At 43.4% G+C, this 71822-nt stretch overlaps 1 protein-coding gene across 5 annotated transcripts; it reads left to right on the top strand.

Moving 5' to 3' along the window:
• The first annotated feature begins 14729 nt into the window (after positions 1-14729).
• Ankrd50 (ankyrin repeat domain 50) lies at positions 14730-59292 on the top strand. 5 transcript variants are annotated; one of them, XM_078022136.1, is made up of 6 exons: positions 14730-14939; positions 16370-16479; positions 16610-17849; positions 45233-45462; positions 51513-55042; positions 56349-59292. In XM_078022136.1, the coding sequence occupies exons 3-5, from the start codon at positions 17338-17340 to the stop codon at positions 55037-55039; spliced, it is 4269 nt and encodes a 1422-aa protein (XP_077878262.1). In that variant the 5' UTR covers positions 14730-14939; positions 16370-16479; positions 16610-17337; the 3' UTR covers positions 55040-55042; positions 56349-59292. The 5 variants fall into 5 exon arrangements, with proteins under 5 accessions (XP_077878262.1, XP_077878261.1, XP_077878264.1 ...); XM_078022135.1 differs by lacking the exon at positions 14730-14939 and adding an exon at positions 15309-15582; XM_078022138.1 differs by lacking the exon at positions 14730-14939 and adding an exon at positions 15309-15582 and having other exon boundaries at positions 45233-45435.
• The last annotated feature ends 12530 nt before the right edge of the window (positions 59293-71822 follow it).

Below are 71822 nucleotides of genomic sequence, written 5' to 3' on the forward strand. Positions count from 1 at the left end.
ACTCCTTCCTCTCCTACTGTTCAAACTTGGCTCTTCTTTCACAGCCTTTAACAATCTGAAGTTGTACATAATAGAATTAGAGCAAGATCTAGCAGACATTGCTGCTGCTGACTCATTCTTACAGGATGAAAGGATCTAAATATATTTATCACCTCTTCTTTCTCATTCACGTAGTGCTGAATTATGTCTCTGTTAATTAACTCTCAGAGGCTAATGGTGCCTCGTGAAGAGGGCAAGATCCACTGTCTATCTTCAATATGCAAATAGGGTCGCTGAAGAGGAGAAGCCAATTTTTGAGTCATTAAAACTAGGAATGAAATGCTTCTTTCTACTTGTTTTTTTCACTTTCCTTTCCTTATCTTAGTAGAACAGTCAAAAAAGAAGAGAGAAATGAATGAATAAATGAAGTAAACATTCGTATTTTAAAATCATTACAGCAACCACTCAGAAATAGCTCTTTTTATACATTAAAAATTTACATGCACTGCATTAACCTCACATATATTTAAGAACCACTGGACAAGGTAGTGTGCAACCATCGGTAAGATTAAAATGAATAAGACCCATTTTCTGCCCTTCCCACGTCTGGGTAAGAAAGTCAGAACAGCAATAAATGAAATAAAGTATTATAAGATCCACATTAGGACAACGAAACAAAGACTGATGAGCTGTGGATGGGGAGCCAGGCAGGCACTGGGCTGGGGCTGCCATGATAGACTGCCACCGCCTGGTGTGTGAGTGACAGAAAGCTATTTGGCCAGAAGTCCAAGGTCTGGCACCAGCAGGGTGGTGCCTGGTGAGGCCGCTCCCCGAGGCTTGCAGACAGCCGCCTCCTCCCTGAGTCTGCACTTGGCCTTTCCCTGTGCAGCCACAAGCCCACACCCTCCCTTCCAGCTCTTGTTTTCAAGGTCACCAGTGCTACTGGATTAGGTCCCTGCACTATGCACTCATTTACCTTTAATTACTGAGTTAAAGGCCTCCTCCCCAATACTGCTGCCTTGGGGATCAGAGCTTCAATATATGCATTTGGGGGGTCGGGGAGAGGACACAAATCAGAAGGTTACCTAATACTCATTGGAGGGTCCGAGGCTTCGTGATGTGAGTGCATATGAAAAGCCAACAGATGACACTGCATGTTAGGACAAAGCAGAAGTTGAAGAGCCTGAGAAAGCTCCCTGTGGCATGAGCTAAATAGGCAGAGAAGGAAGAGGGCTAGTCTTGAAAGGGAAATCCAAAAGTCACATCACCCTAAACACGGGATGCTGTTGTATCAGGGACAGCCCCAGCAGTGGTACAGAAATCATCAGTGACACAATGCTTTGTACATAAGAATAAGAAGCCTGAGGTCTAGGTTTCCAGCCTTCTTCTCTGATGGGCCTTGCTCTCCTGAAGAATCTAGCAGAGCTTCATTCCAGGGTCTTACGACTCGCCATTTTATTTCATCAGTACTTTTCAGATAACATCCAGTATTAGCAACGTAAAGACGGTGTGTCTTCAGAAAGTCCAGGTGGTTTCAGCAAAGAAGCCTTGGCTTATGCTCTGGATTTCAACTGAGGGGACAGATTTCGTGTGCACCACTGAGGTATTAAAGTCCTTCTTGTTGCTCACAATTAAAATGTTCTCGCAAACTCGAATACCAGAACAAGATTTGAAACCAGGGAGAAGTCAGAGGGGATCCAAGCACGAGGATTTTTCTGTCGCCTTTGCTGGCTCTGATGAAGGAGGGACACGTGTGCGAAGGAGTGTGAGTGGTCTCCAGAAATTGACACTGGCCTCTGCCGACAGGAAAAGAGGACTTTAAAGGAGACATGCAAAGAAATGGGCCTGCAAGGCTGAGTCCCGCCTGTAACACGGGCAAGCCCAGAAGAGCCTCCAGTAAGAGCCCAGCTGACATCTTGACTCTCTGAGACCCTGGCAGAACACCTTGAGCCACGTCAAACTTCTGACATGGAGACCTGAGAGACAACAAATTTGTGCTGTTTTAAGTCACTACCTTTGTGCTAATTTGTTACATGGGGATTGAAAACTGACAGTTACTGGCATTCTTCTTTAAACATGGGGAAAACTGAATCCAGTTGGGGGAATTCCTCTACATTAGGTCCCCAGGCCCGGGAGGATCCCACCTGGATTATCTCTGCCCTCTGGGAGCTCCACTGTGTCTTCTCGCTTCCGCATGGAAGGGAGCTTGTGTTAGTCGCCGAGGGGGTTGTCCAGCCCCCTCCTGCCAGGAGCTCTTGATAGTTCTGAGCATCTCCCCCTGTCCTGCAGTCTGTCCCTGTCCGTTCCCACAGGCCGCTCTCCTGCTGCTGAGACAGCCCAGCTCCTGGCGGGCCCCTTGGATGCCTCGTGAGCAGAACATGTGCTCCCGTCTTGCTGAGGTCATTCCTTTTCCACTTTCAGCTTCTTCTGGGGTGGCTCAAGGATCACTCCAAGAAGCTCCCTGGTGGCTCCGAAAGGACTGAGGAGACCCACGGGCATCCCTTGAACCCCTGGAGTGGAGCGCTGGGACCGTTCCGTCTTCCTGAGATGGCAGCCGAGGGCTGTACTGCTGCACCCCTTCAGCTCTTTGTGCTAACCTCCAGAGCAGCTGTCTCTTATTTTTAGCACCTTTTGCCATCTGTAGAGGATGAGGACTTCCCACATCCATAGCTCTTTCCTCCGTTTCTCCCTCTCTCTCCCCACCCCAAATTTTACTATAAACATAAAGAAGAAAACAGCTTTCCCTTCAACACTTTGCTTAGACATCTCCTCCACCAACTTGTAAACTCACCATGGACAGGTCCTACCTCCTAGAGGACAGCAGGAGACCATTTTCCTAAGCTTCCGGCCATGGTGGAACAAGGGGCTCCCTTCCTGCAGTTCCAATACCACGAGGTTTCTTTCTTCTGAGCGCTCCCCTGCAGTCCTTTTAGGGTCCATAGTTATAGCAGTCTTTAAAGCAATCTCGGCTTTTAAATTTATTATTATTATTCTCAAAATTCCAGCAGCTTAGTTTACCACCAGATTCCAAAACACTTTGCACATATTTGAGGTTTTGTTACAGTAGCATGGCTGGTACCAGAATGTATATCAGTGTTCTGTTGCTTCCATACCTATGACCACAAACTTAGAAACTTAAAAGGGACCCACTCGTTACCTCCCAGTTTCTGTGCACAGACATCTAGCAGGACTCAGCTGGGTTCCCAGCTCAAGGAGTCACAGCAGGACCAACTGAGGTCCTGCTGCCTGTTTCCCTCAGGAACATCAGGTCCTCTTCCAGGCCCATTCTTGGGGCTGGCGGAACACAGTTCCTTGCAGTTGCAGACTAAGGTTCCCGCGTCCTCCTGGGTATTTGGGCAGCGGTCACTCTTGGCTCCTTGCAGCCATTCTGCAATCCCTGCTTATGGTCCTCTCCATCTTCAAAGGCCAGCAACAGCAGGGCAAACTACAGTTAAACAAAAATTCTCCCCGATAGTCACCCCCACGGTGGGGCTTAGTTCTATAACCTTGCTTCAGCTGGGACTTTTCTTCGTTTACTTTAGTGTGTGATAAGTGACCTCCTGATAGAACCCCCTACCATGAACTTTACCATGAGGGTCCCTGCTCCCATCTAAGCATACTTTGATTATGCTATTTCTCTCTACAGGTTTCCGTGTGGCATCCAATGGCAGCACCTTGGTTCTCCTGAAGTTCAGGAACTGTGCCAGGGTTTCTTTTATGTAACTTGTGTACATATCCGAAAGTCCTGCTTTTATCTTATCCATCACAAATTACAGACTGAAGTGCTAGACACTTATGTAATTGGCAAATAATGAATGCACATAAAAAATAAAAGTAATAAAATATTCTTCATTGATTTCACTTTAAAGTTAGCTCAATTAAACTATCATGGACTATAAAATCATTTCACTACAAAAATTCTATCAAATAAGAAATGTATCTTGAGAAGATTTAACTGATGCCAATTATTAAGTTACAGTAATTATTAAATTATTTTTGCAAAATGCTCATATGATTCAACATATTTTTTAAAGCACATTAATTAAGCAAAAATAATATCTGCTTTCTTCTTTGAGGGAAGCTCCTTCTACCCATGATTGCAGAAGATGAAAAACTATTTGCTTTTAACCTCCTCCGATTAAAAGAATGTAATCAGAGACAGAATGACAAATTGATTAAAATAAAAAGCTTTTTATAAAACTTGAAAAGTAATATCATCTTGTTATGTATTCATTCATATGAGTAATGTTCCATTTGAGGTCAAACAAAATATTTTCCAAAAGTTATAAGTTTCTGTTGAACTACTATATTTCAAATTTCTCAGCCTTAACTTCTGTAAAAATCATGTTATATTGAATAAAAATGCAATTTTTAATAAATACAGAATCTAACACTGAAAGAAGTACAGATGGACAAATGTTTTCATCTTGTGGTTTTCCTGTTTATTCATGTTAAACCCATAAAAATGGAAGCTGTTTGAATCAGACCATCCTGATTCTAAGGTAACATAGAAGATCAGCTTTCATTAAAATGGACGGAGAACTGGTATATGTGTGCTTTTTGTTTTTCTCTGGTGGGGAATTAATATAAAATATCAAGTTTCCAAAGGTTTCTTTCCATTTATGGTCTTTAAAAAAACATAGCTGTAATTTTGTGAACCTCATGCCTATAGCAGTGGGATGTGCCCCCACCTCTGATGCTGAGCTGTCCTGGTCAACTGCCCTGACTTTTATAAGATGTGACAGGAAGCTAGGTGGGGCAGTTTCAGAATCTAGACCTCACCAGCTTTCACAGCTTTTCACAACCTCCTCCCCAACTGCCCCCAGCCCTTAAGGAACTCTGGACCCCCAGGAAGAGAAGAAGACCCAGTACCGGATTTTAGGGTCTCTCAGCTGCCAAACTACACATGTAGTGATCTCCCCCCGCCCCAGGGCAGCTGCATGAGGGGGCCCAACAGTTGTCAGAGTAACCAGTTGGACACAGCATGGTGAGAAGTATAGGTAAGGGTTGTTTTTGGCCACTAGGCTTCAGGTTAAGGGATTCAATGCAGCCATAGAGTCCAAAAATCTAATCCTCCACCAAAAGCTGGTACAAAAAAATGAGTCCTCTTTCAAAAGCTCCACTGTACCAAAGCCTTCTTTAGCAAACTGCTGTCTACAAAGAGATTCTGTACCAACATTTTAATGATCTTTTTCTATTCAATGAGTTAAAAGGAGGTAATATCACGTCCATCATTTTCAGAAAAGTGCATTAGAGAATAATATTAATAGAAAAGATTATTTTTATACTTTGAAAATTTGTAATTAATTTCTCCTATTCAAAAATTATACTTAGTTTATTTTTATCTTTAAATAAATTAAAATTTACAGTATCGTTTTATCAGTGTAAGAGCTTGCAGGCTTCAATCCATCTTCAATTTCTCAGGGCAGGCAGCCAATTCTGCAGGTAATATTTCCTCCATTGTATTGTTGTCTGATTTCTCCTTTACCTTGAGAATTTTTTTTCTCCTTGGCTTAGAGGAGTGAGAAAATCTATTGGGGTAAAATTTACCTAGACCAATGTGAGGAATGGAGCCCACAAGTGGAAATCTAGGCTCTAGCTTGAGACACAAAAGCCTCCTGCCTCAGCGGAGCACAAACCAGAGCCGGGCTGCTGCGGGCCTCGAAGCTCTTCCACTGTCGACTCTATGGGCCTGGTTCTTCTTTGTTCCAGAGGGTTCCATCGACAGTGGAATGTCTTGGCCTTCCTTAGTCAAGTGTACAGAATCTTCAGGTTGGAGGTTTAAAAGCTCTCAGGAGGACGGATTCCCCGTCTGAGAAATGCGTCATTTTATGTTCACCAGGTCTGCACTCAAACAATTATAAATCCGTATCCTCTACTCTAAACAATGATCACCCACAGTAATGATGAAAGAAACAATTACTATTTAATTTAATAGTTAGTATTAAATAAAATGAGGTCCACACACGGAAAATCAAATTTCTGTTACTGGTTCCTAGAGCATTGTCTTATGTTCCACCACTGCAGCTGTGAGGCTTCTCTGTAAGTCTGTTACATCATTTTCATTTTCTTATTTGTAATATCTGAATAACGAGTGACTTGTTTTACCAATTCCTTAAAGTATATTTACATAAATAGCAGTAGTTCTGGATTTCACTTATTTAATCCCTTCAATTATTAGTAGGGGAAATTGAAATATGCAATAAATACTACTTCCCCTAGAGGGATTGTTATGGCTCTTGCTATCCCCAGTCTGAGAAGGGCATATAATCCTAAATGTGCCCCAACTTAAGTAGGAGGTGGTGCTTCCAACTCAGCTGTCACTTCCGACAACTGTCAGTACTCATTTAAGACAAATGGTTTCCATTTTCAATCAGTGAACTATCCTAATTGTCATGTGACACTAAAATATTGAGCTTAAATTTACACACACATTTTCATTAAAATACATTTTTTAAAAAAATCCTCAGTCATCAATTACCATCTGTTTTTCTACTAGATTTTCTTTTATCGTTAAGATATCTTTATTGATTTATTGTTATCTGATTTCTCCTTTTTCTTGAGAATTTTTTTTTTCTCCTTGGCTTAGAGGAGTGAGAAAATCTATTGGGGTAAAATTAACCTAGACCAATGTGAGAAATGGAGCCCACATGTGGAAATATAGGCTCTAGCTTGAGACACAAAATTATTATGACAGAAATAGTTTCATTTTAGCACAAAAATTTCATCCTTAAAGTTTAGATTTTTTTCACTTTATTTTATTTGTGTATACACACACACACACAAACACACACACACACACACACACACACACACACACATATATATATATATATATATATATATATATATATATATATATATTAATGAGGTGCAGAGGATCAAACCCAGTACTTCACATGTGCTGGGCAAATGCTCTACCACTGAGCTGCCACCCCAACCCCTAAAGTTTAGAATTTTTCAATGAGCAAAGCAGAATTACTTGACAAATCTCAAATTAAAGGCAAACATTCTTGCCATGGGCCAAAAAGAAGTAACATTCATTTACCTCTTTGAGATCATTGATTTTCTCAGGTATCTGAAAGTCCAAATGGAACCTTGCTACCTTTCCTACCGCCTGTCTCACTAGCAGAGCCCCACGTGGCTGTCTGGCACTCCTTCCCCAGGATGCACTTCAGGATGGACAATTTGGGTGCCGCAGCCCAGCTGGCTGGGCAAAATAGCCAGGGGGTGATGAGCAACTTGTGTAGATTGATACAGCAGGAGTGGGAGCCGTTTATTTTAGGACAGGAGGGGTATATATACATCCCACACAGCTTATCTAATTAACATAAACTAGATACAGCAGTCAACCAATAAGGAATCTCTACACTTTATGGCTCGCTGGTGCCACCTCACAAACCACTCCCCCTGGCAAAATGCCAGGCGCCATCCTGACTTGTTTACAGACCCTAACATTTGGGGAATCATATGCATGTACCACAATCCCGTTCCTCGGCCTCCCGCTGTCCTTCCTTGGCCGTCCCCAGCCTGGCTTCCTCTGGCCCTCCCTTCCCTATTTCTGCTGCACCGTGCTGAGCGGTTGGGGGAGTCACACTTCCGAATTGCCTTCCTAAGAAGCTTCTTTTGCTTCTGACCATCAGGACCCTGATTTTTTTCAAAGCGACATGTGTCCAGAATATGCAATCTACTTCCCTGCCTACGTTGCATGGTTCTGGTGAATTTGACGCAAGTGGAAATGTGCTGAGAGTCCAGGGACAGGTTTTCCTCTGCTGAATTCAGTGTCCCCGCCGCCACTCACCTTCTACTGTTCCCTGTCTCCGTCCTGCTTCTAGTGGGTAAGAAACGCTTTGAGACCAACTCTCCTGTTAAACCGAGGACATTCCCCAGATTTAGGACTTTTACTTAAAACGGGCAACAGCCACATACAACCTGGAACAAGTTTTTCATTTTATAAGAGGTGACAATGAAGACAAAAGCTACATAGAATGGCAGGAGACATCAAGGGTGGTTTCTGATGGCTTTGTACACCACATAAACTAGGCCTCCCTAACTTCTTGTTGCCCAAGAGAAACTCCCCCTCATGACCAAACCATTGTTTGGGGGCTTGTTACCCAGACTCAGCGTAGCCTCTAACTAGGTTCCCAACCTGATGCCCTCTAGTCCCTGAGAAGTGCATCACGGTCATTTGAATAATGTCACCTGAAGTGTGCAGTACCCAGCCTGTGCAGTTATCTGTGGTGACCCTACACTGTCCTCAAACCATGAAGCTCCTAACATTCAAATATGACTTCACCTTAAAGTAAATTCAAAGACATACTGCCTCCTGGAGTATGTACATCATAGCTCCTTTTTTATTACTATTATTTCATGTGTTCTCTTAGACAAAAGGACTGCTTTCTTCTTTCTTTCTTTCTTTCTTTCTTTCTTTCTTTCTTTCTTTATTGGTACTGGGGATCTCACTGAGTTTCTTAGGGCCTCACTAAGTTGTTGAGTCTGGCTTTGAACTCACAATCCTCCTGCCTCAGCCTCCTGAACCACTGGGATGACAGGCGTGTGCCCTGTACCTGGCTTCCTTCTTTATTTTAGATTGTAGGTCTCTAAGCGTAAACTTGATTCCCTCCCTTTCATTTACTCTAGGCTTTTAATGTACTTGATTTTATTGAAAAAAAAATGTTTTATTATTTTTTGAAATTGCAACAATAAATGCGGTGGGAGTCTTGTGTGACCATTCCGTGAGGCTGGGCATGGAAGTTTGCAGTTGTAGTGTCATGGGAACACTGAAAAATTTCAGATGTGGAACATTTTGGATTTCAGATTTCTGGATTCAGGATGCTCAGCCTATGTGTGGACCGTGAAGCTGTTTATTGTTTCCATCTGACAGTGTTTAACTTACTTACTCCTATTTCACAAGCCCCGCCCCCAGAGCCTCAAAACACCGCTGGCCTTGTCAGCCCCTATGTTTCTGGGGTTCCCAGGGGCTCGGCTGGACAGTTTTCTCCCTGGTCTCTCTTGGGGTTCTTCATAAAGTTGCTGCTCATGGTGGTGGAGGCTGGAGTCATCCCAGGACCCACTGCCCCCTGGGATGGGGCTGGCTGGGCCTCTCCCTGTCCCTGGGATGGCCTTTTGGGGCCACTCTGCACTGCTTCTGGAGGGGCGGGGCAGAACTTTGGTTGATGGTTCTAAGAGGGAGCAGCCCAAGGAAGGGCCTGAAGCTGCTGTCCTCCTCTCCTGGAAGCCAGAGTTGATGCCCTGGCACAGGCCCACAAGCTACAGCAGGAGGGGACCACCTGGGGACATAAACTGCAGGAGGCACAGTTCACTGGAAGCATTTTGGAGTCTAACTACCACATGTAGCTGGGGGAGGGGGGCGTGGAAATTCTGCTTCCTTTTTCAGGAGTGTAGGAATCTACACACGTGCTTCTCAGAGAATAATTGCAGGGTGGCATTTCCAGTGTTCCTGGCACAGCAATCCATTCTGACAAGGCACTGTGGCACTGTGCTGCTCAGTTAAGGCACCGGGCAGAGGGTCCAGACTTGTGATTTTGCTTACACCCTTCTGTCAGAATAACTTTCTCTCTCTCTCTCTCTCTCTCTCTCTCTCTCTCTCTCTCTCTCTCTCTCTCTCTCTCTCCAGAAAGGGCTTAGTCAAAATTAAATAAAAAGAAAAAGACATTTTAACTCCCCAAAGGAGGGATTATGAATTAGGCCAACTGACAGAGCTAAGAAATATGGGAACCTAGAAGACACTAACCAGTAAAAATGGACACGTTACCCCAGGGGGCCATGTGACGTCCAGCCTAACTCAGACAAGGTGAAAGGAAACATTCAGAGAAACTGAGGACCCTGCCTGCGACTCCTGGTGCTGCTGGGTCCTAGGCCCATCTGAGCCATTGCCACAGGGAAATGTGACAGCCCTGCCACCTCTGTGGGGTGGAAAACATGGTCTCCCAGGAGCCTCTGTGACCTTAGGAAAATGTCTCACCCCACAGACGCTGCCTTCCCACTTATTTTTGTGTTTTCCAGAACATTTTAGTAATTTCCAAGTGAATCTGCTCTACCTTCCCGAGGTCACCAGTGCTAAGGCATGCCTGTTGAGCAAGTTACGGAGACTTGGGAAAAGGAAAGGAGGAGGGACGGTTTAGAAGAGCAGAGACTGAGGACAAGAAATGATCCCTTTTATTTTCTTGGGAACTTGTCAAGTTAATAATAAATTATGCACAACAAGTAAGTAATTTATCTGATTCAAGGAAACCTCATCAGAGAATGCATAGTGGACATATTAAATTATGAGTGTCACCTTAACCAATGACATTTACCATTAGGTTCAAAGTAGTGTAATTATATGCAATTATTGCTACTATTATATATGACCACATGACACGGGAGTCAGGAAAGCAACTTGTTACTAAGTCCGTTTCTGCTAGTCTCAGATACTTCAAATATAGTTCAGAGAATACTCATCCCAGGACCCACTGCCTCCTGGGATGTGGGCTGGCTGGGCCTCTCCCACATACTCACAAGTGACATTTATCAGTATGAGGCGCCTGGTGACAGGCTGAGGGAGACGGCTGGCATTAAGAGGTCATTTAAGCTACACAGAAACCTGTAGTAGAAGAGGTGGGAAAATCAGTTCTGAGAATCCAGTGAACAGACATTCATTAGAGAATTCTAATTTCCTTTTTAAAATCCCTTGCTATATTCAAGGAATGGACAAGAATGTGAATTCATGTTATCATGTGTACTATAGGTGTAATTTTGGGGTTTGACTGAGTTTTTGCTCTAGCTTAGGGGTCTAAGGAACACAGGTAAAGCGTTGTAATCAGCTACTTGATAATCATAGCTAGCAAGTCTTCATCTTGCTTAGCTGGTAATTCTGCAAAATGAATCTTATTTGGGGGTTCTTTTAAGTTTTTGAAGGAGAGGCTTTTTTCTTTCACATTTTATAAGTAAAAACTATTTTAAGACATGCTTTCAAGAACAGCACTGAATAAAGCTGGCACCTAATTTTTTTTAAAAAATGTGAAATTTAAATAAGGATTCTTTTAAAAGAGTATTTAAGAGAACAACACAGCTGGCTATCCCTATCAATACACTTATCATGCCAATCAAATCTTTTGCATGGTCTAGGTCTCCCTCAAGACCAATCAACATAACTAACATAAGATAAGGCTAGATAAGACTCTTATTAATATTAGCATTAAAATCATCTGGGATGAGTTTGATAGACCTTCATTGTTTTAGTTCCAGCATCTGCCATGTTTAATAGTGTGTGAGAGGACAGAATTTAAATTTGTGGGGAAATATGGAAGATGGCCAGTGAGAACTCTTATCCTGAACCTTTCCAGATTCAAAGTAACTAGAAAACGGTGCAGGGTGCTATCTGAAAATAAGTAAGTACATATGGCTTGATATGGGAGGTGGTACATTTGCACCTCCAAGCAGTCCTGGGCCTGGTCATAATCAGAGAAGCTTGGGAGGCTGCTGACGCTGCTGGGACTGTGTGTGTCAGCCAAGCGCCTAGCGTGCTGTGGCCTGCTGCTGCCACTTTCCACACACGAGCCCTACTGGGCTGCTACTGCTGAGACCCACTGGTACATGTGGAAAATCTCGTGAGGTTTGTCTGGAACATGTGAAATAGAGATGGTTTGCCCACCGTGGAGCGGGAAGCAAGTATGCTGAATGCTTTTGTACGGTGAACAGAGTTCTCCACACTGTGGCCCAGTGGGAAAGCCTGCTGGGAAGGCTCCTGAAAGCACTCTGTAGTGAGTAAACCTGTGGACCTACTAGTTAAACTGGAGGACTCACACAAAGCCTCTACATTTTCATGCATTTCATTCAAAATCATTGGCACTCTAAAATCAGCAGCTTTAAAGTATTATAATGACCGAAAAATGAGCTTACAAATAAATTGAAATTTATCTCTGCCAAAAAAAAAAAAAAAAAAAGAAAATCAATGTACTCTAAGAAAAGAGCATAAACTTTATAAAAGACCTAATTTTGAAATGTATAATTGTGCTTTGGGATACTTGAACTTGTGGGGAGAATCTTTTGATGGAGCTACTGCTTCTAATTGGATAAAAGTGTATTTGGGGCTGGGGATGAGGCTTAGTGGTAGGACAAGTACTAGCACACACAGGAGGCCACAGCTTCCATCCCTAGCACCTCAACAACAACAACAACAACAAACTGTATTTTGTACACAAATGTGCTAAAATTGAGACGTCAATCTGTGCAGTCTACAAATTTGCTTAAGATCATCAAAGCAAACAAACTTAAAATATATGTTGAGCTTCCTCTTTAAAAATATATGTTGACATGTATAGCTCTAAGTGGATTTTTAAAAGACAATTTCTAGGGAAAGATTTAAGCTGAACATTTTGTTCTTCTTAGTATAAAGAAACCAGAATTGAGAATATATTAAGCAGAGTTTGCTTTGAACATAGTAGATACCTTCCTACAAACAGGGAAATTTTTGATTTAAGATTCTATAGACAAGCAGTAATTGAAGGTGTCAGTAACTTCAAATTTATGCAGTTGTGAAGATAATTTCAGGAAATCTTATAATGAAAAATAAGGAAAGCCATACGAAAAAAAAAAGGCATTTTTCAGAAAATGCCAGTACCTATTATTGGAAAAAATGATGACTAAGAAACTAATTAAACAATGTGAATAGTAGCAGGAGTAAGAACTCCGTTCATGCTATTTTTAGCATGCGGGTAATTAACAAAAAGAAGTATTATAAAATTGTTATTATTAAAGCTTTTCTATTGAGGAAAGCAAAAAGCAATAAAAAATGAAATGAACTTTATTTGTATGTGAAATAAACTTTATTATTTTTATTTAAAAAAAATATTTTTTAGGTGTAGATGGACACAACACAATGCCTTTATTTTTATGTGGTGCTGAGGATCGAACCCAGGTCGAACCCAGGTCCTGCCCGTGCTAGGCGAGCACTCTACCGCTGAGCCACAATTCCCAGCCCCTATTTTTTGATATATACATTTTTTTAGCTGTAGATGGACAGGATACCTTTATTTATTTATTTATTTTTATGTGGTGCTGAGGATTGAACCCAGGGCTTCACACATGCGAGGTGAGTGCTCCACCACTGAGCCACAACCCCAGCCCTGAAATAAAATTTATTTAAAATAAAAAATTAAAATTCTAGATGGGCTGAAGATTATTAACTGCTTAGATGTAGCTGATGTTACTATAAACTGTATTCCGTGCTGGGGGATAGTTATCATTAGAAAGGCCCAGCAAACCAAGTTTCTGGAATTTCCCCGTCAGGTAGAAACTATTTTAATTATCACACTAGCAAGTAGCTTAATGGAAATGAAATGTGATATATAAATTTCTCATTTAAAATTTTCAGTAAACCTATATAAAGTGACAACTGTGAAACTGGAGTCAATCAGTGTTGCATGGCAAACTAAGTCATGATTAAAACTGCTCCATTTACGTATGAGGTGCCAAAATGCATCCTGCTATCATGTATAACTAATTAGAACAAATAATATATTTTTAAAAACTGCTTAAGCAAGCAAAACTACACTGAAATTTCACTTTACTCCAGTTAGAACATCAGCCATTAAGAATAAAAACAATAATAAATGGTGGACAGGAAGTGGAGAAAAAGGAACACTTTTATACTGTTGATGGGATTGTAAATTAGTACAACCAGTTTGGAAAATTAGTATGGAGGTTCCTCAAAAAACTTGGCATGGAACCACCATATGACCCAGCTAAACCACTGGATAGTATTTATCCTTAAGAATTAGTCCTACTACAGCTACAGATGCATACCCATGTTTATAACTGCTAAATTCACAATTGCCAAACCATGGAACCAGCCAAGGCGTCCATCAGTGAATGAATGGATAAAGAAAATGTGGTATGTAATCACAAAGGAGTTTTATTCAGCCAGAAAGAAAAATGAAATTATGGCATGTTTAAGAAAATGAATGGAACTTGAGAACTTAGGTTAAGTGAAATAAGCCAAACTCAGAAGGTCAAAGGTGGTATGTTTTCTCAGATATGTGAAAGCTAGAGAGGAAAAAGGAAATAAAGGTGCCTGTGTGTTGGGGGGGGGAGAATCTCATGTAAATCTATTAATCGAGATAAGATATCAGTTGAGGGGAGGGAGCAAGCGATAAAAAGGACAAATGCTGGTTAATGCTACTGGCCAAATTGTTACATTGTGTTCATGTACGAATATGTTACAACAAATCCCCCATTATGTACAACTATAATGTGCCAGTAAAACTATTAAAACAAATAAGCTGTTTAAATCATAATTTATAGTTTCATAAAAATCAACTTCCATCTAATTATGCAAAAATTAAACTTTACTGTCATTTTGGTTGTGTTCTGGAAAAAGAACCACCAAATTAAGGGTACATAAGTCAAAGCTAAAAATCAAGCCTCATGCCATGAATAAGCAATATGGGAGAGTAAGCACAGGCAGGTCTACTTGGTTGTGTTTCTACTAATGTATGCTTGTTCTACTTTGAAATTCCTAAAACCAAGGAGATTGGCTTGGTATTTTGGGAAACATACCGGAAAATAGAACTTTTCACTTTAGCAAAAACAATAAAAATAATAACTGCATAGTTTCCCACTCGTCCATTGACAACACACTATTTTCCCAGCAGAAACCCGGGATCTAGTCCTCGGGAGGGCGCAGGGCGAGCCAACCGCGAGGTGGCGGGCGGCGCTGCAGCGGAGCGTCCCCCACGGGCGGGCGGCGCTGCAACGGAGCGTCCCCTCCTCTGCCCATCCCTCGTGGGGTTCTGGGCTGGGAAAGCATCCCCGCAATTCAGTGGACGGAAAGGCGACCAGGCCCGCGCGGGGCTGCGAGCCCAGTGGCCTCGGAGGCGCGCAGCGAGGGAGGGACGCGGCCCGCAGGACAAAGGCAGGCTCGTGGCCGAGGGAGGCGGCGACTACCGAGAGCTCAGGTCGCGAGAACGCACCACCGCCCTGTCCTCCGCCCCCCGTGGAAAGGCGGAGCCCCGACGCCCGCCCCGAAAGGCGCCCCCGCCGAGCGGCAGCGGGTCCCCAGCGGCCGCGCACGCCCGGGCACGGGCCGCCAGGGAAGCCGGGGCAGGCCTCAGGGGCGGGGCCTGTGCAGCCCAACGGGACCTGCCCGGGCGAGCGAAGCTAGCAGGGCCGGGGGCGGGGCGCTCGCCGGCGAGTGAAGGAGGGCGGACGCCGGGGGCGTGGCCTGGTCGGACGGGTGAGGCAGGTCGGGCGGCGGAGGCGGGGCCTCGAGAGCGGGCGGGGCCTGGGCGGGCGAAGAAAGGGCGGGGCGGGGCCTGGGGCGGAGCTTCGGCGGCGGGGCGGAGCCGGCGGGTCCCGGCTGCCCGAGACAGTCACTGCCCTGACGGCGGCGGTGGCGGCCGCTGGCCGGTGGGGGTGGGGAGCGGCACGGCCCGGGCTGCTGGGGCAGCTGGAGCTGGCCGTCGCCGGGAGCCAAGAGGCGGATCTGCAGCTGGGAGCGCACCCCAGGCCGGCCGAGGAGGCGGCTGCAGCCGGATCCGGGAGCGCTGCTGGTGGCGGCGTCTCGCGCAGCCAGTGCCTGAGGCGGCGGCGGGGCCCGAGGTACCGAGGGGCGGCGGTGGCAGGGCCGCGGTGCCCCGGGGCGGCGGCGGCGGGAGCGAGGCCCTCCCTTGGCCGGCAGCGCGCGGCTGCGGCGGGGCTGGCGGAGACCCGCCTCCCCGCCGCGCCACCCCCGCTCCGGCGCGCCCGGCGCCGCGGGCCAGGAGGGTTGGGGGCGCCGCGCTGGACGCCGGCCGCGGCCCTCGCGGGGGCTCCGAGGACCCCGCACCCTCCCGCGGACACACCCCAGGGGCGGGGCGGGCGGCGGCGGGCGTGCCGGGCCGGGGGACCGCGGTGCGGGGCGCGGCCTCTGCCAGGCGGCCAGCCGCGGCGGCCCGGGCGCCGGACCCGGACCCTTTTGTCTCCCGGCCGAGCTGGACTCGGGCTGCCCCGCCGGCGCCGCTGTCCCGCGCCCGTGCTCGGGAGGAGTTCGCCGCTGCGCGGAGCGGGAGGTGGCGTCCGACCCTGTCCTGCGCGTCGCCCTTGGTGCAGCGCGGGGAAGGAGCCACGCTGTAGTGTTTGATTTATCATTCGTGGAAGGGACCGTCGCCTTCCCTTTTCTGTTAACCAGTTCCCATCCCGCCGCAACCCTGGGGTTCTTTTCCTCGATTTTGCAAACTGCCAACAAAGAAGTGCAGAGAGTCCAGTCGGCAGCCCCTGACGGCCTTGCAGGGCGAGCTGAGAGCGCTTCCTTGGAGGCGCTGTTCCACCAAGCTAGCCTCAGAGCCTTCTGGCCAAAATGAAGGGTGTCACTCCATGTGCAGCAAGTCTCTTTTTTCTCCCTTTCTAGGGTGAAAAGGTTTCAAAAATCGATATTAAATTATTAAAATCGGCTGATTGGGAATTACAACCATAGAAGAAAATAATGCAAAAGGGAAATAGAACCAGTATCTTTGAGGGGTAAGTGTCCCAACTTCTTGAAAGTGCCAGAGATGAAGTGTATGGATTTTTGAGATTAATGGGTGAATTGTAAATAAGCTTTTAATATACGATATTTTGCACTAAGATATTTTTGTTTGTTTCGTTTTAGTTACTTATGGAAATTGTGGATTACCTGGACATCTTAAGACCCAGGAACCCGTTTATTAAGCATCTGCTGTCTTGAAAAATGCATTTTATGAATGCTTTGAATTAAGAAGGTGTAAACAGTGGTTTGTCATTTCTGCCACATAAGGGATAATCTGAATCTTCCTTCGCAGTTGCCCAGATGCCTAAAACTGGCAAGAACTAGTACTTGGAGTGATCATCCTTCAACAAGAAATACAGAGCTACCTATGTACTATATAAATGTTATCTCTTTGATAACATTTAAGATAATGGACAGCTTTTCTACATCTAATTTTCATACACACAATTAACACTTGGAGTCTGGAGAAGCATTTGTTATATATTGAAAGACTGAGTTTTCTCTTTTTGAGTTTTCCAGATTTATTATTTCATCTGTATGCTTGAAATCTCTACAGTCACATAAACTCCAGACATAACGATGGAGCTATATGACCCATCAAGATATACAAAAACTATTGGCAAGCTTTGGAACCAGTTGTTTTTGCATCTGTTCAACAATTAATATATTCTCTGCTAATCAAGAATATGGAAGCAAATATAGTCATGCACATTGTATTGATAAATTGTGACTGTTGAATTTTTCTGTAACTGGTTACTTTTGTCATTCAAATGTAAGTTATGTCCAAATGGATATAAAGACTATATTGGTGTACCTAGCTCCTAGCCAGTGTTGAAGATAGAAAACCTATTATGACTAATCCTTGGGAAGAAAAAGTCTGCAAAATGGCCCAAACGAGTTTATTGCAAGGGAAGCAGTTTTACTGTAGGGAGTGGGTTTTCCACAAACTTCAGCATTGCCTCCAGGAGAAAACCAGCTGCTGCAGTAGTGCTGTCAACACACCGTCCCTTGTGATGAATTCTGGGAATAATGCTGGTGCTGTCTCAGGAAAGGCAGCTGCCTGGGGTGTGTTGTTGGTAGGAGGGCCTGGTAGTGGCAAGACAGCCCTGTGTACTGAACTCTTATGGCCAAGTTCACCTACAAGCTTGCAGAGAGGTTTACATCGCCAGGCTTTGGCCTTTCATTTCTGCAAAGCCCAGGACTCTGATACTTTGTGTGTTGGAGGGTTTGTTAGAGGTTTGGTTGCCCAGATATGCCGCAGTGGACTACTCCAAGGATATGAGGACAAGCTACGAGATCCAGCCGTTCAAAGCCTCTTACAGCCTGGAGAATGTGAGAGGAACCCAGCAGAAGCATTCAAAAGGTAACAGCAAAAAATGTCATCGTGTTTAGGTTTCTGTGCAACAATTAGTGATTTTTAGCTAGGTTTTTTTTTTTTTTTTTTTGAGGTACTTTTACTAGTGCTGTGCAGTTGGGCTTAATCGGTGGTTATGAGTACAACTGTTTATTTTAGTATGGGAAGAAACAGAACAGAACTTTGTATTGCACAGTATATAGATTAAAAGTAAGTCTTGACTGTTCTTGTTAAGTAACAGAATGTTCCGTTTCTAACAGTAACTGTCAGTGGTAAGGGGAGTCTGTTCTTACGATAAAGAAGAACAGTTAGCTGCCTGGAAACCAGGCCACATTTTCAGGGAGGATGAACTATCTATACTATGAGCTGAAGTAGAACAACGCTCGGTGTAGAAGCCAGTACCTTTTTGTTTATAGCATATTATTTTTTACATGAAAATTTCTCCTTAAAAGGCGTCATAGGCATTGAGAGTCTGAAGAAAATTTGCTAATGTGGTTTTGGGATTATTCCCATATTAACTTATTGAAAAGTTGAATCATAAGTTTATGTGACATAGTGAAAATTTGGGATTATTTTAGTGCTTTTAGTGAGTGGTGCAGAGAACAGTTTTCCCCCTAATTTTAGTTAAGCATTTGTTCATGGTGAGTGGACTGATCTAAGCAAGTTGCTTTTTGAAGTGGCTGCAGATTCAAAATTTGCTCAAGAAAACATAATTTCTTGAAAATATGATTTTTGCCTGTGACTTCCTTGGTCATTGTGAAAGTGGCAATTGGTTATTGTGTGCTGGCTGTTACCTCCCTTCTACTTGAGTGACTCATTTTGCCACACACCTTTCTCTCCCCATATTAACTAGGCTTTAGCAGGTAAAAGTTTGTGCCCCAAGGATTATGGAACACTGTGCACTGGAGGTTTGTATGAGTGTGTCTCCAGGAGGACTTAGAACAGTTTTGAGTAGCTGTGAAAAGGGGGATGCTTGTTTTTATGGTCTCCTCAAATCTAGTGTCATGAAATCTATAAAGTTTGAAGGTATATTGATAATATTTAGTAATTATAGCAAACAGTATGTTAGTCATTGTTCCAAGAGTTTTATAAATATTAAACCATTTCATCTTCATAATATTCTGTGAGGTCATCCCCATTTACGTATGAGGAAACTGAGGGGTGGAAAGGGAAGTAAACTGTCCAAGCTAGTTAAGTGGCATTTGAAGGATCTCTCTCCATATTTGTAATATGAGTTTCATTTAAGGACTTGATGAAAAGGGGAGTGATGTAGAAGTTGGTGTGCAGTGAAGTTGGAGAGTGAGGCTGGTTCACAGTGTGGCGAAGAATGAGGAATGGTAGTGGAGAACTTAAACTTGGGAGGGGTTATTAAACTCACAAAGTCTTGCTTTTGAGAAGTATAGGACTCTTGGCCTTTTAATCTGTCAGTGCAGTCCAGTAGAAGTCAGGGTGCGTCTTTTGGTCATCAAAATCAGGCTTAAAACTGTTACATCATTCACCAGTCTATGAGGATGTCTGAGTTAATGCTTGTGGCACGGATGGGAGATGGCAGGTGTGATGGAGCGGATCTACTGTGCAGTCACTGGGATTGAGCCAGTGAGGGAGCTTGAAAATGAAACTTTCCCTTTTAGGAGACTATGGTCTCTACACAAAAACATCTTTTATTACTTTTTCTCAAGATAACCATCAATAGTGAAGACCTGAGTTTTAATCTGTTTGTCATCAGTAAGTTCATAAACTATTTGGATGACACCTAAAACAATTACTTTCAAAGAATTCAAGAATACCCTAATTAATTAAAATTATATAATTTTGTAATTTATTAGAGTGCATATATAAATTTCTAATACCTAAATGTTTAAAATCCTGATAACTATATATTTTTGATGTCCTAATACTTAAGCATACCTCTCACTATAGTATCATTGATTTTTCTAAAAGAAATTTTTCTCTTACTCAGTTGTTCCTCATATTTTCTTTTTCTTGTGTAATTTACAGTTATTATCTAATCGAAGGGAAGAAGCATTTAGAGCTGTGTGTGAAAACTGCACCAGCACTGTTTTTCTGATTGACAGTAGGTGCTATTCTTGATAGTGGGTGCTAATCACTTTGTCTTTCCAGCCTATATTTTCTGTGTCTACACTTGCTTGCCCTTTTACCACATTAACCAGTAAGAAATCCCTCACCAGATGCTGCCCCTCCATCCTGGATTTCTTACCCTCCAGAATGGAGGACTGAATAAACCTCTCTTGTTTATAAATTCCCCATTCTGTGGTATTTTGTTGCAGAAGCAGAAAATTGACTAAGTCAACTGACTTCTTAAATAGGTCCTTCAAGGAATTTTAATAGGAACATATTCTATCAGGGCATGTATAGTTGTAATTTAACAGCCAGACAGTGGGACAGAGGATCATTGTTTTCAAGGAGTCGTGGTATTTTGAGGGAGATAGAAGTAGCTATGTGATGAGATGAAATATAAATATAAGCAATGATATGCAAAATCTATTTTTCACTTTAAACAAAAACAAAATCCAAAACCAGCTTTTATATTGTTATTTTCTTAACATTTAAAATTTGATAATGCTGATAGTTCCACATAGTCATGTGAAACAATTTGTTAGTAGTGAGAAATTGATAAAGAAAAAACCCTTATTCTCAGATCCACTAAGCTGGGGAACTTTCAGAGAAGTGATTTAGTAGTAGATGCTTTTTTTTACCACTTAATTTTTCTTCAGTTTTTCTTTCTATTTTTCCCTATATTTTACTCTTAATACTAGGTGAAACACATAATATTGTATGCTGACTTCTTACATGCAATGATATTACTGAGTTCCATTTTCCTGAATAACAAAGAGAGGTAGAAGGAATTTCATATTAATCTAGTTCCATACTGTCATGTTCCCTTCTGACTTGGCACAGTATGTCATTTCTTAGATTTTGTTGTCATGAAATTTTTTTAATATCAATTATTATTTTTTAAAATATTTGTTAGTTATAGATGGACACAATACTTTTATTTTATTTATTTACCGTTTTGTGGTGCTGTGGATCAAACCCAGTCCCTCATATGTGCTAGGTGAGCGCTCTACCACTGAGCCCCAGCCCAAATATTCTTTTAGTTGTTGATAGACCTTTATTTATTTATATGCAATGCTGAGAATCGAACCCAGGACCTCATACATGCTAGGCACGTGCTCTACCACTGAGCCACAACTCTAGCCCTAATATCATTAATTCTTAACCGCAAATATTAAGAACAAACACTGTGTGTTTTTGAGAACAGTTCATAAAAAAATTTCATGACGACGAAATCTAAGAAATGACATACTGTGCCAAGTCAGAAGGGAACATGACAGTATGGAACTAGATTAATATGAAATTCCTTCTACCTCTCTTTGTTATTCAGGAAAATGGAACTCAGTAATATCATTGCATGTAAGAAGTCAGCATACAATATTATGTGTTTCACCTAGTATTAAGAGTAAAATATAGGGAAAAATAGAAAGAAAAACTGAAGAAAAAGTAAGTGGCTAAAAAAGCATCTATTACTAAATCTGGCTAGCTGTGTCAGGTTGATTTCTGTGGGAGATAAAGCAGTGAGCAGAGTAGGCAGAGTCCTGCCTTCATGGAGCTTGAATTCGAGAATAACTGAGGTAAATAAGACACATTAATTTCTGTTGTTGCTTTTTCATTGTATTTTTAACTAATTTTGGAGTTTTATGATTTTTACAGTTCTGTTATCAGTGGAACTAAGTTGAAATGATTACGTTCTTAGGCTGGTTTCTTCCATTCCTGCCCCTTCTGCTTCTGTTACCGTACTTGTGTGTCTTGTTGGACGGCCCTTGTCTGGAGTTGGCTTAGAGTGGAGCTCCCTGGCAGACCTGGGACTGCAAGATGCCTTCCAGGATCCAGGACCTGGGGAGGGGCTGGAGGGTGGCTGAAGGCTGGGTCTGGTTGGAGCTCCGGGTGAACCTACTCTCCGGCCTTGAACCCTAGGGTCTTTGTGGGAGGTGGCTGGCACAGAACTGGAACTCCCGACCCTCGTCCTGGTCATGTCAAAGCCTGTGTTTATATCAGACCAACATCTGCAGGACCAGGAGTGAGTCTTCTGTGTGTGGCATGGCTTCCTGTGTCGCCCTGTGGAGTAGGAAGAAAGAGTGTCTTCAGGGCACCCCAGATGAAGCATAGACAGAATGAAACGGTGATGAAAATTTAAGATCAGTTGTCTAGATATTGAGAGCTCAGCAGGAAACTCGAGTCCATGGTGGAAGGCAGCATGGCTTGGTAGGATAAGATGGCGAACTGGGAGACCACCCTGACACTTGTTGTGTCAAATAAGAGTCCCTCAATGATGGACTGTTCTTTCCCAGCTTTTTATCTGTTTCTGTAGCATTGATGGTTCTTCACTTCACTCTCTCTCGACTTCTACCTTGAGTTGTCCTCGCACCTCTTCTGTTGGCATATGTTGTATCTCGTACCTCTTTTGTTAGGCATATGCTTCTTTATGACATCAATTTCTGATGAACTTTTTTATATGGACCCTAGTGCTTTGGGTGGCACTTTACATACCATAATGCCAGCTATCCTCTGAGGGAGAGCAGCACACGATGCTGCTGCCCATCTAGACTGTCACAGCCCAGCTGAAAGAACTCCAAGCTCTTCATAAGAGAAAACTGTCAGATCAGGCGGGGCAGGCTGCAACCAAAGGAGGCAGATTTAAAAGGGCCACTGAACAGGCTTCATTGAGACATCACTCCCAGGCGGAACTCGATCAGACCCACAGAGGGGACAGGGGAAGGGTCTGAGGAGAAACCGCGTGGAAGCTCGACCGGACTGGACTTTTATGGGGCTTACAGCAGGAAGGGAAGAGCTTGGGACAGGAAAAGGTGTCTCTAGGGTCTCTTGCCTCCTTGGAGTTGGTCAGGGAAGTTGGCTGAACTCCAGGATTGGCCAGGGGGTCCTGCTAATTAATTGACAGGAGTTAGTCAGGAGATCTGGCTGATTGACAGGCATTTCTGCCGGCACCTGATTCATGTTCTTTTCCAGCGCGGGCTGCTTTGTTCTAAGTTGCCACCAAGTCACCACCAAGTCACCACCACCGACCTAACATTCCAGCCTTTTTGGTGATATAGGGCTGCGAATTTCTGTCTAGCTACTTCCTGCTTGTTTAGGGGCGTTGTGGGGGAGTGGATCGGGTGTAGGTTCGGTGGGGAGGCGAATGTAGGGGTGTAGGAGCATCTGGTTGTAGGTCACTCTGGCAATTTCACTCACGTGCTTTCGAGCGAACCTGAGGAGGCAGGGAGCAATCATTAGTAGAAGCCCTGTTACTAATATAGGAGTGAGAATGGGAGTCAGCCAGGCAATGAGGGTTCAGTTTAGCCAGCCTGGCCAGGGGTCATTTGATGGTTGCTGTTTAAGCCTTTCACCCAAACGACGGAGGGTGTCAACATTCTCTGGGACCAATCCAGTTTTGTTGATATGGTAGCAGCATTCTTCTTTTAGGACAGACAGGTTCCTCCTTTATCTGCATCAAAAGATCTAGAGCTCGACGGTTCTGCAATGAGACTTGGGCAAGAGATGTTGTTTGCCTTTGTAGGGAAGCGAGAGAGGCGGCTGATGCCTCTACTGCTTCCCAAAGTTGTTGTTCAAGCTTCTGAGTAGCATAACCAAGTCCTGCCCCAAGTCCAGTGCAGGAGGAGGCCAGGGAGAGGCCAACTACTACTGGTAGAAGGACGGCCCTTCTTGTCCTGGAAAGGGAGGTGGTGACAAGCCATGTTAATTCAGCCTCGCTGTACAGAGTTCATTGGGGGACCAAGGTGGAAGGAACACACAAAGCAAACGGCATGTTGAGGCTTAGATTATTTGTCAGGGTACCATTGCACCTGAAAAAGAACCCAGGCGGAGCAAAGGTTAAGGAAGAAATTCAAACAATCTGGTCACAGGGTGCAGAACCTGAGGAAGTGTAGCAGCAAGAGAAGTTCCCTGATGAGTTACGAAAAAGAGGTTCTTCCTCAAAGGCTGGAGGGGGAGGTCCTTGGGGTCTGGTTGAGGTATTGAGCAGAAAATCAATGGGACTCACAGTCAATGGACTACGATCCAAACCTGCGCAGAGGAGACCGTCTGAAATGTTATTCACTTTGGACAAATTGGGAAGCTGAAGGCCCTGATGATTAGGGCCACCCATGAGAAAGGGTCAGCTTCAGGATGGGCACCTGCATCCAGCTGGTGTTGGAGTTCCCTCTCTTGCTCCTGGATGGTCATGTGAATTTGAGGGAGCACTTGTATTTATGTTCTCCAGATTCTGATAGAGGCTGAGGGGTGTTTGGCAAAACCCCATGAATAAAATTTACCATCAACACCAGAGGCCCATTTTGGGTTCCATGGGTCCCAAAGAGTTAATCTGGTATAGCTCGATTCTCATAGCAAGGCTTATCTAGGAAGTGTTTTTTGCATGAATTATAAGGGCACCCACCATAGGTGTCAGGCCAGCGCTTACAAGATTCCTCAGTTTGGTCTGATATGAAGTGTCGCATTGCTAAACATACGAGGGATGAGGTGGCCCTGTTGAATCCAGTAACATTAAGGGTGATGGCCCGACTACAGCCAATGAAAGGGCAATCGCTTTGGCCCATAAACTGAGAGCAGGTGGTGCCATCCTGTTGCCATGTCGCTTGGATGTAGAAGCACCATCTGTGGGTTGGGATAGAAGCTTGAGAGAGGTTAATGATTGGTAACAAAAGGAGAGGGTTGGTGAGAAATCTTGAGTTTGGTCGGCCCCAGCATGGAAGTATGACTGTATGGGGTCGTTGGGGGATGGGGAGCGTCCAAGTGATGTTGAGGCCTTTGGAGACTAGTTGAGCAACCTGAGAAGTGAGGGCTGGACCGCTGTCTGACTGGATGGAGGTAGGAAGTCCAAACCTGGGAATGATCTGCTCAATGAGGATGGAGGCGACGGTGTCAGCAGTTTCCCTGGAGGTGGGGAAGGCTTCTGTCCAACTGTAAGAGAGTGCTATCCCCAAGTCACAAACAGATCCTGGTCAAGGCCTGACCAAAGTGGTAGGGACTGTCCCTGCACCTTGGGGTAGTCCTGTCCATGTCAGCTGTTGAGACCTAAAAGATGTAGGGTCTTCCCATGTGAAGGCAAAGAAGTCAGGATGGAGGGGCACAGTAAAGAAGGCAGCTTTAAGATCCAGGACAGTAAAGTGAGTGATCAAAGGGAGATATGAGAAAGAAAAGCATGAGTGTTGGAAACCACTGGATGGATGGGAATAACGGCCTTGTTAATTAGGCAAAGGTCCTGGACTAAGTGATAGGCTCCTGCGGGTCTGCGTAGCAGAGATATGGGAGTGTTGCAGGGGAAGTCAGTAAGGATTAGGAGTCCCTGGGCCAGTAACCAGTCTATAATGGGTTTAAGTCCCTCCCTGTGGGTTTTGGAGATGGGAAATTGGGGACACGAAGGAAATTTAGTTTGGGGTTTCAGCTGGATGCAGACTGGCTTGTGGTGCGAGGCTATGACCTGCATGGAGATGTCCCAGATCTGGGGATTGACTAGGTCAGGGGGCAGTGGTACAGTAGGTACTGTCAGGTCATTAGAGAGGGTAAGAATTAGAGGAAGAAGGAAGTGGGTGGTAGTATTTTTGGGGTGTAGTTGGAGGGTGGCTCCTAGTAGTTGGAGAACATCTCTGCCTAGCAGAGGAACTGGACAGGACGGAATGACCAGAAAAGAGTGAGTGAATGGGTGTCCCTCCAGGGCACAGGCCAGCTTAGCAGTTCAGTTTGGGGAGGAGGGTTTGTCATCAGTCCCCATAACTGAGATCTGGGAAGGAAACAGAGGCCTAGCATGGGCAGGCAAGACAGAATAGGCAGCCCCCATGTCCACAAATAAGGTTATGGACTTACCCGCTGCCTGGAGTGTCACCCTGGGCTCGGCGGGGGTGATGGGGGTCTTCGAGTCTGGGCTTCTTCAGTGTTCTGCGAACCCCAAAAGTTCAGGAGAAGGGACTGCCTGACTGGTCATACCCCTGCGTAGAGGTGCTGAGGAAGGGCCAGCCATGGGGCAGTCACTCTTCCAATGTCCTGTCTGCTTACAGGTGGGCGTGGCCTGGAAGGAGGCCGTGGGTCTGGGCATTGGCGAGCCCAGTGACCTTCGAATCCACGTTTGAGGCAAGCCTCTGGTGGAGAAGAATCCTGGTCCCCCTCTGAAACTTCTGTTGGAGACTTAGGCCTCAGGGCCGCTGCCAAGGCCTGGGTTTGGGGCGTTACCTTTTTCTGCAATGGAGCCTGCTTCAAAGGCCATTTTCACCAGGTCTCAGATAGGGTCTGAGGGCCCTCCTCAGCTCATTTGAGCTTTTTCTAATATCATGAGCCGATTGAGTAATGAAATGGGTTGCTAACACTGTAGTCCTGGTGGGAGACTCAAATCCAGCTTAGTGTATTTGGTTAGGGCCTCTGTAAGGCGGTTGAGAAATAAGGCTGCATTTTCATCAGGATTCTGGGTAATTTCCCTCAGTTTATCGAAGTTAACTACCTTATTAGAAACTGCTTGCATGCCTGCTATAAGATATTGGACCATGCGAGCACAGTGACGGTGACCTTGTTGGCCATCTGATAGTCCCAGTTAGGTTCGGTTAGGGGAACAGCTGCTTCACCTGTGGGGAGAGTCGTATCTGTTTGGTCAGCATAATCTCCAGCAGCCTGCTGAATGCGGGCTCGCTCATCTGGGGTCAGAGTAGAGGACAGAATAACATAGACGTCATGCCAGGTAAGATCATAGGTCTGGGAGAGATATCGGGATTCCTTAATATAAGCAGAAGAGTCAGCAGAGAAGGACCCAAGAGGTTTTTCAATCTGGGAAAGATCTTAAAGCAGCTACTTCCCTGAGAGGACAAAGGAACTGTGGGTAATCTGATAAGAGGGATTGGTGGGACTGAGTGTGGGCACTGATGGGAGAAGAGACGGGTGAGTGGGTGGAGGAGATCATGGCTGTAGGAGAGGAGGAAGAGGAGAGGGATGGAGGGGAGGGGGAAGGGTGGTATCAGTGGAAGAGGTGGGCGGAGAAATCAAGGTAGCAGGAGAGGAAGAAGAGAGTGGGGGAGGTGGAGGGGAAGGGTCTTATCAGTAGAAGAGGTGAACAGAGTAGGGGAGGAGGCTCAGAGGGATCCACAGATCCCACCTACTGCAGCCAGGTGAGACCCATTCTGCCTGTCAGAACCAGGGTGGCAAAGGGAGGCATGCGTGGGGACCCAGAGAGGGAGGGAGGGAGGAAGGGCGCATGTGTCTGGTGGCCAGGCAGGCTGTAAGCTCTCAGACTGCAGACTGGGCCGTGGGCAGCAGCTGCAGCAGAGAGTGGGAGGGGACGCGGTACTGGTACCTCTGGGAGGGAGAGCAGACAGGACAGGAGCAAAGAATAGAAAGAAGGTTGAGAGCAGAGGGCAGAGGGCAGGATGGGAGTGATTCTCAAAAAGCCTGAGCGTGGTTTTCCACTTCCTTGTCTGGGACAGAAATTGTCCAATTCAGTGAAGGTTTAAAATCAACAGTTCCCTCTGGGGGCCATTGTGACCCATTGTCTCAGTGCAGTAAAATACCAGGCGGTTCTTGAATGAGCCCTAACTTGGCAGAAGTTGAATATAGACACCCAAAGGACTTTGGGGTCTAAGGGGAGGACTCTGCGTTTCCCATGATCTTCCGGCACCCTTGGGGGTGGAAAAAGGCGTCCCAAGTTCTGTCTGCACTCACCTACGGACAGATATGGGCCAGCGCGGAGGTTGAGGCCTCCCTACAGCCTCCGTGGGCTCCAGCGGTTGGCAGGGGGCTCTCAGGAGGACTGGGACGTCTCCACAGTCCCCAGAGCCCTGAACAGAATGGGCAGGGCCTATGGTACGCGCGTGACTTATAGATAGACCCTGCAGACAGAAAGGGTCTGGAAGGTCAAGGGAAAGGAGGAACTTACCCCACTCCTGTGGGCCCAGATGAAGGGAGAGGGAAAGAGCTGCTTAGAAAGTTCCCGGTTCTTTTCAAGGGGGAAGGGATGGGCTTCAATCCCCTGAGAGAGAAGCCCAAAAATCCCTTCCCCGGTGTCGGCACCAAGATGTCAGATCAGGCGGGGCAGGCTGCGACCAACAGGCTTTATTGAGACATCACTCCCAGATCAGACCCACAGAGGGGACAGGGGAAGGGTCTGAGGAGAAACTGCGTGGAAGCTCGACCGGACTGGACTTTTATGGGGCTTACAGCAGGAAGGGAAGAGCTTGGGACAGGAAAAGGTGTCTCTAGGGTCCCTTGCCTCCTTGGAGTTGGTCAGGGGAGTTGGCCGAACTCCAGGATTGGCCAGGGGGTCCTGCTGATTGACAGGAGTTAGTCAGGAGCTCTGGCTGATTGACAGGCATTTCTGCCTGCACCTGATTGATGTTCTTTTCCAGCGCGGGCTGCTTTGTTCTAAGTTGCCACTAAGTCTCCACCAAGTCACCACCACCGACCTAACAAAAACAGAGATAGTTGATTATTTAAGTCAGTTTTAATTGCAGACCAGGCTGGTATGGTGATTAATTTATTAACCTGCTGTCTGCTGTTGAGTGTGTATGAATATGGCATCAGTCCAGGTAGTTTTAAGTGGCCAGATAGCTATCTCCTGTCTCAACTGGCTCCAAGTGTTTTTGGCACACTCAGCAAAGGGGCAGAGCAGGAGGGCCGCTGCCTTCTTGCCCTCGCTTGTGGAGTGTTTTCTCCACAGAACATTCTACTTCCGTAATCCGTCTCGTACACCTGGTACCATTTCAGATAGCCATCGCTGTCCATGCTCACATAGTGTCAGATGAAAAGATCACTGATAAGTATTGGGATTGTCCAAATTTAAAATAAAACAAATCAATGTATTTTCAAACACAGTTTTCCCAGTCTGAGGCCATTTCCCTCTGTGGTCCTCTTGCTTTGGACTTGCAGCTGTGTCGGGTGGACTTCAGGGTGGACTTCCATTCATTCCAACCCTCCCACCCCTACTCCACCCTTTCTCTCCATGCTGGGTGGGTTCCTGGGCCTCACAGAGAAGGCCTCCTGCTTTGTTGTGTGCTCTGGGCCACTTGTTGAGCCTGTTGTCCTCGGCCTCGGCCACCTGTGCTTTGGTGGCTCAACACATCAGCCTTGTTTGCATGTTGGTCTGCTCAAAGCCAGCCACACTCTCCGTTGTGCTCTGCAGTCTTGTGCTTTTATTCACTTTGGATAAGTCGGGGGTTTTGCTCGTTTGTGTAGGCCAGAGAGAATCCAGTGGTACACTACAAATTCAATATATTCTCTGCCCAATTCAGGAAATTTCAGACATATATTCCGATTTTTGTGTGTTCCTGGGACAAAAAATAAAAATGTCAATTTTGACAGTATTGGATTCCTATTCCCCTGAAGTGGGTCAGCTGCTGTTTGTGTGGGGGAGGGGCGCGTGCTGCATGCTCTGATCTGAGCCAAGCCCCATCCCTGCTTTATAAGAGACCATTTCATTTATTTCATTTAATTCTGTATGTCAGCCTGGCTCTTGGAGGCATTTTCAAACACGCCAGGCTGCGTCTTCCTTCAGATGGGCAGCAGGTAGCCTTGGGTGTGCACAGGGAGTGCCGACTCCTCCCTTCCTCCCTGTCTCCTGCTCCTCCTGAACCTCCTAGAATCTCTCATTTCCAGCCGGAGGCTTAGCCTGTGGCTGTGCTCAGTGTTCCATCTGCCTTGGCCCAGAGGCTGTGTTTTAAAACTTTTTTTTTTACTATTTGAGTGTTCTTCCTTTGAGAACCTCCTGCTGACTGTATTCCTTGCTGTCCCCTCCCCTAGGTTCTCTCAAGAGTACCCCTGAGAGCTTCATTGGATGTTCTTTCTTTGTGTGTGCCCCTACATTATTTTCTTTCATGGCTCCAATGTCCACATTAATACAGCCATCAGATCTGCTCCCAGAGCCTCTATCTGTTCTCAGGAGTGTCTCTTTGCACTTTGCACGCAGTTGCCCTTTCTAACCCTGGTGTGTTCAGACCTGTTTCTTTACCAGTATTTCTGTTCATTCATTTCTTAAATCCTCGGTGCAGGCCATGTGCCAGATGCATGCTAAGTTAAGCATCAGGGCTCAAGTGGTGCGCCAAGTAAGGCACTGAGTTAGGTGGGAGGAGGTACACTGAACAGAACATCAAAACTGGACACACAAGTTATGTTTGGTGTGCACCATGAAGGAGGCCATGGCATGGTGGGAGAGCATGTGATGAGATGCTCCTGCAGTGTCTGGAGTGCTGGGAAAGCTGCTGCCTAGGAAGTTCTCCATAATGGCTCCATTCTCTGGGTCCTTTCTACTCAGAAGTGATCTGAAGTTAGCAGTGCTGGCCCCGCCTTGGAGGTCAATGAAGAGGCAGAATCTCTGGTTCCTGACTCAGAATCTGCCTTATAACTGGACCCTAGTGTCCTTGAGATTGAGAAGCACTGCCCTAGGCTGGATTCTAGCATTTTCTTTGACTCTCTCCTATTATATTACTCCTGTCTAAGATATTTCACCTGTTTCTTGGGTTAGTTCTTGTGTTCTTTTACTAATTTAGAATTTGTATTCACCTGTTCCTGGTCGGTCTGTTGGATTCCTTTGTGCACAGTTGCCCAGTGCCTTCTGCAGGTCCTTCCTCTTGCCTGTGGTAAGCTGCATAACCAAGGCAGAGTTCTCTGCTTAGCGTTGAAAACTCTTCATGACTCAGTTCTGCCTCCTCCAGGTGCACAGCGTGTTTCTATGACCTCAGCAGAGCATATTCAGCACATTCATTCTTTTAAGAAATATTTTCTAAGCGTAGCAAACAGTGGTAAAGCTTTTAGTGATATGGACAAGTAAGCGTATTCTTATTTTTCTTAATATTTAGTAAGAGTATTATATACTTGGTGAAACTGAAACTTTTTAAAAGTTTATTTAGCCTCTTACTTTGTTGAGTGATTTTGCTATTTTTTAATTTTATGAAATAAAATTGCTTAATTTTATGAATTAAAATAAGTGAATACTTATTGTCTTTTCTTACAAATCTCTTTGAACTGTGTCCTGGTTGGTTGTGATCTTTAGTCTGTATTGATCTCATTGGTGTCTTCAGACTTTATCATTTTCTTTTAAATTTCAAACCAATTTCTCTATCCCGGTATCCTAATCTCATGAAGATCCTAAATGACATTGCCTTTCTAGTGCACTGTCTTGATTTGACCACACTGACCCTGTGTTGGGCTGTGTTCTGTGTCCCTCTGAGTACCCATGGTCTTCATCATATGGAGAAATGAGTACCTCACGCCATGTGATCTTGGCTCAGCCCTGAGGTTTACTGTGGTCAGTGGGACATTAGCAAAAGTGACCTGTGTCACCAAAAGTGGGATTTGTCCTCCTGTGTTTCTACCATCATTTCCACAAGAACCTACCCAGGACTTGGAGATGGTCCAGGGTGAGGACAGAGGTGAGGAGGGACAGACCCGTCTGCACCTTTTGTCCAGGATAGAGCAGATCAAAACACACCCACCGAACAAAGGAGAAATCATTGTTATTTTGAGTTTTGGTATTTTGCTGTACCATTGTAAGAAAATAGCTAAAACACAGACTAAGAAAATAATAGTCGAAAGGGGAAGTCATTATTTTTTTGTTAAAAATCTGGGCTTTGCTGTTGATTGCTAAGCTGTACTCACCCCTTTCCTAAACCCAGGGCTCCTTCTGTCCCTGTCCTCCTGCCTCCCCTCCATGGTTGCTCCTCGGCCACTGTTTCTTGGCAGAAGGACCACAGTCGTGGCCTCCTTGCCTGCCTTCCTGATGCTGGGTCCCTCTGTCTTCAGGCAGTCCAAGCCTCAGATCATGTTGCTGCCCTGCTGAAACCCCCGGGTTCCTCCTGGTCTGCTCCCTGCCCGCCCTTCAGCCTGCCATCTCCCTCTTGTGCCCCTGCTCCGTGCTCCTCCCTCATGGCCCTGTTACCTTCTGAAGGAGGTGAGTCCAGCCAGCAGGTGTCTGGCTGGCTGCCAGCCTGTCGCGGCTGAAGTGCCCTCTTCAGGGCTGCCTCTGCCCTCTCCCTCTCCATGAGCCCTGTGGAATCTCCCTGTCCAGGCAAACCACATCACCCTGCTTCTTTTTCTTTCTGAATTTTAATATTTGTCATGATCTGGAACATTTCTGTGTGCATTCTCTTTTCCTTGACGTCCTGCCTGCCGTTTGGAATGAACAGGGTGAATGCCTGTTTTATCCTCCTGTGTTCTTAGGCCTTAGGGACTCAATGACTATTGCTTGCATTAATGGATGACTATTTATTTTAATTTAAAACATTGTCATTTTGGTCAGTTGGTAAGTTGTATTGCTTTAACCATGTCAGCCTTTTTTGTCTGTGTTTTTTTTTTTTTTTTTGTGTGTGTGTGTGTGTGTAGAAAGATTTAAATATACACGAAAGATAGTTATAGATGAAAAGGATCTGTTTTAAACCAGTACTTTTGATTATTTTGTTTCTGTCTTTTCAAATACTATTGACATTCCCTTTTATTGACTCTTTTTTTTTTTAAGGACATTGCATCAGATTGTGTCATGTGAAATTATAGATTTATGGACAGGTAAAAGGGACCTCAGAGACTCCAGTCCCTTTTACCTGTGTAAAAGGGACTCTGAGGTCCCTTTTACCTGTCCATAAATCTATAATTTCATCTATGGGGTTCCTATTTCTGAAAGATTATCAGTAAAAAATTCATAGTCATTTGGAAAAGGGGGAAAAACTTTTTAGGTCTACTCTTAGTCAGTGTGTGTGTGAAGTTGCTGAGAGAAATAGATGTCACCCAGTGGACCTAGTGGGATTCACAGGGAAAATTAATGGCACCAAAGGAAATATACAGTTGGAGAAAAGGAATTTGTGGGGCAAGTGATAGATTCCCTACCCGCAAGTGTTCAGTTATATAGTGAAATAGGTAGAAAAGCAAATACACGTACCCACCCACTTTTTGCCATATTTGCTTCAAATCTGTATTTGATTTTGTTTTAAAGAAAACAATCTACACTTTTAGGAACCTGTGTGTCCCTCCTAACCTCCTAAATCCGGCCAGCCATAGGTGAGCACCCTATGAATCTGCTCTTCAGCCCCGTGGCTTGAGCACAGAGGAGCTGTGCAGATCAGCTGGTCAGGGTTTGTTCTCTAGCCATGCTTTTCAAGCACCTTCATCCTAGGTACCCTTTAAACTCAAAATTTATTGAGGATCCAAAGAGCTGTTTTTTAATGTAGGTTATATCTATCAGCATTAGCTTTATTTGAAACTTAAATTGATAATTTTATATAATGTTTTAATGTAATGATAATAATAGAACTATACATGCAAACATAAATAAAATTTTGATGAAAGAATACCTATATTATCCAAGCCAGAAATAAGCAGGAATGAAAAAACCAGCACTTAAAACAGTGGCTTTTTCATTCTTTGCAAATGGTTTTAAATATTGGACTTAAAGGCCAGCTGCATTTCCAGTTCTGCTTCTACATGTGGCCTCTGGAAAACCCCACCTCGACCTTGGGAGAGAGTGACTTTTCTGAAATGATCTGAGGCCTAGGTTCCCCAGGCCTATCCAGCTTACACTTAGAAAACTGCCCTTGTGGGTGGATGGTGGTGCACCTCTGGTGTCATCCTGCAGCACCTTCTGTGTAACACTGCCCTTTAGGTGTGTCCTATTGCATGGGGCTAATGATTCACATTCACTAGTGTAAGGGCAGAATTCTATTCTGTGAGCCATCATTCAGTTCTCTGTTGTCTTGTTGTTACTCATTTGGAAATGTGCGCAGCTGTCTTACTTCATGAAGCAGTGCTGTGCTGCTGAGAACATTCTCAAGCATCCTTTTGAACCTGTACTAGGAGTAAAGTAGGGAGAGGAGCTGCAGCGTGCTTGCTGGGGGCCAGGTGGCTGGGCTGTGGGGTGTGCGTTTTCATCTTCCACTCTGCAACAGGCCTCCAACTGCCCTTGGAACTTCTGTCCATTTATGGTCTTGTAGTAGTGTGTATTTGAATTTTCATTTTCCCACTAGGTCACCAGCTTTTGCTTTGTGGTCAGGTTCTTTATGTTGTGAATTTCTGTTCTGTCTGTGTTGTAATCAGGATAGTAGTGAATGCATCCAGAATCCCTAATATCTAAAAATTATGTGTTTTAGTTCTCTTATGGAATTTTCATTGGTGATTTTTATAGCTTCCATTTGTTGTTGGAATTCTCCATCTTTCACCCATTTATATACATCTATTTTCTCCAATATTTTAATCACAGTTATTTTTAACCTCTGGGTAATTTCTCAGCCTATATTAACTATCTTTTTTCTATAGATTACTAATCTCCTATTCTTTGCCTTTTCCTATCTAACAGTTTTTTAATTGTATGTCAGATGGTGATAGATGATCACGGTGGCAGAGAAGGCTTTCCCCCTCCCTGCTTGGCCAGGCTGGTGAGGAACTGGTGCAGGTGAGAGCAAGCTGGGCTGGGGTCCTTGCTGATCTTGGGAAGGCCTCTGCTTCCTGTCTGTGCTTGGCGTGGTTGGTCTGCTCAGCTCTGCTCAGCTCTGACTTGCTAATTCACTTCCCTGGGAGATGTTAATGTGCGGTGCTTTTGGTCTGGATTCCTTACACATCCTGGAGTTTTGTGTTTAAAGCAAGCATTCTGGCTTAGCAGAATTCTTCTCTCACTGTGCTGCCAGTGGAGCCCTCAAGGTGGCTTTAGACACACCTGGCCTGGTCTCTCAGGCTTCTAAGCCCAGCCCACAGTTTAGCAAAGTCCCTTAGGGAAAATGAACCTTGTGTTCAGGACCCATCACACCTGCCCTCTGCTCCTTAAAAGGGACACACTGACTCCTACAAACCTTGCTGCTTTGCTCCCTTGGTAGAGTGCCTTAAGGCAGCCCAGTCCCAATTCTTAGTCTGCACCTGTAGAATTAGCCTGTGTCCCCAAATCAACAAATGACCCCTGAGAAGAAACCAGCAGTCACTTGGTTCCTCACTTTGAAAGAGCTCCTGCTCTGGAGTTCCAACCCATCTCATTTTCTTGCTTTAGCAGCTCCCTCGTGTCTGTAAAAATACAGCTGTCATTTTTCTCTCTCAGTGGCCAGTTGCCACAGGGGAGGTTGGTGCTGGGGCCTACTGTGCTTCATCCTGCAGAAGGCCCTTGACTTTTCTTGTTTTACTGGATTTATGCCTTTGCTCATTAAGTTATTTCCATTTCAAAAAGTCAATTTTGCCCCTGCCCTTATTTCTCTGAACAATACAAATGCATGTTTTAAGCCCTTAGCCATTTGGTGAGTTACTGTAGCTTAGACGCGAGTACACACTCCACTTCTGGGTTTGCTGCCTTCTTGCTGAGCGCTGAGTTTTATTCCCCCACCTTGGAACTCTGTTATTCTTACTCCAGGAGTTATTGACCACCTTACCATTCTGTCCCCAGTGTGACCGACTATGAGGGCTGCAAATGGAAAGGTAAAGTTCCTCCTGCAAGCTGCTGAGTTTTTAGATTCAATATTGACTTGAAGTGGTCAGTTGCTGTCTCCACTGCAGCTAGCTCTGTGTGCTCCAGTGAGCATACTCCCCACGTTTTTAATTTCATCTTTTTTTATTGTCGTATTGGTCCAGCCCCTGTCCCAGCTCTGGTTTCAGACAGTGAGTCCTGGTGCTGGCGGTGGGAGACTCCTCGTCCCTTCACTCCCACCAGCAAGTACCCAGGCTGCCACCGCACGCTCTGGGGCAAGCAAGGCTCAACAGTGTGGCTTCTCTGTTTCTGACTCTTTAAAATGCTTCTTCTCTTTGGTTATATTTTTCTTTTTATTTTCATGTTCCATATCTCTGGGCTATGTTTTAGCAAGGGCTAGACAGTTCATAAAAATGTGAAAGTATTATAGTCACTAGGCAAAAATTCAGGGACACATATTATCCTACATTTTGGGCAAACTTTTTCCTGATATTAATTTTCAAGTAATTTAAACTAATAGGTAATATTCCATCCCAAACTGGTTTAAAGTACTAAAGATACTTCTTCTTCTTCTTCTTTTTCCACATGCTTTAGATAATGATTGGGATAACTTTATTTCTAAGAAAAGAAGATAGAATCTAAGTTTGTTTTCCAAGAGAATACATGATATATTGATTGAAAATTACTAGTGCTTTAATTTTTCTGCTTGACTCTCATCTTCTGTAGGAATGTAATTTTTAAAGTCTGGGTTTTTTAGAGAATGTAACAATTTGTTAATGAAGAGATGGTCAATGATTTCAGAAAGTGCTCAGTGCTCAGAACTGCTCTTTAGAGCAAGGGGACCTCATGCTCTGGGCAGGTACTCTGCCCCTGAGCCCCCTGCACAGCCCCTAGATTTATACTGTTTCGATGCTAAATTTCACCAGATGGTAATGACATTTCAGGCTCCAATATTCAAAATAGATAATCTGGTAATGCTACTTGGTGTCAGTCAACTGTCACTGTAACTAATGTCTGAGCTAATCAACTTTGAAAAGATTTACTTTAGCACACAGTTTTAGAGGCTCCAGTCCCTGATGCGGTGAACCCATTGCCTTCAGGCCTCTGGTGGGACTGGTGGCAAAGTAGAAGGACTCTCCTCATGGCCTGGAGGTGAAAGAGGACGGGGAAGGGGCAAGGGTCCCACTGTCTCCTTCAAAGGCCCCCTTCGTGACCTGAAGACCTCCAAGTAGGTCCCACCTTTTATAGGTTCTGTTACTTCCCAGTAACAACAAGTTGGGGACCTGACATTTATCACATGGGCCTTTATGGGACATTTATCCCAAACATAGCCTAAGTGTGATCTAATTTTTAAAACTTCTTAAAATCAAGGTAATTGATAATGAATGTAGAAAAAAGTATAGATACTTTAAACAGTGTCTTATCTGAGGGTACTTTGGGTGGGTACACCTTGGTGAATTTGCAGTAGCTAGCATGTATCATGCAGCAACAAGATGAAACCTGCAATAGCAGTCTTTGTGTATTGAAGGCACATTCTGATAAATCACAGAAGATCATTGCTGACACCTTCTTGCTCTGTCCTCACAAGGTAGCAAATGGATGATCCAGCTTCTGAGATCTCCTTTACAAAGGCGCTAATATCCCATTCCTGAGGGCTCTGCCCCTCTACCCACTCACTGCCTAGAGGCCACCCCTGATGCGTTGGAGGCTAGGATTTAATCTGTGAATCTTGGCAGGAATGCAGACATTTGGCCATAGCTAGATGATTGTTTATGTTCAATTTTTAGGTGTGTTTGAAGGAGAAAATGAATTAGCATATACACCACTTATATTTGATTTATGAGACAAATACCTTACATCCCTGTAACCATCACATCCAAGGAGCAAGTCACTGATTAAAAACAGCTACCAGTTATATCACTCCTTAGAAATACTTTTCAGGGTTCGCATATGATTCCCTGTGTTTATTACTTGAGAATTTTGGTTCTTTATCCACTTTTGGAAGTAGAGCAGCTTGAATTGATACACTGCTTTCAAGTAGATTAGTAATTTTGGTTTGCTATTATTGTATTCAAAATTTTCTCTTCTGCCCCCATTTTATTTCACCAGATGCACACAGTTTTTCAGAGAAAAACTATTTTTCCTTCTTACTGCACTATTTAGGAGACTTAGGAAGGGGTAAACAATTGCATGACAAATCAAAATCTTTGTATATTTAGAGCAGAATGAGAAATCATGGAATGTTTCAGTAACATTCCATGTTTATTGCAGCAATATTGCATTGCTCATAGGCCAGGGAAATAACTGGAATTTTAGCATTCAGGGAGTTAAAGATTTAAGTATTCTTCTCACTTTTAGAATCACTGGAAAGCAAGTGTGTGCGTGCGTGCGTGCAGGAAACTTGAGGACGTTCTGAGTCCCAAGGGCAGTGCAGTGGGAGAGTTGCCTTCCCTGTTCTGAGTGTGAGTCCCAGAACCTTTCTCTGCCCCTTTCCACCTGGCTTGTCCTCCTGTCTGAGTCCTGTCTGGTTGCTCCTCCTCACATTCCTACACCGGGTTCTCCCAAGTCCATAACAAAGAGATGCCTTGTGTTGAGTCAGTGCATGTTGGTGCTATTTAATAACAAACATGATTGAAGAGTTTATCTCAGAAAACATGCTGGAGACACACACTTGCTTAGGGTGTGTGGTCTTTAGTGAATTCTTTCTATCCTTGTTTCTTTATTGCTTTCACATTCTCTCTCACAGATCAGTGAATTTAATGAAATATAACTTTGCCTCCGATTGAAAATGAGTTCTCTGATACTATTATTTGAACAAAAATAGTGAACCTAACAGCATTCGAGGATTGGGGAAGTTTTGGGAGCCTCTGGCGGTTAGTTGGAGTAAACCGTGACCTTCAATTAAAAAAGTGTTTAAAGAAGTAATGCTATTTATTTCAAATAGCTGCAAGTATTTTATTTTAGTTTTTTTTCTTTTTGTATTGTCCAACTTTTTAAAAATTTTTAAATCATTTACTTTGTGTTGTTAGGGAACAAACCCAGGGCCTCACATGGTAGGCCAGGGCTGTACTGAGCCACATTTTGTTCAAGTTTTAGTTATCAATATATATTATTTTTAACTTTTTAGTTGGAAATACATGGTTTGGGGAAATGCTCTTGCTGGCATGAAATAGAACTGTTATGAATATTAAGAAACCAGACTTTTCTCAGCAGGTGCACTTCCCTGGACACTACAATGGGCCACAGCCAGTGACAGTGAGGTGGGGTGTGGAGGGAGCTTTGCCTTTGAGCTTTGTGTGGTGACACTCACCAGGAGCATGGCAGCTAAGGAACTGTGTGACCCCTGCACTCGGAATTGGAATACCGGGTCGGTACAGGGTTGTTTCTCTAGAGCACCTCTGAAAATATCGAGTCCCCACTATTCCTCTGAAGTGACCACACTAGGTTTTGCCATATTTGAAAGTACCCTTTTCCTAATGATGACACATTTTTTGTTTTGTTTGTTTTTGTGTAGGTTTAGCAGGTCCCTGGAGAGCAGTTTAGTTTGTTTCTTCCTAGAACCCAAACCAAAAAGTCACACAGTGGGCCATATTCAGTACTTGGACACAGTGAAGTGGGGGCAACACTGCAAAGATGGTAGCAAGGCAAAATGGATGTCGTGGGTACAAGATAGAGTGTGCATAAAAAAGTCCAAGTATGTCAGGAATTTAAGAAAGTAACTAATGTAAGGGAAAAATTTATAGGAAGTCCTATATTAGAGTTCTCCAGAGAAACCACTAACAAGTAGATTTATTATAAGGAATTAGCTGACAGTTATGGAGGGTTAGAAGTTCCAGCTTCTGTAATTAGCAGGCTACAGACCTGAAAACCAGTAGATAGTTCCAGTCTGGATTCAGAGGCCTGAGAATCAACAGAGCTGGTAGTTGAAGTGTTAGTCTGAAAGTCGACATTCTCTAAACCCAAGAAGGACTGAGTTTTTTGAGTCTGAAGACAGGAAAGGCTGGTATCCCATCTCAGGCACAGGTGGCACATCAGCTCTCTCTTCTCCTCAGGCCTTCAACTCCCCCCCACAGGAGGGGAGCAGTCTGCTCACTGGTCCACAGATTCAGAACCACCCTCACTGACATGCCCAGAGCAATGTTTGACCAGTGCCTGAGCACCCCCTGGCCCAGCCAGATTAACACATGAAATTAACTAAAACAGCTCCCTTGGAGCTGAGTGTGAGCCAGCAATGAACTGTTGAATTCATTGCGTGCGTCCAGGTTCCATCCTCAGCACCACATACAAACAAAGATGTTGTGTCCGCCAAGAACTAAAAAATAAAAATATTTTTAAAAATTCTCTCTCTCTCTCTCTCTCTCTCTCAAAAAAAAAAAAAGTTTCTTTTCTAAATGAATTGCTCAGTGTTATACAAATTAAGGATAGTGTCAGTCCCCTGAGTTCTGACTAGGCTGACTTCTTGCTGCTACGCAGAAAGCTGCAGGTTTTGTTTCTTCAGAGACAGATTAACAGTAGTAATTTATTAGTTTTATTTGCATTCAGTGAAACTGACTCTTTGTGGAACACAGTTCTGTAAGTTTGACAGATACATAGAGTCATGAATCCTCCCCAGTGATGATACAGAGCAGCTGTCACCCCCACATTCCCATTTGCTTCTCTTTTGTAGAACCCTGCCCTCATGCCAACCTTTGTAACCACTGGCCTGTCCTTATAATTTTGTTTGTCTAACTGTCGTATACATGCAGTCTTACATGCAGTCTTCTGAATCTGGGTCCTTTCATTTACAGAATGCATTTTAAGATTCATCCATGTTGTATGAGGCATTGACAGAGTGGCCTTTAATGACAGAGTGGCCTTCTCTTGTATGGATACTTAGTTTGTTTACCCATTCACCAGCAGAAGAAAATCTGGGTTGTTCCTAGTTTGGAGGATTATAAATAAAGCTACTATTAACATTTATGTACATTTGTGTGTGTGTGTGTGTGTGTGTGTGTGTGTGTGTGTGTGTGTGGCTGCGAGTTTCAGTTAGTAATACCAGGAAGGGGGATTGCTGAGCCCTTATAGGTGCATGTTAGGAAGCTCCAACCTCACAAGTGATTTGTGGAGGTGGCTGTGTGCATGCTCTGTAGTGGCCCAGACCCTTGCTGTTTTCAGGATTCATTCACTTCAGAGATTCTACTAAGTGTCTGTTGGTATCTCCTGGTAGTTTTGATTTGAATTTTCCTAATTATAAATTTCCCTAATTAATTAATAATGTTGAACATTTTTATGTTTAAAGATGTAACACTGGAATGAATGAGCACTGTTCAGGATATCAAGTATAAAATAAACCCAGTCTGCCTCTGAAAAACCAAACCTTCAGCTCACTGTGTAGCAAGGAGTCAGCCTCCTCAGAACTCAGGGGAGGGACACTGTCCTTAATTTGTGTAACACTGAGCGTTTTATGACACCCCTGTATCTTTTCTGAAGTGTCTGTTTCAGTCTTCGTCCTATTAAAAAAAAAAAAAAGAAAGTAGTTTTTTATTATTGTTTGAGGGTTCTTCATGTATTCTGAATATAAGTCTTCAATCTGAAATACATTCTGTCAGTCTTTTGTTTGACTTTTTATTCTTGTATCAGTGTCTGAAAGTTAATTTTGATACAGATAAAAGTTTTCAGTTTATTTTTCTTCTGTGGATCCTACTTTTGGGGTAGGATCTAAAAACTGTTTACCTAACCCAAAATCACAAAAAGTTTTTCCTAGGTGCTTTATAGTTCAACACTGAAGCCTGTGATCCATTTTGAGCTTATTTCTGTATGAGGGGTGAGATATGGACCCAGGTTCATCTTTTTTTGCATCTGGACATCCAGTTGTTATCATTTGTTCAGCATCATTTGTAGAAAAAACTTCTCCTTACTCAATTGACGTCCTTTGCAGCTTCATATAACATTAGCTTCCTGTGTTAATGCTGACCTGTTTTTACAGTCTCTGTGTGTGTCAATAGCAAATACCAGGCTGTCTTGATCACACTAGCTTTATCGTAAACCTCAAAAATGGGTAGTATACATTCGTCAACGTTGGTCCTCTTTCGCAATAATTTTCATCATTTTAGATTTTGATGATGGCTTGTTGAAAGCAGAATATCTTATGGAACGTTCTTGGACCTGCAGGTGAGCCCCTAGTGTTTTCCTGTGGGGCCTTCAGTGTGGGAAGGAAGGGCAGGATGGCGATGTGATGTGAGGGTTGGTATGGTTGCCAGCTGCCCCCTCTGGTGATACCTTGTGCTGGGCGTGGGGTGGATTTCCAGGTGGTTTTACTCCTTCTCTGTCTCCTAGCTGCCCTCAAACACTTCTTTCCTCAAACCTCCCCTCAGTGGGGTGGTGGAGAGGGTGGGGGCTTCTTTCCCAGCAAGCCAACATTGTACGTTTGCTCTTGGGGGTGGGTGGTTGGCAGTCCTGCCCACTCCCTTGCTGTGGCTGCCCCTATTTGATGGTTCCCTGGGGCAGTAGCGTTTTCTTCCCCTTCCCCCTAAGGCTTTTCCGTGGGGTGAGGCTGGGGAAGAGTCTGATGAGGAAACTCATTCCCAGAGCTTCCCAGCCAGGACTGCTGCTGTGTAACCAATGAAGACATCCATGAAGCCCTGGGGCCAGTGGAGAAGGTCGGAGGGAGGATCCGAGGCCCCCGGGCTGCACTCTGCTCTTCTTCCTCAGTCTGCATCTCCCCAGGACCCCCGTGGTCTCTGCCCCAAGGACAAGGGCTGGCTTCTCTGCAGTTGGGTTTTTCTCCCTGGGTTTTGGGCTTCATGGTGGCCCTGTGACCACAGCGTTCTGATACATTCAAAAGTCTTGAACTTGTGACTTGTCTAGCATGCTTTGCTGTGAATCCAAGAGGATTGTCTTTCTAGTTCCCCCTACCTGAGGAGGTGACCCAGAGTGTGTGTGGAAACCTGCAGTTCAGCAGTGACAGTTTGAACTCCGAGAAGATCATTGTCCTGCCAACCTAAATATGTATCATCTATTAGTATATTCCTTATAATTTATTTCCAGCAGCTTTTAAAAAGCTAATTAGCCTCTTTTTAAAAGGCAGTAAGTAAATTCATCATATCAAGAAAAAAAGAGCAATGAATGTATTTCCTTTCAGAATCTCCCTCTGTGCTTTCGGCTGCCTGGGTCTGGAGTCAGAAGGCACCTGTGGGCTGGTCAGCACTCAGACTCCAGGCAGGGACATCTAACCCAAGCACTTGAAATTGAATGAAAGAAAATATTAAGAATATAAGGCATTTGGCTGAATATTAATGAAACTGAAAAATGAAAGATACTTAATAAGATACATTCAAAGTAATGAGCTTCTTAATAAGATATTTAATAAGATATATACAAATTCTTAAACTCCATTAAAAGATATTTAATTATATATATATATATATATATATATAAAGTCAGACCCATTAACATATTGCTGCTGTTAAATATGTTGATTGGTATTTTTGTCTGAGTTTGATAACCTACACTGTTGCATTATTTCAAATGGATTATTATATGTATACATACAAACACATATCAACATGTAAAAATCTGTTCTAGACTGTCTAAATTATTCATTATTCATGAATGTGTACTTTGGAGGAGTTTTCTTTTTATAGATTATAAAATATAATTGAATAAAATTGTGGATCTTGTTTTACTTGGTCTAAGTTTTCCCAAATAGATGACTTTGAAATAATGAGAGGGACCTGAACATGGGAATTCTGAGTTTACTGAAGTTTTTATCGAATACTTTTTTTATTTTTTTGGGTACCTGGGATTGAACTCAGGGGCACTGGACCACAGCCCCTGCCCTATTTTGTATTTTTTTTTTTTAGGGAGGGGTCTCACCAAGTTGAGAAGCGCTTGGCAGTTGCTGAGGCTGGCTCTGAACTCACGATCCTCCTGCTTCAACCTTCTGAGGCGCTGGGATCATAGGTGTGCGCCACCGCGCCTGGCACTTACCTAATGCTTTAAAATATTAAAGTGGCATCTTCTCTACTCAGTGCCTTTCATTCGTGACGCAGATCTACAGTGTCAAGTGATTCGTGAAGATGGTCTTGAGCACTGGGAACCTGCCAGTGTACAACATTGGCTCTCTAGAACCCTTAGGGTCATGCCCACACTTCATTGAAAAGCTTACAGAGCCCAGCACTCACTCACTCTTTTCCACAATTCTTTCTTCACAGTTTGCTCAAGGGTCTTTCTCCAAGCCCATGCAGGTGCTGTTGCCTTAACTAGGTTTTCTTCTCCCTTCCTGTGTGCCCCCAACCCTTGACCCTTGCTCTTCCTCCTCACCCCCCTCCTGGCTTTGACCTCACCAGCCTCAACCTCCACCCCCAGCTCCCCTGACCCCTTCCCACACCTATCAGATTTTTAATTTGAAACTTACTTAATGTCATTTTTTTCTTTAAACTATAAGCATCAAAAGAGCACATCTGTATCTCCAGCTACCTGGGGAGCCATGGTAGAAAGGTCATGAGATCAAGGTTAGAGCTCAGTGGTAGAGCACTTTCCTAGCATGCGCAAAGCCCTGGGTTCCATCCCCAGCACCACGAAAAATTTAACAGAGCAGGTCAGGACTGAGGCAGTTTTGCTCTTCAGCACACCCCCAGAGCTTGGCATGGTGCTCACAGTAGGTCCTAAGTCATGATGTTTTGGCAGTTTGGGATGGGAGACACATAACTTCAATACCCTGTGCTCATTGATATGATAAACAGTGATAGAATTGCTAACATAGAAAATGAGAGTTGATCATTTCTTATTGACACATTAGTAAGAAAACTCACTAATGCCTTGACAGCATTTAATAAAGATTTGACCCTAGAAAGTGACTCAACCTTGAAGACCAAGGAGAAGCCAGGTCCATGAGAGAGCGGGTGTGCAGACCGGGCACAGGAGGCTGGGGCAGCTGTCTGGTGAGGGTTACCGGGGAAAGCCACGCCTGGCTGGAGTCCCTGGGGAAGGGTGAGTGGCACAGTGGAGACTCCCTGGAGGGGCATAGAGGCAGGTGGGCCACCTGGTAGCTTGGGGGAGAGAGAGTAGGAGTTTGGACTTGAGTGATGCTGCTACAATGGATTAGGGGTTTTAGAAACATTGACTTTTGCCTGGTGAAAAGTTGGATATTGGTGTCTAGGGTATTGAAGGATTGAGAAGAGAATTGTAGAAAATACAGTTTGTGAATGTCTGTTGTTCGGAACTGGATGGACTGTGTCTCCTTCACTGTGTTACCTGCTTAGCACCCCATTGGGCATTTAGACACATCAGGTAAATATTTGCTGAAAGCAAAAGAGCATTGTTTTATTTAGGAAAAACTTTCATTCAACAGCAATATGAATTGCAGAAGCAGGAAATACATTAATCGGTGGAATCAAACTTAATCATTTTTCTTTACTTTTCAATGTGAAACTATCAAATTGGACCTAGAATATAGTCATCTTCTTCCAGGCCTTTAAAATAACTGTGGTGACTTGTTATACACATGCAGTCATCTCGTGAGAGAAATGAAACACATGTAAATTCTGTGGAAGCCTTGATGCTGATCTTATTACGGTGGCCTGAATATTCGCTTTGCTTTGTTTTGTTTTCCTCTGCAACACGTTTTATGCCCTTGTCATAGATAATTCAAACTTTAACACCAATTCAAAATCCAGAAGGGAATATTGAACTCTAGGCTCCCCGTCCCTCCAGGCCTTCCTGGGTTATGCTGGGTCTCACTCTCACACGCAAGTACACTGTGCTGTGGAAGGTGACATCACTGGAAACGCCAGCTATTTAGGACCTGTTTTCTACTTAAAGTAAGGAATTGACGTTTATAACATTTTTGTCCTGAACATGTTTAAACATTTTGTCCTACAGTCTTTTGTAAACATTTGTAATTGGTACTACTACTGTTTGAGTACTGAGTGTGACATTGTCACCAGTAATGTTCCGGATGTGCTGTGGTGTCTTGCAGGTGTGTGCTGCTCCCGCTCCTGGGCATGGAGCCCCCTCAGCAGAGCCTGTTCCTGCTGGTGGACTCTGTGGATGAAGGGTGCAATGTCACTGAAGGAGAACAGACTGCCACTAGCTTATCTGGGACTGTCGCGGAACTGCTTGCTGGTCACCATGAGTTCTTCCCACCGTGGCTCCTGCTTCTCTGTTCTGCCCGAAAACAGAGTAAGGCTGTTACTAAAATGTTTACTGGTAAGCATACTTACTTACTGCCATCCGATGCTTCCACTGACCAGCAGCCGCTTGTTTTCTTCTGAGAGTGAAGTGTGCAGTTGGGAATCTGGGTGTTGCCCTTGCTGCTTCTGACACTGTTCTTAACTGTACCCTTCTACAGGCGTGTTAAAGATAGTCCGTAGCATGTTTTAAAGCCGTTTAAGCATTACTCTTTGCAGAACTCTCTTCCTAACTGCTTGGTTAAGGATGGTGGCACATCCTGCATGCTGCCTGCTCCGGCCCTGTGGGGCTACCTCCCTGCTGGCGTCCTTTGAACTAGACTAGCGTCTGAAGAGTAGTGAAGGCTCAGCGCCAGTCACTCTAGTGTTTTCCATGGTGTCTAAACAGAGACAGTTAAAAACGCTTTAGGATATCACTTGAAATATTTCCTTTCTCTTAACCTTTTTTGATAAGTGAGAAAACAGAGTACATAATACATGATGAAGATGGTTTTCTTCATTTCTATTCTTTTTTCTTCATCTTTGTACTTTTTAAACCAACCCTAACAAAGTCACGATCATGCCAATAAATCATATGACATGCTTCCTGTGCCCTCTGGGAGGTGAAGGAGCGTGAACAAAGGACCTCTCCCAGGACTTGGGTGTAGCTGGGCAGACACTGACTGGGGTCAAGACCGTGTCATTTTTGAGCAGTTCTGAGCATTTGGCAGCATGGCAGACTCTCCTTCATCTGTTCAGTGGCTTTATCACCAGCTTCGCTCCAGCTCAGCTCCTGCCTTAGGTCCCTGCTGCCAGTGCAGCACTGTAGGCTTCCAGGGGAGCCATTATTTTGGGGTGTTGATAAGAATTGAGGGTTAAAATGAGAATGGCTAACTCTGATGTCACACAACCTGCCGAACATGTACACGGGAGTTGAAGGCCCCTGGCTTGCATTCCCATGCCTTTCTCTCCTCTTGTTCCTTAGCCCACATGTCTATACTATGTGTTTTCATAGTTCACACCTACAAGACACTCCATGTACCATCTCAGCTCTACCAGGCACTAGCTCTGTGACCTTGCACAACTTGCTTAATGCCCCGTATGCCTGTTTCCTCATCTACAAAGTGGAAATTACATAAAGTTAAATCACAAATTACGCGTGAAGCACTTAGGATATTGCCTTCCTAATACATACTAGGTGCTTCATGAATGTTGCTATTATTTCCATTTTATTCACATATTTAGCCAGTGACTTTTGAACTCTAATTACTGTTCATAAATCTAGGTCATTGGTCTCAACTGGTACCTAGTATCTCTTCCTGGAAATAAATCTTCTATTGTTTTTCCATTATCCTATTCATGGACATTTAGATTGTTTCCAGTGTCACTGAGTGAGCATCCCTAATCAGAAATACTCCAGAATCCAAAAGCTGTTGAAATGTGGACATGACGCCACAAGTGGAAATTTCTACACCATGAAACCATTTATCAACAAAATTATTAAGCATATTATATTAAATTACTTTCAGGCAGTATGAAGCATAAGTGGATTTTGTGTTTAGATGTGGGTCCTAATCCCCACAATATCTGATTATGTACATTCAAATAGTCCAAAACCTGAAAAAATTCAAAATTCAAAAACTCTGGTCCCAGGCATTTCAGAGAAGGTATGTTCAACCTGTATTGCAAAAACTACTTTAGGAATGTGCTTGTATATGGCTTCATGTACACATGTGCTAAAGATTTAAATCTATTCAAAGTTAGAATTGGAATTGCTGGGTCATAGAACATTTACATTGTGAACGCTACTTAATTTTATCAAATAATAGCTAGTGTGCTTGAAATAATTGACGCATCTACCAATAACATGAGATTTGCCATTTCTCTACATGCTCATCAGCCAACATCTGTTATTTGCAGATCCGCTCTTATCTGCTTTAGGGCATCTGCACTGATATTCTTCTGACTAGAATGTTCTTCCCTTGACTTTTTACCGCCTTTTTACTTGGACCCCTGCTCAAATATCAGTTGCACACAAGCTTCTGATTGTATTTCTATTCTAGTTTTCTTCTCTCCCCGCTACATGGTCATAAACTCACTATCTGGTTTTATTTCTTCATATATCCGATTACTGTTTAAAATCTGTCTATATTTTATACTTGTTTACTAAGCAGTCTGTCTTCTCCACTAAGATATAGTCAACATGAGAACAGGAGTTTTTCCTTGATCCCCAACCTCCAGAACAGAGCTTGGACTAAACTGCCATGCCTTGATTTGCAAATAAGTATCTTCTTTCAACTGTGTTTAGTGGAACAAGCAATGAACTAGGAATCGGGTGAAGCTAGATTATAGTCAGATTCTACCTATCCTCCCTTCTCCTCCCCAGTATACTAATTGTTAAAAATGGTGGGCTTTGTGTGGACATTTACCACCTCTGCTGTTGGTAAATTTTTAATTTGGGAGTAAAAGTTAAGAACATTACTGAGGTTATTAATAAGTACCATAAAATTGCTTTCTGAAAAGGCCATATTATATTTCTTCCTGAAAGTATGTGTGTTGCTTTCTTTGTATTTCCACCAGTATTGAGTTACATCTTTTTTTTAGTATTTGTTAATTTGCCACGTGAAAAATGTTATTTTATTTGGACTTCTTATTTACTGTTTAACTGTTCACTTATTTATCAGTTTGTCTTTTTTTCTTTATCATTTTTGCTAATCTTTCTATCAAGAAGGTAGTGATTTTGTTATTGATTATTTTTAAGGTTTTTATTTCATATGCTTTTATTCTTTGTAACTATTTTCCTCAGCTTTTAAAAACTGTAATAATTATTTTGAAATCTGTTATATGTAAGCTAATTATTAGCCTTTATATTACATATTCTTTTATGTTTGATTATGTTATTCATATGGATATTTTGTCCTAAGTGGTGCAAAATAGGAATCTGGGATTTAAATGATTAGTTGGACCACATATTTTCTCAGCATCTTCTTGATTCCCTTTACTGTTGCTTGGCAAATTGAAAGAATTAGCCCATTCAAGACACCAAAAATTTACTTACAAAAATTTTTGCAGATTTTTGTACATATTGATTCTGATTATAAAAGTGACCCATGCTTACATAGAAACATTTTAAATGACAACATACACCAGCATTGATTCCATCACTTGGAGATAAAACACTGATTGAGCACTCTAACACCTTGTGTTCTTAGTGTTCCTACCTAGTTGAGCCCACGCTTTGTACCAGTTTGATTTCATGCTTTTTAAATTTAACGTTCATGAGCCTGTTAGCTACTTTTTGCTGTCTTTTTAATGGCTATTTTCATAGCTGCCTGATTTATCTGTTATTACATACTGGAATTCTCTTAGCTTCCTTTGGTCCCACTGTCAGGTTTGACTTTCATGTTCCCCAGCCACAGGTGCTCTTGGGGACATGTGGCAGTTGCAGTGGGCACCATTTTCTAAGCAGGGGTGCAGATCCACTCACCACCTCCAAATAAAATCAGCCCCTGAGCAGGAGCAGAAGTGACTCAGTAGCAAAGTGGCCCACGTTCTATTCCTCCGGAAATTGTGATCATTTTCAGCCTCATCTTGTAATTATTGAAAGTGCTTTAATATCAGTATACTAAATTGTATATGTTCATAATCAGGGATTACACGTGTATTTGTCAAAAGTCACAATTAAAAACGTTATTAATTTTAGTACCTTTAAAATTTTTTAAATGGTCGATTAATAATCTTATTTCTGTTTTTTTTTAAATTATTATTATTACTATTTTTAAAGAGAGAGGGAGAGGGAGAGAGAGAGAGAGAATTTTTTTAATATTTATTTTTTAGTTATCGGCGGACACAACATCTTCGTTTTGTATGTGGTGCTGAGGATCGAACCCGGGCCGCACGTGGCAGGCGAGCGCGCTATGGCTTGAGCCACATCCCCAACCCTTATTTCTGTTTTAATTAATAAATAACTTCTTATTAGTGACAAGCCTAATTTCTTCTGAATTCATATTCCCAATGTCTAGATCTGAGGGAGATTTATTTTTCATATTGCAAACATTTTGCATCTATTCTACATAATTAATTCCATCCCTGCTTCCTCCCTGTTATCTCCATGTCAAACATTCACTTCCTCTCAAAACTTTCTATTCCTATTTTCACCAAAACAGCAAACTTCAAAGTCAAACAGAGCTGTTAGAATCCTGGTTCTCTACTTATTCTGTGCTTTAGCTTCCTCATTTTAAAGTAAGCACTCTGGTGGCCCAGGGCTGTCAGGGAAGGCGTGTGTGGTGAGTGCTCCAAGTGCTTCCTTGAAGAGTAGACTCTCACAGAGCACTGTTTCCTTGCACGCCATTCTGCCAAACCTGTTCCTGTGGAGGTTGAGCCTGGGTTGTTTTAATTATGTCGCATTTTAATCCTGAGATCTTAATTAGCTTGAACTACAGATACTTACTCATAATGGGTGATATGATCGTTCTTGTGACTCAGACCATAGGTTCAGCACGTTGTATTTAAAACATTGTATAACATATAGGATACTATTTTAGTACATTTTTAATTAGTGATGTGTCAGGTGTTTTCCTTTTTTATTTTAAATTGTTTTTAATGAATTTCTGAAGTCAAAAGCACCCAGACACATAGGACAGGGTTTGGAGGCTGTCACCTCATTTCACTGTGAATGCCTGTTGCTGTAAATTTCTAGGCATGTTTTAACTCCTCCTCAGTTTAAGTAGTGTTGTCTTTTTTTCCATAAGTAAAATTTGTGTTTTGAGATTATTTTTGTTGAGGATTTAATGATCACTTGTGTGTATATAAAATCATAGATTCTATTTTTTTTACATAGATTTAGGGCTGTGCAAATTTGTTATTTCCTCATGTTTCATTTTGGTAGGTTATGTTTTCCAATAAATATGTCCATTTCATCTAAATACTTAAAGCTTAGTATCACAGGATTGTCTAACAGTTTTCTCTAAAAATCAAATTTTTAATCTTTCCGTGATCTCTCTGGTCTGTCCTGTTGGCAAAGCCAGACATAATGCCTGCTTGGGCTCCTCCTTCCCCACAGTCACCCAGACCCCATAATCGGGGCTTGGGTTAGTAGTCCCAGGGTCATCCTTCTTCTTTATGTTTGCTGCTGCTGCCACCACGATTGTCAAACCCCCTGGGCCTCTCAGCTGGAATATCCCAGCTTCTCTGAAGGCTGTGGCCTCTACTCTTGACTGGATGCAGCTCCTCCCTGTAGATGTTGGGATGGTCCTTCACAATGCAGACCTGGTCACACTGCTGCTTCACCAAGTTCATGTGCTCCGCAGCTGCTTCTTCTGGAAGGCAAATATACAATTGTCTCAGGAATTCATGTCTGTAGATCATGAAAAAATCATGATCAAAATGAAATTATGGTGCCCTTTAAAGAACTTAAAGTTTTAAATAGCTGAAACTAGTGTAATTTTAGGTTGATTTGAACTTTATTACGTGGCTTTGTTACTACAAAGCTAAAGTTTTGTAAGCATAATTTGACCAAGTTGCATCTTAATGTTCAAGCTGTTTATTGGCAGTCCAAATTTTAATTATTTTAATTTGATAATATGTAAAATAATGTAATTCAGAGGCAGTGGCAGGTGATATTCTAGTTGGGTGTAAATATTCAACCCCTTAGTTGAGGCTAATGTATTTTCAGGTATATGGTGGAGCTATATCCGTGATTTGTATGAAAAAGATCATGTAAAAACAAACTGTACTTGTGTGTCTGCTCCTCCTCATTTGGAAGTAAGTTTAGAACATCTTCAAAAGGCACTTTGCGAGCATGTCAGGCTGTGACTCTTGGTGAGGCTCCTGTGGTGGGGTCCAGAGGCCTCAAGCCACTAAAAGCCACTTGCCAATGAGAAAATGAGGTTATTTTTCTGTCATCCATGTGTTTTTGCAGAAAGAAAAGAAAACTGATTTACATACTGCCATGTATTAATAGATTTATTAGCATTAATTAGTTGATTTTTTTATTAGTTTGTTGTAAATTGAAAACATTCTCTTTAAAGATAAGGCTCCTTCCATAATACTTCCCAACTGAAGACATCTGCTTTTTTGTTCTTCTTCCAGGTTTTCGAAAAATCAGTTTGGATGACCTTCGGAAGGCGTACATTGTCAAGGACGTGCAGCAGTACATTCTTCATCGTTTAGACCAGGAGGAAGCTCTGCGGCAGCACCTCACGAAAGAAACTGCCGAGATGTTAAACCAGCTGCACATTAAAAGCAGTGGATGTTTTCTTTATCTAGAACGAGTTTTAGACGGAGTTGTGGAAAACTTTATTATGTTAAGAGAGATTCGTGACATCCCAGGAACTCTGAATGGTCTGTATCTCTGGCTTTGCCAGAGACTTTTTGTAAGAAAACAGTTTGCAAAGGTTCAGCCAATTTTGAATGTCATTCTTGCAGCCTGTCGACCTTTGACTGTCACAGAGTTATATCATGCAGTATGGACCAAAAATATGTCCTTGACCTTGGAGGACTTTCAGCGCAAGCTAGATGTCCTCTCCAAACTTCTTGTCGATGGACTGGGAAATACTAAGATCCTGTTTCACTATAGCTTTGCTGAGTGGCTTCTGGACGTGAAGCACTGCACTCAGAAGTATTTATGTAATGCAGCAGAAGGACACCGAATGCTGGCCATGAGCTACACCTGTCAAGCCAAGAATTTGACTCCATTGGAAGCACAAGAATTCGCACTGCATTTAATTAATTCAAATTTGCAGTTGGAGACAGCTGAATTAGCCCTGTGGATGATATGGAATGGCACGCCTGTCCGAGACTCTCTGTCCACTTCAATACCCAAGGAACAAGAAGTGCTGCAGCTGTTGGTTAAAGCTGGTGCTCACGTCAACAGTGAGGATGATCGCACGTCGTGCATAGTCCGACAAGCCTTGGAAAGAGAGGATTCTATCAGGACACTATTAGATAATGGAGCTTCGGTGAATCAGTGCGATTCAAATGGGAGAACGTTATTGGCTAATGCCGCCTACAGTGGCAACCTTGATGTGGTGAATTTGCTTGTCTCTAGGGGAGCAGACTTAGAGATAGAAGATGCTCATGGACATACATCTCTCACCCTAGCTGCTAGACAAGGTCATACCAAGGTGGTTAATTGTTTGATTGGGTGTGGAGCAAATATCAATCACACTGATCAAGATGGTTGGACAGCATTAAGATCTGCAGCTTGGGGCGGCCATACTGAGGTCGTGTCTGCACTGCTTTATGCTGGTGTAAAAGTGGACTGTGCCGATGCTGACAGCCGAACAGCGCTGAGAGCGGCAGCATGGGGAGGCCATGAGGATATTGTTCTCAACTTGCTACAACACGGTGCTGAGGTTAACAAAGCTGATAATGAAGGTAGGACTGCTTTGATCGCAGCAGCATACATGGGACACAGAGAGATTGTGGAACACCTGCTGGACCACGGAGCAGAAGTCAATCATGAGGACGTGGATGGCAGAACCGCGCTCTCTGTCGCTGCACTTTGCGTGCCTGCAAGTAAAGGGCACGCATCTGTCGTTAGCCTTTTGATCGACCGAGGTGCTGAAGTGGATCACTGTGACAAAGACGGCATGACTCCACTGCTGGTAGCTGCCTATGAAGGACATGTGGATGTGGTGGACTTGCTTCTGGAGGGAGGGGCTGATGTCGATCACACAGACAACAATGGCCGGACACCCCTGCTGGCAGCAGCTTCCATGGGTCATGCTTCAGTAGTAAACACACTTCTGTTTTGGGGTGCAGCTGTGGACAGCATTGATAGTGAAGGCAGGACGGTCCTCAGCATAGCTTCAGCACAAGGAAATGTTGAGGTGGTACGCACTCTGCTGGACAGGGGGCTGGACGAGAATCACAGAGACGATGCCGGCTGGACCCCTTTGCACATGGCAGCCTTTGAAGGTCACAGGTTAATATGTGAGGCGCTCATTGAACAAGGTGCTAGAACAAACGAGATCGACAACGACGGCCGGATCCCCTTCATCCTGGCTTCACAAGAGGGTCACTATGACTGTGTTCAGATATTATTGGAGAATAAATCCAACATTGATCAGAGAGGTTATGATGGAAGAAATGCACTGCGGGTCGCTGCCTTAGAGGGACACAGGGACATTGTCGAGTTGCTGTTCAGCCACGGCGCTGATGTGAACTACAAAGACGCAGATGGCAGGCCCACACTTTATATCCTGGCCTTAGAAAACCAACTGACGATGGCCGAGTATTTTTTAGAAAATGGTGCAAACGTGGAGGCAAGCGATGCTGAGGGCAGGACAGCGCTCCACGTTTCCTGCTGGCAGGGCCACATGGAAATGGTGCAGGTGCTCATTGCTTCCCACGCCGATGTCAATGCTGCAGACAACGAGAAGCGCTCGGCTCTGCAGTCGGCAGCCTGGCAGGGCCACGTCAAAGTCGTGCAGCTGCTGATCGAGCATGGGGCCGTGGTGGACCACACCTGCAACCAGGGTGCCACTGCTCTCTGCATCGCGGCGCAGGAGGGGCACGTCCATGTGGTCCAGGTCTTACTAGAGCACGGTGCTGATCCTAACCACGCCGACCAGTTTGGACGTACAGCTATGCGTGTTGCAGCCAAAAACGGACATTCTCAAATCATTAAATTATTAGAAAAATATGGTGCCTCTAGTCTGAACGGCTGTTCCCCATCTCCTGTTCACACAATGGAGCAGAAACCTCTCCAGTCGGTGTCTTCGAAGATGCAGTCGCTCACTATCAAGTCCAACAGCTCCAGCAGCACCGGCGGCGGGGATGCGCAGCCGTCCCTGCGCGGCCTGCCCAACGGGCCAGCACACGCCTTCAGCTCGCCGTCGGAGTCTCCCGACTCCACCGTGGACCGGCAGAAGTCCTCCCTGTCCAACAATTCCCTGAAGAGCTCAAAAAACTCCTCTCTGAGAACGACTTCCTCCACGGCGACAGCGCAGACGGTGCCGATGGACAGCTTCCACAGCCTGTCCTTCACGGAGCAGATCCAGCAGCACTCGCTGCCACGCAGCCGCAGCCGCCAGTCCATCGTGTCCCCGTCCTCCACCACGCAGTCCCTGGGACAGAGCCACAATTCCCCGAGCAGTGAGTTCGAGTGGAGTCAAGTGAAGCCCAGCCTGAAGTCCACCAAGGCAAATAAGGGGGGGAAATCGGAAAATTCCAGCAAATCCGGGTCAGCTGGGAAAAAGGCCAAGCAGAGCAATTCTTCACAGCCAAAGGTCTTAGAGTATGAAATGACCCAGTTTGATAAGAGAGGACCCGCGGCCAAGTCTGGGACGAGTGTGCCCCCTAAACAGACACCAGCGGACCCCCAGTGCAAAAGCCTGGTGCCCTCTGCCCAGCAGCAGCTCCTGCTCCACCAGCAGGGTGGGGAGCAGAAGAGGAGAAACGGGATCCTGACAAACCCCAACTACCACCTCCAGAGCAACCAGGTGTTTCTTGGTAGGGTGCCAGTCCCACGGACAATGCAGGACCGAGGGCACCCCGAGGTGTTGGAGGGCTATCCCTCCTCGGAGACGGAACTCAGCCTTAAGCAAGCCCTGAAGCTTCAGATCGAGGGTGCCGACCCCAGCTTCAACTACAAGAAGGAAACGCCGTTGTGAAAGGTGGGACCTGGTGGGCCTAAAGTATCTGCACCCCGAAGTTAGCTCCCTTGGCTGGGTGCTCCCCTGCCTCCCCAAGGCCACTCCACCTTCCAGTCTCCCAGCCAGACCTGCCCTGCCCCCTGGAGTGGAGTCCTCCCCCCATGTCACCCCGCCCCCCTCCCTGCAGGTGACCTGCAGCCCATAGGCCTGGCACAGCCACAGTCATTTTCCCACTGTGTTCTCGGTTGGTGTCCCCACCTGAATTGTAGGCTCTGGGAGGGTTAGTGCTCTGCCCACTGCTATCTTATGTCCCTGGAGTAGTGTCTGGACAGTCTAGTTTCCAGGAGGAAGTGGACATGCCCTGTGTGTTCAGTTACCCCCTCTTGGGAGATGCTGATAGGTGAGGCTGTTCTGTATATTCATCCTGCTGCTTGGAAGAAGAGTGTTTGTAATGCGTAGTAGATAGTTGGCCAATACTAACTCTGTTCCTACTCAGAAAGAAGTTTACTCAGTAAAAGGTAGTTTGTTATTATGACAGATCTCTTGAGAATCTCCCAAAGTCATATTTTCACATACTGAGCAAAGAATTGAGAGGTGGGAAGCGGATGGTTGGCAAGGTGGGTGTGTGGAGCCCATTGTATTCAGGTAGAACAGTACTTTTTAATTGTAAAAACCTTTCCCCTTCCCACAAAAGGTACTTTGCTGATTATATAGGGGAAGTTGGTGGGAAAATAGGTCTACAGTTTTTATGTTACAGATATTTTTTTCAGAATCCTATTTCCCATGTTGGAGATAAATCTGAAGATTTCATTAGGAATCTTTTCTGGTTCATGTTAAGCTACATTGATCCTACTTTGCTTAACTGATTTTCTTCCTTTAGCAAAATTATACTCTAGCAAATTGCAGTCTCTTTCTTGCTTCTTTTGTCTTTGGGACTATCTTCCAATAATAAACATCCCTCAGTTTGAATTTATGGATGACCAGGCAAATGTCACTCAAAAATAATCTGTATAAAATAGATAATTCATTCTCCACGGTAGCTTATTTTAAAAATAGGTACAGCCCTCCAGCTGTCATCCACGTCTTTTGTAAAGGCACAAGTATAAACATATATTAAATACAGTAAACCACATGAACTAAGGTAGATGTATTATGGAGCCTTTTAAATTAAATAATGAATCTTTAGATTATTAAACTTGTACTTTATGTGATAAATATTTATAGTTAGATTGATATGCATATTCTTATGTAGAGTCTTAAAACTATATGTAGTTTCATGGTAAGTGTAATGTGGACATTCACTCTTTCTTATTTAATGTTTGCCTAGTTCCTGCTCTGAGAGTCAGAGGCTTTGTGGTTGGAGTGGCTCTTCACCTTCCGGGATAAGAACATAAACCGCCAATGGTGTGCTGAGAGAGAACGAAGAATGTGCTATCTGCAGTACAGTTACCTTAATTACTGTAATGTGCCTAAATAGTAAGGCTGCCTTCTCAGTGTAACCCTCTGTGCTTAAGAACTTTCATTTTGTGTGCTTTGTATTCACTACACAGAAAAAGCACTTTTTTAAAAGATGCAGATGTATACTACAGTTCCCTGATAAAGCTGAAAACAATTTTGAATAAAGTATTTTAAGTTAAGATTTGATAAATGTGCATGTGCCATGGTCAAATATATATGAAAGGCAGTGTTTTTTGTATTTATTTTCTTTTTTGTGGCAAAAGAACCTTATGCGCAGTGTTCCGGTCACATCGCATTGTAGTGCGTGGCCTGTTTCCTGTATTTTTTAAAATGTCACTCAATAAAATGAATCTTGCAACTGTTTTATGTTCACTGCCCCTTCAGCATTGGCTAAAATGAGTTTCTGTATGAATGCCACGTCTAGGTGAAAAAAAAATTTTTTTGACAGATTCTCAAACAGCATATAATTTTTAGTAGTTTAGGGAGCTGCTCCATGTAGTTTAAATCTGGATTGTCACAGTAGGATGCTCCCTATGTCTGGCCCAAAGTATCCAAACGAGCAAATAAGTCGGCAGAACAGAGTTCCATTTCCTTCCGGGATGTTGTTTGCCTCCCGCTTGCTGTCCTTCCACCTCCAAGACCACAGACTCATTCCCGAGGCATGAAAATTCTCAGGGACAAAGCCATGCCTCAGTCGCATGCGTGCGCAGAGGGAGGTGCACCTGTCTCTCGTCTGAGGGTAGAATTTTTGATCCCTGAACAATTCATTGACTACCCTCATCTCTTCTTTGAAGCAAAACAAAATGTAATTTATCAGTGTGAAGGTTTATGTGGCTTCTCTCTCAGCTTCTCTACTTTTAAATCACTGCATGACCACAACAGCCCCTCTCAGAATCAAGTGGGTCCATGCCCTGGCTCAGTTGGATGGTGATGATTGTGGTGTGTTCTGTCAGTCCTTCATGGATGAGGCCTCTAACCTTGTCATAGCACATGTGTATTTCTTATTATTTAACAGAACTGTTGGATCTGCACTTTCCTATCCATGTGCTCTTTCCTATGTTTTTTGGGCAGTTGCATTCAGGATGGCCAGGTGGCAAGATGAGGGGAGAAGTCTGTGACTAAAGAAAATAAATTTGGTGCCGATGAGCATGTGACCCATAGCCCTAGCCTCCTGGAGGCCCTCGACACCAGTGGGGCCAGAGTGGAGGGACTGGTCAGCATAATGATTTGGCAACCACAGATGTGGATTGGATCTCTGGGTGAGTCCTGTTAGTCCTACAGACCCCAGAAATTCTGTTCTCTTGATAAAGAGGAATGAGGAAAGAGAATTTGGAGACAGCACAAAACCATTGCTACTACTGAAGAAAAAAAATCTTTCAAACATTTGAATCACAGAGATCAGTGGTGTCATCGTAGATGAAGGACACATGTAATGCTTTGTTCATGGGAACAGAAATGTACAACATATGATGAATGTTTCCCACTTGAATCTGTGTGTAAGGCTTTCTTGCTTTTGCTTTTTAAAGTCAGTACGACCCATTGGCCTGTGTCATTCGTAAATCATAATCAGAGCAAGGAGAAGAGAAGTTCAGTCGAGATTAAGGTGACATGGCAATATTGATAACTCGAATGTGAATGTTTCAAGTATCAGACTCTTGTCCCTATGGGACATATATTAAATACACTTAATAGGACTCTTGCAAAGTAGCCTTAAAAGTGTCAATGATGCTATTAATGCCAACATGCTGTTATTGGAACCGACTTTCCTCATGTCTCATATAGTACATTTGCATCACTTTAAAGTACAAAGCTCTCATTTCTTATTAGGTGTATTTTTCTTCAGAAAGAGAACCTTGAAAGCTGCCAGTTTTTCTATTAACCTTGAATTATTGAAATTGTATTTATTTAATATTATTGTTTTTACAAAATTGCACCTTGTGGCCAAAGGGCAAAGAGATGGCTCATTGTGTTAGGGATTTTTCAAAGAGCTAAATGTCTTCACATCCATCCTTTATACATTTGGAACAGTTGGTAGGAAGGGAGCCAGTTGGGAAAATGTGATTTTCCTAAGAATTCCTCTGGATGTTTTTTATATAAATGATGTTTTGGAATAGAATGAAAGGGACTCAGTGGTATAAGAATGATAAGGGTGTCGGAGGCGCCCTGCTTCGCTTATTTGTTTCTGTGGGGGAGCTCAGACCATAAGTGAAAAATGGCCTCTGCTCTATTAAAAAGTAGGAACAGTCCTGCAAATATGAAGGTCCTAAATAGCTATTTTTGAAATTAAAAAGTTTAAATTTTGTAAATCAGCTGTTGCTACTCCATGACTTAGGATGCCATGTGCTTAAAACATTTTTATTGCATTCCATCACACCATCCCTGAAGCCAGAGTGATGGTACGGGAAGTGAGAAAGTACAGGAACGAAAAATGAAAACCTAATGTTTCTAGGAAAGGTTTGGGGAGGAAAATTGACCAGAAATCAGTGTCTACTACAATGCACAGCCAGTGTCTCGTCCGCACCCCACCAGAATCCTCACCAAAAACCACTCCTTCCACAGCAGAAGTCAAAGCCTCTCCGTGTTTTGGCTGTGCAGGTGTTCATTCTGCTGGACGTCCTCCTTTTACACTTTCTGCAGATGTGGTTGCAGACAAATGCTTTCTTTTTATTTTTCCCTTGTTTTGGGGTATGTAAATAGCCTAAAATGTACATTGAATTTCACATTGTAAAAGTTTTATTTTATTCCTTGTATTATATTATGCAAAAATCCCTATGTATATGAAAGTGCATAATAAATATATTTGCATTACAGAAGAGATCTTGTTTTAATTTTGTTATTGAACTAGTAGAATACCCACAATGTAATTGTAATAAAAAGAACCCTTAGTTGTTTAAAGTTAACATTTTAAAATGTTGAGTGAATTAATTTGGGAATATTTTCAAAGAAAAAATGAAATGGACACTGTCCAAAGAGAGAAAAACAAAAAGATTTAACCTTTATATTATCCCAGAGCTTCTATAACAATTTACTCTCCTTTCCCCTCCCCGCACTGAGACATTATATCTCACCATGTCAAATGTGATACCTTCGAGAACTGCTATAGTCAAATAAATTGTGTACACATGCACTCCTTGGTTGTTAGAATATCACAACAACCTTACGCTGAAGAGTTTTTAAGTTTTTTTGCAAAAAATGACCATTTTACAAATAGGATCTATGTGCTCATCACTCAGAGAATTTGAGTTCCAGCCTATTGCCCCTACCAGGACACAAACGTACCTGTCTGCACTTCCTGTAAGTATACATTTCCACCTGTGTATGTGAGTGTACCTTTTCCCCACATCCTCACCAACACTTAATATTATGTGTATGCTTGATAATTGCCTTTCTGACTGGAATGAGAGGAAGTCTCAATGTAGTTTTTCAGATTGTACAGATCTTCTAGCCCTCAAAAGAAAGGCTTCAAAAAAGGCTAACATCATTTTCTATTTAGTAATTTTATAATTCTAGTGTTCTGCGATGATTCCTGTAATTGCATTCTATATAAACTTGTTTGGTTAATAAAAATCTTAATCCAAATGTGTTTAAAAACAGAACATCTAAACACAAATGGGCAGTGTACATAGAAGCGTTCATTAGTACATTAAAGCCATACATAATATTGGGGTTCATTTTGATATAATCATACATAGAATAAAATTTGTTCCAATTCAGCCCCCAGTTCTTAACCCTTTCCCTCTCCATCTTTTCACCACTCTGTTCCCTTTCCTCTACTCTACTGGTGTTCCTTTTATTTACTTGTAGTTTTTAAAAAAATTAGTGCTTTATAGATACACATAAAGGGTGGAATTCACTCTGGTATATTCATATGTGTACATTGCATAATTTGGTCCATTTCACTGTTCCTCCATTTTACCATTCCTTGTCCCTCCCCATGAAGCCCCTTCCTCTACTTTACAGATCTGTTTTAATGGAGTCTCCCGTTATTTTGGTCTAACTTCTGCATATGAGAGAAAACATTTGACCTTTGGCTTTCTGAGTCTGGCTTCTTTCATTTAGCATGATATTCTGCAGTTCATCCATTTACCAGCTAAGCCATAATTTTATTCATCTTAATGGCTGAGTAAAACTCCATTGGGTATATATACCACATTTTCTTAATCTATTCATCTGTTGACAAGCACCCAGGAATTGTGCTACTGTAAACATTGATGTGGCTGTATCACTGCAGTATGCTGATTTTAATTCTTTTGGATAAATACTGAGGAGTGGCACAGCTGGGTCATATAGTGGTTCCATTCCTAGTCTTTTGAAGACTCTCCATACTGCTTTCCAGAGTGCTTGTATTAATTTGCAATCCAACCAACAATGTGTGCCTTTCCCCCACATCCTCACCAGCACTTACTATTATTTGTTTTCTTGATAATTGCCTTTCTTACTGGAGTGAGAAGAAATCTCTGTGGTTATATGATTTGCATTTCCCTGAATGCTGGTCATTTGTATTTCTTTTGAGAAGTCTCTATTTAGTTCTTTTGCCCGTTTATTATTGGGATTATTTGAGGATTTCTTGTTCATTTGATTGTTCAGTTTTTGAGTTCTTTATATATTCTGGCTATTAGTCCCCTGTCTAAGGAGTAAGTGGCAAAATCTCCCCTTCTGTTGGCTCTGCTCTGAGCAGAAGCTTATTGAGTCTTGGTTTTCTTTTGTATGCTTTAAGAGTCTTGTTAAGGCAGACAATGCCAATGCTAATATATTGGAGTGTTAGCCCTATGTTTTCTTCTAGTGGTTATGGAGTTTCTGATCTAATCCATAGGTCTTTGATCCATTTTGAGTTAAATGTCCCTCCCCATGAAGCCCCTTCCTCTACTTTGTGCAGAGAGGGAGAAAGAGGGAAAGAGAGCAAAGGATATCTAGTTTCATTGTTCTACACATGGATATACAGTTTTTCTAGCACCATTTGTTTGAAGCTACCTATTCTCCAAAATATATTTTTGGCACTTTTGTTGAGTAGCAGATGACTGTATCTATGTGGACTTATTTCTGTGTCTTATATTTCATTGGCATTCATTTCTGTTTTGATGTTAATACCATGCTGTTTTTGTTACTATGGCTCTGTAGTTTCATTTGAGGTTCTATATTGTGATACCACCAGCATTGTGCTTCTTACTCAGGACTACTTTGGCCATTCTGGGCCTCCTGTTCTTCAAAATGGATTTTAAAACTTTTTCTAGTTCTATAAAAAATATCATTGTTAATTTTATGGGGATTGCACTGAATGTGTATCCTGCTTATGGTAGTATGGACATTTTGATAATATTAATCTTGCCTATTCGAACAATGGGAGGTATTTCCATCTTCTAAGGTCTTCTTTGAATTTTTTCTGTGGTGTCCTATTGTTTTCATTATAGAGAACTTTCACCTCCTTGGTCAGATTAATTCCTAAATATGTTGTTTTATTATTTTACTTTTTTATGTTATTGTGATTGGGATAGTTTTTCTGATTTATTTTTCTACAGAATCACTCTTGGAGTATAGGAAAGCAGTTGATTTATGAATGTTGATTTTGTACCCTGCTACTTGACTGAATTAATTCAGCAGCTCTAGAAGTCTTCTGGTGGAAATTTTTTTGGAGGGGTAGGGATCTTCTAAATATAAAATCATGTCATCAGCAGACCCATATAAATTGACTTCTTTTTCTATTTTCACCCCTTTAATTTCCTTCTCTTGCCTGATTGCTCTGGCCAAAGTTTCAAGAACTGCCAATGTCTGACTGGGCACAAGATCAGGAGATACTCACAGCTTTGTAGATTCAAACAGCAATTCTTTATTCCCGAACTCACACCGGACTCTACACACGTTCTGGGGAAATCCCAGTTCTGCCCGCCAATTCACGTCCCCAAAACTTTCTCAATTCCATGGGAACTCAATGGGAACTCAGGCAGCAGGAACGCCCTATTCCCAGCAGCAATAAATTTAAAATTTACTGGAAATTCCCTAAAACCAGATTGTCTTAAACCGGGAACACCCTAAACCCAAGGAGCCGGATGCTTCCTCAAACCTGCAGGATACACCTTAAACCTGGATCCACCCTCATCCTTGAGCAGGGTCACCTTTCTCAAACACACATGCAAGGTCACAGCGGATTTCCAAGGCAAGTCCATTTAACATGGGGTACGCTGGCAAGGAAATTTCAATGCATCATTACTACTTGGCAATGGCCCTCAGCAAAGAACCATATTGACTAGAAGTGGTGAGAGTGGACACTCTTGTCTTGTTCCTAATTTTTAAGAAAATCCTTTCACTTTTTTTTCATTCAATATGATTTTGGTCTTGGTTCGTCACATATAACCTTTACCATGTCGAGATAAATTACTTCTATCCCTAGTTGCTCTGATGTTTTTAACATTTTCTGCATCTATTGAGATAATCATGTGATTCTTGTCCTGAACTCTATGTGGTGAATTACATTTACTGATTTGCATATATAGAACCAATCTCGTATCTGGGGTAAAACCTACCTGATCATAGGGTACTATCTTCTTAATGTGTTTTTGAATGGGATTTGCTAATGTTTTTGTGTCTTTGTCCATGTTAGATATTAGTCTGAAGTTTTCTTTCCTTGATGTGTCTGTCTGGTTTTGGTATGAAGATGACGATGCTAGATTTATAGAATGAATTTGGAGTGTTTCCTCCTATTCTATTTCATGGAATAAATTGAGGAGGATTGACATTATTTCTTCTTTAAAGTTCTGGTAGAACCCTAATGAGAATCCATCTGGACCTGGGTTTTTCTTTGTTAGTAGGCTTTTAACTGCTGCTTCAATCTCTTTGCTTATTATTGATTTTCTAGATATCATCTCTAATTTGTTAATTTGGGTCTTCTCTTTCTTTTCATTGTTTGGCTTACAACTTTATCTGTTTATCTTTTCAAAGAACCAGCTCTGTTTCATTGATCCTTTATATTTTTTTATTCTCAATTTTATTAATTTCAGCTATGATTTTAATTATTTCCTATCTTCTACTGATTTTAGAATTAGTTTGTTCTTTATCTAGGGCCATGAGATGTAGTGTTAGATTATTTATGGGTAACTTTCTTTTTTTTTTTTTAATGTAGCAACTCAGTGCTGTAAACTTCTCTTGTAGAACTGCTTTCATACTGTCCTAAAGATTTTGATATGTTGTATCATTGTTCTCATTTGCTTGTAAGAATTTTCATTGCTCCCTTGATTGCTCCTGTGATCCATTCCTCATTGAAAAGTATTATTTAATCTCCAAGTATTAAAATGTTTTCTGTTTTTTTATCTTGTTATTGTTTCCTAATTTCATTTCATTATAATCTTACAGGATGCAAAGAATTATCTTTTTTTCTTGTATTTGCTAAGATTTCCTTTATGCAAAAACACACACACACACACACACACACACACTCATTTCAGAGAAAGCTCCATGTACTGCTAGCGAGAAGAATTTAGATGTCATTGAAGGAAATATTCTATAGATATGTGTTAGGTTCATTTGATTAATAATGTTTTTTAGATCTGAAGAGTTTTTACTTAGTTTATTTCCAGGGGCCCTATCTAATGCTGAGAGAGACGTGTTGAAATCTTCTCGTATGACTATATTGTGGTCTTTAACCCAGGGACACTTTAACCCATTAGACCACTTATTGTGGTCTAATTTATTGGTAATGTTATACACTGAATTTCTACATGCATCTTGTATTTGGATTTCACTAATCATCCCCAGCCCATTTTTTTTTTTAATTTTTAGTTTGCTAACAGGGCCTCACTAAGTTGCTGAGGCTAGCTTTGAACTTGTGGTCCTCCTGCTTCAGCCTCTCTAGCCATTGGGATTACTGGCATGCACCACCACACCTGGCTCTGTTTTATTCTTTATATTGACAAGGGTTTTGCTTTATGTGCATAGGTGCACCATTGTTCAGGGCATAAATATTTACATTGTATTTGTTGTTGGATGGTTCCATTAACCAGTGTGAAATGACCTTCTTTGTCTCTTCTGATTTGGCTTGAAGTCTACTTTCTGACATGAGAGTAGCTACCTCTGCTTGCTTGTGACTTCCATTTGCATGGTGTATTGTTTCCCATCCTTACACCTTCAGTCTATGGAGAACATTGCACATCTCATGAGTCTCTTGTGAACAACATATAATTGGGTCTCCTTGTTTTTAAACCAAATCAGCGAATCTGTCTATTGATTGGAGAATTTAGGTCATTTATATTTGATGTTATTATATAGATAATTTTTATTTCATGACATTGATTATTTTTAATGCTTAATTCAGATTTTTAATGCTTAATTCAGTATGATTTTGGTCTTGGTTGACAATTAGTTGACAATTCTTTTAATGCAAAATTACCCATTTGCTGGTTTTTATTTTTGCTTTTTATTTCTTCTACTGGAAACATTTTATTTATTATGTTTTGTGGTGCAAGCTTAGTGGACATGAATTCTTTTAGTTTTTGCTTATCACAGAAGACCTTTATTTCATACACAATTCTGAAGGTTAGTTTTTCTGGACATAAACATCTTGGTTGGCACCCATTTTCTTCATGGCTGGGTGTATATTATTCTAAGTCCTTGTAGCTTTTAAAGTCTGAGTTGGGAAATCAGTTGAAATCCTTGGAGCTTCTAAAAATTCTATCCTTATTCTAGATGTTAGGTATTTTCATTTTAATGTGCTTTAGAGTAGATATTTTTTGATCTTGGCTCATGTGGAGTTCTACATGCATCTTGTATTTGGATTTCATCTCATTCCTAAGGTTTGAAAATTCTGAAATTGTTTCATTGAAAATGTTGTGCATCTCTTTAGTTCATATTTCAGAGTCTTTGTCTAGACCAGTGATTCTTACATTTTATTTCTTATTGTTATCCCAGATTTCTTGAGTATTTTGATCATTGTCTCTTAACATCTTTTCTTTAAAGTTGCTGAGGCTAGCTTATATACTTTGTCTTCAGGGCCTGAAAATCTGTCTTCAAAGTAGTCTAATTTATTGGTAATGTTATACACTGAATTTTTAATTTGATTTATTGTGTCTTTTGTGAAACATATTTCAGAAAGTAGAAAAAGAAACAATAGACTGCCTGCACACACACACACACACACACACACACACACACACGTGTGCACTTGCAAAACACACACATTTAAATGATGATTAATATAATCTTCATTAATTTCTATGGGGAAAGTTGACTGATGCATTTCCATTTGTCTCCAAAAAATTTCCTTTCTTCACGCATACTGTAAAAGCACTGTCAGTTCAATACAGCCACACACCCAGCCAGCTGTCTTGCCGGCTCCTGGGAATGAGCAGTTTCCATCTCCTTTAAGGAAACCCAATGTGGCTACTGTGGCACATGCTATGTGGGCGGATCAGCTGTGCACAGAGGCAGGAAGGCCCCGCAGGGACTGTCCCCCCAAGGCTGTGGCCCCTCCTCAGGAAGTTAGTGAAGGATGCACAGTTTTGTGACAAGATTAAAAAAAAAAATCAAATACTTTGAATAGAAAACCAAATATCCTTTCCACACAGTTAAATGATGATTAATATCAGTGTGAGGGCTCTGCTCTGCCACTCACCCTCCTGGGCACTTCATCTTAAGCCTCAAGTTCATCTTACTGGACTTGTTTCCAAATTGTGTTAATAGGTCTGAAACAGAGCTCTGTGTTACCTTAGGCCCGGGGATGGCCGGGTGCGATTGTCCTTTAGCGGATCTTAACGCAGATTGCCAGGTCCTTCAACCAAGAAACAGAGGTTCACTTTGTAAACTAGTGATCCCCTCTCTGCGGGACCCACAGTTTGGTGCCCCCTCAAGGTTCTTGTTAGAGTTTGTCCTTTAGGATGTAAACAAAGCATGTGTCCTAGAGTCACCGGGTCCGTCCCCTGTCGCACCTGTGTAGGTGTCCCCTCCTGTGCTCTGTTCCCTGGTCTCCTGGGGCCCTCCAGACCAGCACTCCTCCCCTCTGGCTTCTCCCACTCCTCAAGCCGGTGGCAGAGAAGGAGCCTTAAGGCAGCCCCGGCCTGTCCCCGCAGCAGCCTGCACGTGGCCGCTGGCTCCGTCTAGGGCACCCCGGGGCCTGACCAGGCCCGGCCCTCCCTGCCAGCTTCAGGGGCGCCCCTTCCTTGGAGGGAGCCGCAGCTCAGCGTGGACACGAGCCCTGCGCAGACCCCTTCCGCGACCTTAGCTGGGGCTGCTCTTCGGATTCCGGCCACCACACCCCGCTGGACACCGGACACCGCCCGGGATGCGTGGCCACTGCCGGACTCTCTGCCGTCAGGGCTGCGTTGTCTCCCACCCACGGGAGCTGCTGTCCCACCTCCGGCCGGAGACCACTGCTTTCTAGTCACTGTCGCCCTCTGGGTCTTGACAGTCCTTCCCTCTTGGGCCTCATCCCTCCTTCTCCTGGGCGAGGTCTGAACTTACCTGAGCGCCCCTCGGTGTGTCCCCACCGCGGCCAGTGCCCATTAGCGCCCTGGGGCACTTCCTTTTCCCTCGGAGCAGCTGCGGGCGGCCAGATCCCTGCATCCTGCGATTTCAGGCCACTTGTTAGAGCAAACCCTGGGCTTAGTGGTGCTCAAACAGGGACCCAACTCTCAGTACCAAATAGTCCACATTTTCTTATCCCTGCCTCCCCATCTGTCCTGTTCTCTCGGATTGTATTGAATACAACAGGAAAACAAACCAATTATTCACCCTTACTCATTTGGACATTTGTGGTTGACGACTTAATGGCTCTTAGTAGACACCCTGCCCTGACCTCTTTGTGTTGGAGACAATTAAGCTGAATTCAGTGGATTCTTTTAAGAAGAATTTAGTAGCTGTCAGTGAAGTCCAGAAAACAACCCGTTTCTCCCTGAGTCATCGGCCTGTGCAGAGAACCGGCGGTTTGCAGGTTGCAGGAATAGGGAGCGTGGGTGGCGGGTGGCAGAGGCCCCCGCCCAGCCCAGCCGCCCAGCCCGGCTCCCCAGTGCCCAGCCCCGCTGCCCAGCGCCTGAGCTCTGCGGGCTCCGTAAGAATAGGCCGTGATTTGAGACCTGTGCTTATTCTTCTGATATAAATTTTAATAAAAATGGGAACAGCTGAATCAGTGGAGAAAATAGCTCTCTAAAAATGAACTAAAATTGGTCGAATGAAGGAAGAAAAGATGTACCAGGATGGAAAATAAAATGAAGTGTGATCTTAAAACAAAAAATACCCTAAAAAGGCAAGTGAGATGAGAGGATTAAAAACAATCAATGAAGACTATGATTTTGCCTGATTTTAAAATCCTGGACTATATCTTTATCTTATTTGATTTGTGCAAAACAAACAAATGAAACACTCTTTATTAAACCTTGCATTGAATTTTATTATTTGTATTTCCAACACTTACTGTATCTCCTGATTTCCTTGTTAAAAGAGATAAACAAGAAAAGTCTGATTTCCACCCTCAGAGGATGTATATTCTGCCTCTGTTGAAGAGAGTGGAAATCCAATACCTACCAGAGATTGGATGGAGCCCCTGTATGAATGGACACATTGCCTCCTTTGTTTAGTGCAGTGTATTTCTAGTAGTCGGCTGCGAGGCAGCACTCAGCAAATAATACTTTAATTAGTGAATGAGCTCTGAAAAGGTTTCTAACCAGAGAGGAAACACACAAACCCCAGAAATTTAGAGTGCTTTATTTACATCTTTGGTAGTGAGGCTTCTGATTGATGGGATAGGGTTAACCCCGCTATGTGGAAAGGCCTCCATAGCACATGAAAACCCAGGACTACCCGAGCAGTGAGACTCCACCTCCCTAAGATGCTGGATGATCCTGTTAGACTTCTCCCAGTGAAAAGCACAGAAAACACTTTAAGTCAAAGAAATGTATTTATGGATGATAGAAGCTCATGCAGTTTATAGGAATTGTAAGAGCTTGTGTGGACACAGGCAGAGTTTAACATATCCATGGATTCTAGAAAAAGCACATACTGAAATAGCAGGAAGTGCTTGTTTAGGGAGTCACTGCTGGGCGGAATGAGTGCCAATTGTTGTCATTGTCTTTGTCACCCTGTAAGCCCCAGGGAGGTTAGCCTGGGTCATGCCTCCATCCCTTAGCTAGGAGAGGACAGAACACCTAATTAAATTCCTGAAGATAGTACTCAATGGGGGATATGTAATTCTCAGGAGGGAATCAGTGTGCTATTAGGAAAGAAAAATAAATGCTAGGAAAACCCAAAATAGAAAATGCCAGCTACATGTTTCAGTGAAGGAAGACATGTCAAGAACCGTGAACGTCTGAAATGATCATGATTCAGTGGCCGTACAGGTCTGGAAGGCTTGAAAAATCAAGAACAGGGTGGATGAGCTGGTCAGTTTTTATCCCTGTGACCAAAATACCTAATAGAACAACTGAGAGGAGGAAACGTTACTAGGGGCTCACAGTTTCAGAAGTTCAGTGTGTGGTTGGCCAAGTCCACTGCTCTGGACCTGAGATGAGGCAGAACCTCATGGAGGAAGGGTCTGGCAGAGCAAACCAGCTCAGCCTATGGCAGCCAGGAAGAGGCAGTGAGAGCAGAGCCACCTGCCTATAGTTACCACCCAACAGTCCATTCGCATTATTAACCTATCAAACTCATGAATCTGCTGATGAGGTCAGAGCCCCCAAGAGGATCTGAATCCTGCTGTATTGAGGAAGATGCTTTCTAAACCTGAGCTTGTTGGGATCATAAAGGTTCAAGTCATAATGTAAACACTGCACCACTCCCCCTGCATGGCAGACCTGGAGCATTGTATGGAAACACTTGTGCAGGGGTGAAGAGCAGGGGGAGACCTGGCAGAGCCGCTGGGGTCCAGCCAAGAGGCAGCTGCACCCCACTGCCTGTTCCTCTCTGACTCTGCCTGGAGGGAGCCCATGCCTCTGGCTCGGACTCGGTTTGCCTTTGGTTTTCACTCCCCACATGGCAGCAGGGCCTTTCACAGAATGCTAAGAGGGAAGGACACCGTGGCCATCGTGCTTTGAAATATCCCCTCCATCGCCTTACTGTATGACATCCAGGGCTTCTCTGTGACTTCCCGGGGACTGCTGGGGAGGACAGAACCAAAGTTTGTCCTCATAGGTCTCAGTCCTTCCCCCAGGGCAGTGGCCAGAGTAGGGGTGGGGGCCTTGAAGCCAGAGTGACTCCTAGGACCTGAGTGGGGGAAGAGGAGCCATTGTGGGTAGCAAGCCCAGTCACCTTCCCCGTCTGCATCTGGTGCAGAGCCCGCAGGATTTCAAGAGACGGGTCTTGGCTTTAAAGTGTATCAGTCATCCAAGGGTGAACATGAGTATAAAGAAGAAAATCTGAAAATAGACTTTTCTTTATTTCCTTAAAGCAATAGGAAGACTTTGCCTTAACTGCTCCGTTAGCTCTATGAAAGTGCTTTTACCTAAACAATTTTAAAGTATGTTTTAAGAGAAAGAAAAAGTGCTAAACCATATTTTTTTTAATTTAAGCAACGAGGAACTAATGGGAATATACAATAAATTTATATTACCAAATTTATGACCACCTGTAAAGTTACATACAGCTGCCAGCCAAAGGACTTCCTCTTTTGCTTTCCAGTAAACTCATTCAAACCCTGAATAACAGATTATTCACAGTGCCTCACAACCTCTGAAAGAAAAGTCTGACTTTGTTAAACTGAAATATGTTATTTAGGATGTTGAAGTCAATTACTCTCTAAAGGGAGTGCTCAAGAGTGAAGTCTTGAAGATGATCCAGAAATTCCAATGGATGAAAGCCATTTTTAAACAAGGATAACTGTGCTTTTAAGGACGGAAAATGGGTTATGAAGAACTTTCTCTCTCTCTCTCTCTCTCTCTCTCTCTCTCTCTCTCTCTCTCTCTCTCTCTCTCTCTCTCTCTCTCTCCCTTCAATCAATGGGCTATTTAGTTGGCAATATCACTTGTCCCTGCAGTGGATGCTGTTCTAGTCCTGGTTGAACAATGGTTCCGACGTAAAGCCTGCCGTGGATCATGGGTCTGCACCAGCTGGCCATCAGAAGCTCTTCAGAAGCTCCCTGGTGACTTGTGAAAACCAGTCTGCTTGTGAAGACCTGCCCGGGCCATCTATTCCACTTCTTCTTTCCCAAGTGACTCAGGCTGGTCTTCATCCTAGGACGGAGCCTCTTCATCCAAGCTGAGTGATTTTCCACCCACGCCTCAGCCCCTGAGATCTTATGTTTTACTCTTCACATGGATTTTTCTGACATTCTTCCTTCCCCATACGGGAACCCAGGGTGGAGTTTCATTATTTCAGAGGAGAGTGAATCGAATCTCCTTCTTTATCATGTCACACAGAGAACAGGAGTGCTTCTGTTCCCCGTCAGAGATCAGTACAGGGAGCACACATTACAGCGGGGTAATCTCTCATCCCATTTTTCAAGTGGAGAAAGATAACTATTCTATATGAAATACAGCCACAACACACGTGAGACTCTTACACGTTAGGGGTGCAGAGACTGAACAATTCTGTCATTTCCAGCTATCTATAAATGTCTCTAAAATCTAAAAGTTCTCAGTTTCTGCGTAAGGTTCAGAACAAGAATCTGTTCAATTGTGAGCAAACTTTTTATCTTACTTGCAAAAATTGTTCAGAGATCTGCTGTAGTCCTTATGCAGGTTCTGCCAATAATATGTTTACCATGGTACATTTACTAAGCAGGGAATGACATCAGAAGAATATTATAAAAAATCACAGCCTCTATCTGTATTCCACGAGTTTGTACATACACTCTTTTTCACGGTTGAATGACATCTTGTCACATACGCCGTTTCATGTGGCCACCACCACACTCGAGATAAAGGGTGGTTCCCTCACGTCCTCAAAACTTACTCACTTTGTCCCTTCATGTCGCTCTTTCCCCACAAACAGGTTCTGACAACAGCAATGACAAAAGAACTTGCAAATCGTTTAGTATCACAACTTGACTTGATCCAGTTAACTGTGACTGTAGATGATCCACTTGGCCTCGGGTTGGAGAGCCAGTGAGCGTTTGCAGAACAGCCCCCAGGAACGCATTTCCCTCTTTTGGTGCTAGGAGAAGTAGCAGGAGGGACAGAAGCAGGCACTTGGTTTTCAGTGAAACCAGCAGACCAGACAATTCCCAGATGAAAGGGCGGGGTCTGCTGGGAGCCCACAGGGCTCTGCTGGCCTTCCCAGGGGAAGAGCCCCACGTGCTGCCAGAGCCAGCGGAGACCCCTGGCCTCAGGAGACAGCCCCAGACTGACTGCCTCAAGGCAGGGTCTCCCTGGGGCAGCCAACCGCGCCTCTCGCACACTCAGATGCCATCTACCATTCCTGACCCTAGAAAAGG

The sequence above is a fragment of the Ictidomys tridecemlineatus genome, chromosome 9, assembly GCF_052094955.1.
Source record: "Ictidomys tridecemlineatus isolate mIctTri1 chromosome 9, mIctTri1.hap1, whole genome shotgun sequence".
Taxonomy (NCBI): domain Eukaryota; kingdom Metazoa; phylum Chordata; class Mammalia; order Rodentia; family Sciuridae; genus Ictidomys; species Ictidomys tridecemlineatus.

Bases quoted from the DNA above. Each gene is read 5' to 3' on its own strand.
- Ankrd50 (XM_078022136.1), top strand. From the start codon at position 17,338: ATGACTAATCCTTGGGAAGAAAAAGTCTGCAAAATGGCCCAAACGAGT. The intron at 17,850-45,232 runs GTAACAGCAAAA...GGTGTCTTGCAG, and splicing joins CCAGCAGAAGCATTCAAAAG to GTGTGTGCTGCTCCCGCTCC. The intron at 45,463-51,512 runs GTAAGCATACTT...TTCTTCTTCCAG, and splicing joins TGTTACTAAAATGTTTACTG to GTTTTCGAAAAATCAGTTTG.